Source organism: Triticum aestivum, chromosome 1A (genome assembly GCF_018294505.1).
Source record: "Triticum aestivum cultivar Chinese Spring chromosome 1A, IWGSC CS RefSeq v2.1, whole genome shotgun sequence".
In the NCBI taxonomy this organism is placed as follows: Eukaryota; Viridiplantae; Streptophyta; class Magnoliopsida; order Poales; family Poaceae; genus Triticum; species Triticum aestivum.
Genome location: NC_057794.1, coordinates 535,563,935 through 535,636,023, shown reverse-complemented (window position 1 = coordinate 535,636,023; position 72,089 = coordinate 535,563,935). Strand labels below are relative to the sequence as shown.

Genomic DNA, 72,089 nt, shown 5'->3' with positions numbered 1-72,089 from the left:
ACATATGATTTGAGCAGATATGGGTATATCTGCTTGATGAAACATAAGTCTGAAACATTTGAAAAGTTCAAAGAATTTCAGAGTGAAGTGGAAAAACATCGTAACAAGAAAATAAGGTTTCTACGATCTGATCGCGGAGACAAATATTTGAGTTACGAGTTTGGTCTTCAATTAAAACAATATGGAATAGTTTCACAAATTCATGCCACCTAGAACACCACAGCATAATGGTGTCTCCGAACGTCATAACCGTACTTTATTGGACATAGTACAATCTATGATGTTTCTTACCGATTTACCACTATAGTTTTGGGGTTATGCATTAGAGACAGCTGCATTCACGAAAAAAGGGCACCATCTAAATCCGTTGAGACGAGACCGTATGAACTGTGGTTTGGCAAGAAACCTAAGTTGTCACTTTTTAAAAGTTTGAGGTTGCAATGCTTATGTGAAAAAGTTTCAACCTGATAAGCTCAAACCCAAATCGGAGAAGTGCGTCTTCATAGGATACCCAAAAAGAAAAATGTTGGGTACACCTTCTATCACAGATCCGAAGGCAAGTTATTCATTGCTAAGAATGGATCCTTTCTAGAGAAGGAGTTTCTCTCGAAAGAAGTGAGTGGGAGGAAAGTAGAACTTGATGAGGTAACTATACCTGCTCCCTTATTGGAAAGTAGTTCATCACAGAATTTTGTTCCTGTGACTACTATACCAATTAGTGAGGAAGCTAATGATGATGATCATGTAACTTCAGATCAAGTTACTACCAAACCTCGTAGGTAAACTAGAGTGTGATCCACACCAGAGTGGTACGGTAATCCTGTTCTGGAGGTCATGTTACTTGACCATGACGAACCTACGAACTATGAGGAAGCGATGATGAGCCCAGATTCCGCGAAATGGCTTGAGGCCATGAAATCTGAGATGAGATCCATGTATGAGAACAAAGTATGGACTTTGATTGACTTGCCCAAAGATCAGCGAGCCATTGAGATTAAATGGATCTTCAAGAGGAAGACGGACGTTGATAGTAGTGTTACTATCTACAAAGCTAGAATTGTCACAAAAGGTTTTCAACAAGTTCAAGGTGTTGACTGCGATGAGAGTTTCTCACTCGTGTCTATCCTTAAGTCTGTCTGATCATATTAGCAATTGCCGCATTTTATGAAATCCGGCAAATGGATAAACAAAACTGCATTCCTTAATGGATTTATTAAAGAAGAGTTGTATATGATACAACCAGAAGGTTTTGTCAATCCTAAAGGTGCTAACAAAATGTGCAAGCTCCAGCGATCCATCTATGGACTGGTGCAAGCATCTCGGAGTTGGAATATGCGCTTTGATGAGATGATCAAAGCATATAGTTTTATACAGACTTGCGGTGAAGCCTGTATTTACAAGAAAGTGAGTGGGAGCACTATAGCATTTCTGATAAGTATATCTGAATGACATATTGTTGATCGGAAATAATGTAGAATTATTCTTCAAAGCATAAAGGAGTGTTTTGAAAGAAGTTTTTCAAAGAAAGACCTCGGTGAAGCTACTTACATATTGAGCATCAAGATCTATAGAGATAGATCAAGACGCTTGATAAGTTTTTCAATGAGTAAATACCTTGACAAGATTTTGAAGTAAGTTCAAAATGGAATAGTCAAAGAAAGAGTTATTGCCTGTGTTACAAGGTGTGAAGTTGAGTAAGACTCAAAACCCGACCACGGCAGAAGATAGAAAGAGAATGAAAGTCATTCCCTATGCCTCAGCCATAGGTTCTATAAAGTATGCCATGCTATGTACCAGATCTATTGTATACCCTATACTGTTTTTTGGCAAGGGAGTACAATAGTGATCTAGGAGTAGATCACTGGACAGCGGTCAAAATTATCCTTAATGGAATAAGGATATGTTTCTCGATTATAGACGTGACAAAAAGTTCGTCGTAAAGGGTTACGTCGATGCAAATTTTGACACTGATCCAGATGACTCTAAGTCTTAATCTGGATACATATTGAAAGTGGGAGCAATTAGCTAGAGTAGCTCCATGCAGAGCATTGTTGACATAGAAATTTGCAAAATACTTACGGATCTGAATATGACAGACCCGTTGACTAAAATTATCTCACAAGCAAAACATGATCACACCTTAGTACTCTTTGGGTGTTAATCACATGGCGATGTGAACTAGATTATTGACTCTAGTAAACCCTTTGGGTGTTGGTCACATGGCGATGTGAACTATGGGTGTTAATCACATGGTGATGTGAATTATTGATGTTAAATCACATGTCGATGTGATCTAGATTATTGACTCTAGTGCAAGTGGGAGACTGAAGGAAATATGCCCTAGAGGCAATAATAAAGTTATTATTTATTTCCTTATTTAATGATAAATGTTTATTATTAATGCTAGAATTTTATTAACCGGAAACATAATACATGTGTGAATACATAGACAAACAAAGTGTCACTAGTATGCCTCTACTTGACTAGCTCGTTAATCGAAGATGGTTATGTTTCCTAACCATAGACATCTGTTGTCATTTGATTAACGGGATCACATCATTAGGAGAATGATGTGATTGACATGACCCATTCCATTAGCTTAGCACCCGATCATTTAGTATGTTGCTATTGCTTTCTTCATGACTTATACATGTTCCTATGACAATGAGATTATGCAACTCCCGTTTGCCAGAGGAACACTTTGTGTGCTACCAAACGTCACAAGTAACTGGGCGATTATAAAGGAGCTCTACAGGTGTCTCCAAAGGTACATGTTGGGTTGGCATATTTCGAGATTAGGATTTGTCACTCCGATTGTCGGAGAGGTATCTCTGGGCCCTCTCGGTAATGCACATCACATAAGCCTTGCAAGCATTGCAACTAATGAGTTAGTTGCGAGATGATGTATTACGAATCAGTAAAGAGACTTGCCGATAACGAGATTGAACTAGGTATTGAGATACCGACGATCGAATCTCGGGCAAGTAACATAGCGATGACAAAGGGAACAACGTATGTTGTTATGCGGTCTGACCGATAAAGATCTTCGTAGAATATGTGGGAGCCAATATGAGCATCCAGGTTCCGCTATTGGTTATTGACCGGAGATGTGTCTCGGTCATGTCTACATTGTTCTCGAACCCGTAGGGTCCGCACGCTTAAGGTTTCGATGACAGTTATATTATGAGTTTATGAGTTTTTATGTACCGAAGGAGTTCGAAGTCCCGGATGAGATCGAGGACATGAGGAGGAGTCTTGAAATGGTCGAGACGTAAAGATCGATATATTGGACGACTATATTCGGACATCAGAAAGGTTCCGAGTGATTCGGGTATTTTCGGAGGTACCGGGGAGTTACGGGAATACGAGGAAGAAGCAATGGGCCTTAATGGGCCTTAGTGGGAAGGACCAGGAGGTGGCGCGCGCCCCTACCAAGCCCAGTCCAAATTGGACAAGGGGTTTGGGGCGCGGCCCCTCTCTCCCTTCCTTCCCCTCTTCCCCCCTTTCCCCCCTTCTCCTAGTTAGACTAGGAAAGGAGGAAACCTACTCCAGCTAGAAGTAGGAATCCTACTCCCTGGCGCGCCCCTCCTAGGGCCGGCCTCCTCCCCCTTGCTCCTTTATATACGGGGGCAGGGGGCACCCCTAGACACACAAGTTGATCCACGTGATCGTTTTCTTAGCCGTGTGCGGTGCCCCCTTCCACCATAATCCTCGATAATATTGTAGCGGTGCTTAGGCGAAGCCCTGCGATGGTAGAACATCAAGATCGTCACCACACCGTCATGCTGACGGAACTCTTCCCCGACACTTTGCTGGATTGGAGTCCGGGGATCGTCATCGAGCTGAACGTGTGCTAAAACTCGGAGGTGTCGTAGTTTCGGTGCTTGATCGGTCGGGCCGTGAAGACGTACGACTACATCAACCGCGTTGTGTTAACGCTTCCGCTGTCGGTCTACAAGGGTACGTAGATCACACTCTCCCCTCGTTCTATGCATCACCATGATCTTGCGTGTGTGTAGGAATTTTTTTGAAATTACTACGTTTCCAACAGTCCCACCTGTCAGTTCGCATAGGTAAAAGGTCAGGTAAACACAAATTTATGCAGGCGCGACAAGGATCCAACCTGTGTGCGGGAATCACCTGGTTGTGTATGTGTCTGTCAGGGCCTGATGTGTGCGCATGCACGTGTAGGTTGAGCACTTGAGCGTGAGAGTGTGTGTTGGTCGTGTGGTGTACTGGTGTGTGCATGCATGCGTGCGTGTGTGCGTGTGAGTGTTGCATGCGTGCGTGGCTGCGTGTGTACGTGTGAGTGTTGCGTGCGTGCGTGGGTGCATGTGTTTGTGTGAGTGTTGCGTGGATGCAGTTCGTGTGCATGCGTGCGTGTGTGTATAATCACCACACCAGCTCCTGTGTGTTAAAACAGACGGCTCAGCATACCAATACAAGGCTACCTTGTCCACTGTGCCCACGGTCATGACTTCGAACCACCGTCCAAATATATTTTTTGTCGTTTGTTTTCATTCTTGCTAGCAAGATGCCCTTGCGTTGCACGTAACATCAAGATGCATTTGTATGACTTGTTTATCTTGTGAGAGAAAAGGATGAACGAGGGAAGGCCTTATTTGCAAATGTGGAGAGGTGTGTGGGTACCTTTTTGCAAAATTGCCATAGTTTCTTTCCTATCCGTCAGATATAAATCGGACGGCCTATATTGCAGGATGGCAGGCACACCATCATCACCAACTCTGTTTTTTATAAGAGTGTATTTTATGTATTTTATAAGAGTGTAGATGTAGAGTAGATACAAGTCGACGGGTGGGCATGATGGTAGTGAGATAATGTGATGCAACACTAGAGGTGCCACATGGAGCGTTTAACTGGTCAACTAGTCATGTCATGAGAAAATACAGAGTTGTACGGTGAGCCCGTGACTGTATAATAACCACTAAACGTAAATGGTGACCGTAATGAGTGGATTCTGAAGTCCAATGTACGTATCGTGCTTTCGCTTCAAATACAATGATCGTCATTGCATATATCGCGAGAGAAAGATGAAACATGCGTGAATTTTCTGGGGGCTTATTTTTAGAGGACCTAGAGATAGTTTTGTGTGCATACGTGAAAGGGGCGTACAGGGGGGTATGCGATGGAGAGAGAGATGCTCTTCGTTTCTCTTTATTATGACTAACTTTGTATATAGTATAAAAATATACAAATTCACAGTGCGGAATAAATATCATTGTGGGCACCATGCAATGCAAATTAGCGTTCGTACTCCTCCATATAACTTTGTAATGTTGTATATATGTAGAAACTCTAAAATAATTTTTTGGCCACACTTTATTCAAAAGGAATGTTGTATGCGAAATAAACGTGAAGAGAGGGCTTTTTAGATCAATGGGGTACGTGATGTAACATGTGTGAATGTGTAGTTGATGCATTTGGCGGGGCCTAGAGAGGTATGTGTGTGTATTACGTATTCGAGAGAGGCATGGATAGAGGGGCCGACGGGGGGGGCGTGGGAGAGATAGCACGAGAAATGAGAGTGGTCTAGAGAGAGAGAGACGAATATGACGTCACGACAAGAGATTCCATTCCCTTGAGTGTGTATATGCAAGGGGGGAGGGAATAGAGGCACCAGGAGAAATTTTCTGTGTGTGTGGTGTTTGTGTTGGTATGTGTGGGTGTGAGAAGATAATGAGACGTGGGGGCAGAGGGTGTGTCACCGCGTGAGGTCCGGTGGGTCGAGGTGAGGCCCTTCGTTCGGTTCCGTCCTGCGCCACATTGGTCGGCCCGTGACGCATTTAGGAAGACCCATGGATGACTAGTCGTACAAGACAAAGATAGCAGAATTGTGAAGGACTCTGTGTCCACTGACAAAGCCGGCTAGGATTTGTAACCCTAGGTTCTCGGACTAAGGTAACCCCTTTATCTCTGATATTACTATTCATCCAACCTAACTTTAAGGGGCATCCTACAGAATGCTCTGCTAGAATCATACTCGTCGATTAGGAAGAGAGGTGTGAGACAATGCGTGAGAGACAGGCGTAAAGATAATGTGCGTACATGAGACACGTAGGCAGGTCCATGTATATAGAAAGGGTCGATGAGGATTGTGCGTGTGTATGTTTGCGAGAGGAAGAGTGCTTGTGATAAAGGTTAGTGAAAACAGTTGTAAATGGTTACGAGAGGGAGGGAGGGTTATATCTAGAGCATGTGTGCGAGAAAGACACCTCGGGAGAGAGTGTGTGAGCATGTGTGAGAGACCACCGATGGAGAGTGAAACTACACGTAAAAGACTGCTCTACACATTGATTAAAGATATAAATTGTATCCAAATATTAGGATGGGATCATGATATTTGCAATTCGCGTAAGGAGCGGTCATTGATCCATCAGACATCTAGATTCTATCGAATTTGAGCATGTCTATGTTATTATTCGACACAATTGATCCACATAGTTAGTATTTTGAACTCCAGACAATGCATCGCTTTAGCAATCGAATATAAACGTGAGTATAGTTCATGTTGTGTGTGTAAAGCACATTATACATACGAAAGTTACACAATGGACATTATAAATAGCTACCTATGAACTAGCATACATTTGAATTCAACTTAAGGTGGTTTAAAAAATCGAATTCAACATGAAGTCCATTCAATTATTTGAATTTGATATCATGGCATTTGTAAACCATATCTAAATTATGGGGGCACCAATCTTTGCTCTGATTTTGTACATAATAGCATATGTAGTCGTGTACAAAATAGATTCAAATTTAGCTCCTCCATTCCAAAATAATCGTAGTTATAGGATTTTCAAGTGTCAAAATTTCAAAAAGAAGCGGATAATTTAATGAGGTTTTCAAACATACAAGGTCAAATATAACGTTGTCTATTTAGGTCAATCCTCATAGCTCAAGAGTACTCTAAACGTGAATGCTTGTGTTTCAAAATTTCGAACGAAGCGCCAAAAGAGTCTCTACTCGCCCGAAACCGCGTGAGACCAATGTTTGGTAGTACAAGGAAATTACTTTTCTAATAACTCCGACCCGTGAAACCTACCGGCCCGACGTCCAAAGGTCTAAACCGGGGTAGGTTTGTAGCTTCATCTAGACGCCACGCAACCGCATCCGAAAAACATTCATACACAATGGCCGCCTAAGCACACATGCACGCGGCTGAAATCGCTCCCGCCCACTATTTGGGACAACTGGGATTACCATCCTACCCCCGACCTGCAGTAGGTCCGAAATTTAAGAGGGGGGCAAAGTTTGTACTTTCCCCAAATTTCAAACAAGCGTGTCCCATCTTCTATTCAAAAAAGCCAAAAACAAGCGCGTCCCATCTTCTGTTCAAAAAAGCCAAAAACAAGCGCGTCCCAGACCGAAACATGGTCCCCCCCCCCACCCGTCTGATTCCCCATTCGTACTCCGTGGGCGCCAAAACTACCTCTGCACCAGCCGCGAAACTCCGACGTCCTCCGTCCGCCACCCCATCCCACCCATCAACCGCCGCCCTCCTCCATCATGCCGGAGCCGATACCCCAATGTCGTCGTCCACCGCAACCTCAACCACAACGCCCTCCACGGCTAGTAGTTGAAGCCGAGGCCGAGCCGTCCGTATCCGAGCCAGTTCAACCACGCCGTCCTGCGCCTCACCGCTGCCGCTCCAACTTCGCCACCCTCCACCGCACCGGAGCTGTTCCTGCTACGCCGTCCTTCGCCGCCTCGGATCTGCTTCCCCCCGCCGACATACGGCCACGGCAACACAGTCAACAATTTGGCCATGGGTTCGTCCAAGCCTGCACCCTCCAGAAGATCGGTTTCCCCGGTAAAAAGAAGAAGACCGGCGCGACATGTGGAGGTGACCACACCGGCAACCGAAAAAGGTACTCCTCTTCCCTTATTCGTGCAAATCTTACGTCTCTGCTTGCACGGTATTCATCCCACAGAAGACACTAGTTGACCGCTTCTTCTTGATACTAGATGTTCCTAGTAACTCGCGATGCACAAGGTTTCTCCTCATATACTATTTCACCTTAGCTAGAGGTCCGTCGCCCCCCTGAATTTCAATTTCTGGCCAGTTGATTCCCAATTAACGGAAGCATTCCCCGGCGTAACAGGCGCTAGTACGCCTATTACGCCGGGGAAGCAGCGCCTTGGTGTTTATCTTAGGGGCGTGTGCGGCCTAGAGCTACTGGCGCCCGATCTGGAGGTCGGCCGGGATTAAAGGGATGGCCTGGGGGCGCTGCCAAGCACGGCGGTGGTGTGAGGTCGATGGGAGGGCGGGGCGGCGGAGGCAGGGGTCTGGGCCGGTGGTCGCTGGCGGTTCGAGAAAGATCGTCAACAGTGACTGGCGGGAGGTAGACGAAGGCCATCTGCCCGTTCCTTATAGATCGGACGGTTCATTAAAAAAATCGACTGACCTATTTATTTTCAGTCGACTGTTATCTTAGATATGACCACATGTGGTGGTGTGCTGGAGGAGTACCTGCATTTCCTGTGCTCATATATTACAAAATCATACGGAGTAGAATCTAATTTTGTTTGCCATGCAATGTTGTAGAGCTATCATATGTCTCCTGTCATTTATTTTTCAGCCACCTGCTATCTGCTACTTTTACAGTGCACTAGTTCTGCACACACTTCACCCTTACTCTCACTATTGTGTTTTTATGCAAGGGTATTTCAGACTCTGCTGCCATGAGAGAAGCCAAAAAGAAAAGAGAGAAGTCGCTCCAGCTTCGTATGCGGGTAGGCAAGACACGTTACAGCGCTATAAAGGGTGCAGTGTCAGCAGATGGAGACGGTAAACGTAGCTCTGGAGTTGATGACCTCGCTCGCAATGAACCACCATCCCAGGTGCTTGCTTTAACTTCGCGGTGTCATATGTGGTTGCATGTTCCATATGGTGTCTAGCTTGTATTCGAAAGGCCGAAGTCGGTAAGATAAGGAAAGATATTTTTTACATGAACCACCATCCCGTGAGCACCAGAAGACAAATAGCTAGTCAGGGCACTGGCCGAGCCAGTGACAAGCCCAGCAAAGATAGGCATCACCTGGAAGCCAACTAAAAAGCTGCGATGGTGGCGAAGCAGCCCGCCTCCCACCAGGCTCTCAGGTCCTAGATGATCATGCTCACCACTCCAGCCGGATGTCTAGCTTGTATTGCTTCCAATTTGGTTAAATTGCATCTGCTTAGCTTACACATTATACCTTTGAATATGACATGCCTTTCTGTTTTTGGTACATACTAGTACATCTGTGTATTAACCATGTTCTTACATCAAACTAATGTTCTTGTGTATCCCTCATCAATCACTTATGACGAGGCAGGCAGGCAAGGGGACTACTCCTCATTTAAAGAATGCAGCGTCAGCCTCCCGACATGATTCTCAAGAAACAGAAATGCTAGATGAAGATAGTGAACGTAGCTCTGTAGTTGATTACAGCATTTCCCCTACACTAGCATCGCAGGTGCTTGCTCTAACTTGGCAGCGTGATATGTGGTTGCATGTTGCATATGGTGTCTAGATTGTAATTCTTCCAATCTGGTTAAACTGCATGTGCTAGTCTGCTTAGCTTATACATTATACCTGTTAATGTGACATGCCTTCCTGTATTTAGTACATAGTACATCTGTCTATTAAGCATGTCCTTACATAAAACTATTGTTTTTTTGTATCCCGCATCAATCAACATGACGAGACACCTTTAGTATATGCAGTGCGATATTAGTTGCATCTTTCATATGATTTATAGCATGCGCTGCTTCTAATTTGTTGAAATTCCATTTATGATGGGACGCTTTTAACTTGGCAGAGTCATATTGGTTGCATCTTTCATGTGGTGTCTAGCTTGCATTGCTTCTTATTTGCTGGAATGGTTTCTGCTTAGTTTACACAAACAGTTGTGAACATGCCATGCCGTCCTGTTTTTCGTACATATTCCATCCTGGTATCATGTGTTTGCCTTACATCAAAGTAGTGATTGTCAGTATCATGCATGAATGAGTTCTGAAGAGAGAATTTTATTGCTTTTTCTTGTCGGTTTTACTTGACAATTCAAAATCAATAAAGCGGAAGGAAGTTAGCAAGGCAGCGGATAAAGGTGCTCCTTCCGAACGGAGGGCCTCTACAGTTTCTACTCCTCCACACCCCCAAGATGATTTCCAAGACAACACATGCATAGACACTCAACAAAGCTGTGTTTATGATGAGCACGTCTCCCCTAGTGCAGCATCACCGGTGCTCCCTCTAACTTGGCACTGTTATATGTGGTTGCATGTTATGTGTGATGTCTAGCTTGTATTGCTTCTAATTTTGTTGAATTCCATCTGCTTACTTTACACATTATACTTGAATAAGACACGTGTTCCTGTTTCTAGAACATACAATATCTGTCTATCACACCATGTTCTTACATCAAATTACTACTGTTGTGTAACCTGCAACAATCACTTATCATAAGACACGTTTGACTTCGGAGTGTGATATAGGTTACATCTCACATTCTTTTCTAGCTTGTACTACTAATTTGTTGAAATGGCACTTATGACGAGACAGTTTTAACTTGGTAGAGTGATATTCGTTGCATCTTTCATATGGTGTCTAGCTTTCATTGCTTCTAATTTGTTGAAATGCCTTCTCCTTAGTTTACACATCATAAGCTGTGAATATGCAATGCTGTGAATATGCAATGGCACTAATGACGAGAGACCTCTAACATGGTAGTGTGATGTTGTTTGCATCTTGCATATGATTTATTTCTTGTACTGCTTCACATTTGTTTAAACGCCATTTATGATGAGACACTGTTAACTTGGCAGAGCGATATTTGTAGCATCTTTCATATGGTGTCTACCTTCCATTGCATTGCTTCTAATTTGGTGAAATGTCTTCTTCTTAGTTTACACATCATAGTTCTGGTTATCTCTTCCGTCCTGTTTTTCATACATATTACATCCTCCTATCATGTGGTTGTCTAACATCAAAGTTCAGTTCGTCTGCATCACGCATCAATTTGTTCTGAAGAACTAAATTGTTATTCGTTTTTCTTGTCGGCTTGACTTAACATGGCACAGAGAAAGAGGAAGAAACACAGAATGGCAGGGAATGAGAAGCGGATGAATCCTGCAGATTCTGCTGGTACTGATGGTGCAATAGAAGGTCAAAGTCCAGCGGAAAATTCTACAAACACGGCATCCCATGCTACACGAGTTGCAAAAAAAGCCAAACAGAAACAAATAGCTGCCACCAAACAAGCAGAGACAGCCCTAGTTCTTGCAACACCTACCACAGTACTACCAGCTGCACGACTTACTCGTGCGTCAACTGAGCTAGCAGCACGTTCCCAAGCTCCCTTGCCACCTGACACTACTTCCCAAGCACTCTTGACACAAGACGAGTTGGCAATATCAGATGAACCTTGTGAGCTTCAACAGCAAGAAGGTAGTTGCTGGAGTCAAGTTACAGTTGCATGCTTCTTTATATGTAGTCTCACAGTTTGATGTACACTAACACTTCCTATGTTCGTTGTTGGACTAGCACCTAGGCGCAAGAGGAAACAAACATCAGGGATAATGCTCGATAGGTTAACTAAATCTAGAGGAGGAAGAATGGAGATCCGTTTTGAGGCAGGTTTAAAAAGGCCACGTGATGCTACAGAGTCAGCCAAGTTAGTATCAGAGGCAGCGGTTGCCGTTAGGTGTCATGTACGTATCCTCCCAACATGGATTCAGTACAGGAATGACAAAGACGAAACCCAGTTCAACACCTTCCTCGACCATTTATCTGTAAGTATGGTTATGTATGGAAACTAGTAATATCGTCTTGCTCTGTCCCATACTTTCTAGGTTGCTGATAATGAGACTCCCATAATTTTCAACAGATGAGGTTCAAGTTGGATAGCCAAGATGATGCAACCAGACAAGCTTGCACCCATGTTTTCAAGTCTGCTCTGCGACAGTATCGGTATAACTTGAGGAAAACTCACTTTGAAGGCAAGGCTAACAGTGAACTTTCCCAAACATCTCCAGTGGAAAATATATCGGATGAAGACTGGAGGGGCCTTGTTAAACACTGGTCTGATCCGAAGTATCAGGTACATTATATATATATGTGATCAGATCACATGTTGAAGTCCTATTTACGCATGTGCCACACAAATCTATCTTCTTGTAGGTGAACTGTTCAAAGAACAAGGCCAACCGTACGAAAGTGAAATTCCAACAGACGACAGGATCTCGTAGCTATATTGCACACTGCGAGGCTCTTGTAATTAGCTGCTGTTTCACTCTTTTCGCTGTACCATATTATCAGATCTATATTGACTTGTTCGAAATGCAGAGGAAAGCCCGCAAGGACCAAAAAGTACCTGAACCAAATGCTGTGGAAATCTTCAAGGACTGTCACACCAGCAAGAAGAAGGGCATGACTACACCAGTCAAAGCCGCTGTTGTAAGTCCTTAATCCTCATGCCTTTTAACTACTACTTACTCTGACTTGTGCCTTGAACTGCATGGTTTGCAGCCAATGTCTATTACTCTTTTCAATTTTATACACAATTGTCTTAGCGTATCATTGCACCTTACAAGGTTTAAAAGAGAGGAGTGATGTTCCTTTGATCTTGACCCGTAATCTAGTTCCGTGCTGGACTTGCCCACACAACGTTACAATTGCCTGTTTGTCTGTTCTCAGTTGTTTTGTGATATGAATGATGTCATACTATGCTTACCGTATTATAAACTTCGTCTCTTTATCCTTAGCCCTCAATACAATGTGAAGAAATAGACAATACATTAGCGATGGTACATGGTCATATGTTTGGAACCTGGTTTTATTATGTACTTTGCAATAAAATACAACTAATATTTTACATGGGTTCACCAGAATAAGTTCTGTATATAGACCAAAGCTATTTTGTTTGGTTTTGCTGCCTCCTTAATATCTTCTGTTCTGGTACTACTAATGTAAAACCTCAACTTTTCAGCGAGCTATGGAAAAAATGGTGGAACCGCCACCTTCTGAAGGTGGCGAGGCAACTATAACCGCAATGTCAGCTCTTGCTGCAGTGGGTCAGTACCTGTCCACTAACAGTGCCAAAAGCACGTTCCTGCGTAATACTGGGTTGGTTGTTAAGGCAATATCGTCCAAACTGCCTCATGATCAAGATATGCAAGCTCAAAGCAATGTTGTATCTGCGCTCCAGACACAAGTCCATTCCCTAACAGAGACCCTTTGTGAAACAAGGAGAAACATTGCTCAATGTCGTCAAGATATGCATGGTTTTGAAACCAGACTATCAGACATTTGCTATGTTGTTCAGGAGCCTAGGGGAAATGAAGGCGAGGGTTATGGTGCTCCATCGGACAATACAACATGAAAACGTAACAGTCAGGTCAAATGAACTGAGCTTCTGAACTTCTGGTGGTGCATTTATCTGCTAGACTGTTAAGTTTTATGCCAACCTTCCTTTTGTTATATAGTTGTAATTTGTTTTGGTGCGATACAAAATTTATTCTTAACGTGCAGCCACCGGCTGAAGAAAACAGCAAGCCATTTTTGTATAGTGTAGGGTGTTCCCTATATTTGCATTGGTGGCGATCTTTGATGCCGAGTGGATGTAATCTGTGCAATCGCCTTAATAGCCTAGCGTTAGTTTCGGCCTTATTTATTTCCTAGTCTTCTTTTTCCCTGGTTTGCTAGTGGCCGCAACTACCATGGGCCATATACGGGCCGTAGGATCCATGGGTCTCCTACGGGCCATCGATAAATGGGCATGTAAACGGTGGGCCTTGGGTCGTCGGATAAATGGGTCTACATGGGCCGTAATCGGGCGTAATTGGTATCGGCCCAGCACGATAACAGGCCGTTTACAGGCCGTAGGACAGCAACGGCTTAATTCTGTCACAGGCATAACGGGTTGTTAATGGGCCAGAATATAGGACGGGCTGGAAACGGCACAACGGGTTAACAGGCCAGAAATGGGCCGACTCTTGCCATGGGCCGAATTTGGCCCATTAGGGTAACAGGCCAGTAACAAGTTGACTCTTGTCATGGGTCGAATTTGGCCCATTAGGGGAACAGGCCAATAACGGGCTGACTCTTGCCATGGGCAGAATTTGGTCCATTAGGGGAACATGCCAATAACGGGCCGAAAGTAATCGAGGGCCGAAAAGGAGCCCAAGAACGTATGGGCTGTCAATAGGTCAAAAGCTAACACGGGCTTGAAACGGCCCATGTAAATCACGGGCCGTTAACAGGTATAAAGAAAATTACTGTTCATTATGGGCTAGAGTCACCGTGGGCCTGTAAAGGGCCGAAAGATACGAAGGCCTCATATGGGCCGAAAGACGTCGTGGGCCATACATGGGCCGAAAGTGAAATGGGCTGGTGTTATATTCGACGGCCCACATGACATTGTTGGGCCGATTTCCTTTAGGGCCTAATGGGCCGTGAGTTAACGGGTCATAAAATGGGCTATTTACGAAGAGACCGTTAACAGGCTTTTCATGGGCCAGCCCGTTAACTTTTGACCAAGTCAAACGGGCCAGCTTTGTAAGCTAAATGGGCCAGTGGTGGGCCGTGGCACATGTCGACATATCATAGGCGCCTATCTGACCCACTGATGAGCTGACACGTGTTTCGTCCGGCCAATAAGAATTTTACATGTGGAAATTTCCCATTGGTCGAGGCTGTTAACGGGTTATCGGATCCAAAACCCGGCCCGATAGCTTAACGGCGTTCCGTTACGGTGGATGCCACGTGTCGGTCACCCTTGACGAAAGCACTTCTGTGACGTGCGATTTATCGTCATGGAAGTGGACACTTCTGTGATGATAATTTTGGTAATGTCATGGAACACTTCTACGACAGCACAGGTATGACTATCTTGATGTTGTCATAAATTTTTCATGGATGTACATGCATGACAAAAACGCGACCTACTGTGACAAACACGTATCATCACGGAAGTGTATTTTTTGTAGTGGGACGAGTAGCACATGCTAGGTACATCAGTGAACCAACCACTTCAGAGTATCTCAACTGATCTACAGTTGTGCCTTAGAACTTTCGAATCCGCACGCTAGGATCATATGGTGTTGCAGAAGTTTTGCAGTCTGAATATCCAAAACGGCTCAAAATCTTCTCAACATAGTGGGATTGCAAAAGTGTAATTCCACCCTCATAATTTCTCAGTAGCTTGATGTTCAGGATAACATCAGCCACACCCAGGTCCTTCTTCTCAAAGTTGTGAGATAGAAAAGACTTGACCTCCTCAATGACCTTGAGGTGGGTCCCAAATATCAGTATGTCATCGACATACAGACACAGTATAACACCTTCTCCCCCACCATAGCGATAGTATACACATTTGTCAGCTTTGTTCACAACAAAGCCAGCAGATGTGAGAGTAGTGTTGAACTTGTCATGCCATTGCTTAGGCGCTTGTTTCAGGCCATACAGAGATTTCACTAGCTTACACACCTTTCTTTCCTGACCATTTACTACAAAGCCATCAGGCTGTTGCATGTAAATTTCCTTGTCTAGCTCTCCGTTAAGGAAAGTCGTCTTAATGTCCATCTGATGAACGAGAAGACCATGCGAGGCAGCCAAAGCGAGTAACACTCGAATGGTTGTCAGTCTAGCCACAGGTGAATAAGTGTCAAAGAAATCCTCTTCTTCTTTCTGGGTATAACCCTTGGCCACAAGCCTAGCCTTGTAATTCTCAACAATACCATCGGGCCTAAGGGCATCTCTAGCCGCACCCCCAACAGGCCCTCCCCAGGCGTTTTTGCCGCGCCGGCGCCAAAAAAACGGCCCAGTCGTGCCCCTAGAAGCCCGTTTTCCGCCGGCTCGGGCCCAAACTGGTGCCGGCGGACCCAGGCCAAACCCGGCGCCCTGGGGGTGCTTGGGGAGCCGGCATAAGCGAAAAAGGCGCGTGGGTCCGCCCTGGCGGCGACCCGAGGGCCTTTTCCCGCTATTTCTTGATGCTTTTCCCTCGCATCCCTCCTGCTCACTCGCCTTCCTCCCGCCATTCCCTCCCTTTCTCCCGCCAAGCCCCCTCCCGCTCGCCTTCCAGTCGCCACCATGCCACCGAAGAAGTACGCCATGCCGCGCGCGGCGGCAACCACGACTGGCACCGTGGCCCAGCCGAAGCAGAGGAAGCCGAGGGTGCCGCCATTGAAGCCACCGGGCATGTTGAACGCCGAGTGGAGGGTGGAAGTTCAGTGACGTGACGCAGTCACCGCCGACCGGCGGAACAGGGCCATCGCCAAGAAGGCCCGTGACAACACGGCGCGCGCGGCGGCGTCCTCCTCATTGGTCGACCACGCGGGGATGATGAATCCATCCGTCGTCAGCCACGCCCAGTACGCGCCCTGGGGACAGCAAGGCGTTGGATCTCCATGGGGATCATCGTCGCCCGGCTACACTGACGGCGACGCGCACGGTGGGTTCAACCCAAACATGACCTTCCCCAATGGCCACCCCGCGACGTGCACACCCTCGCCCGCCTTCGTCGGCATGCAGTACCCTCCATACAACTACTCGCCGCCCGCCTACGCGTCCACACCGACGCCCCATCTCCGCCGTGGACCGCTGCCCTTCTCGCACCTCGGCGACACTAACGACACAGGAGCCGACATGGACAACATCATCGCGACAGGATCGACCGTGGTCGCCTCGTCTCCCGGGTTCGCCACCCAGGACGAGATAGTGGATCTCAACGGCGACATGGAGGCCGAGCTCGGCTACGTCTACAGCGAGGACGTGCACGAAGCGCAGGAACTCGAGGACGAGGAGGAGGAGGAGGAGGAGCCAGCTCCTGATCCAACGAAGGGCCGCCAGAAGAAGAAGCGGGCGGCTAGGCCAGGCGAACCGCGCATCAAGTGGATGTCCAAGGAGGAGGAATGCCTCGCCGAAGCATGGAAAGTCATCTGCCTCGACCCGACCACCGGCACGAACCAGAGCTTCAAGGCATACTGGGACCGCATCAAGGCCGAGTTCGACGAGCGGAAGCTCGTCGACCCCTACTTCAAAGGCGTCTACATGCAGCGCGGCTCCAAGGCGATGGCGAACCATTGGGGGCGTATCCAGGGGGCGTGCAACAAATGGCATGGAATCGTCGAGGAGGTCGCGGCTCGCCCGGAGAGCGGCGCCAGCATTGAGGATCCGGTACGCACGCCGTTCGCCCGCATCTCTACGTCATCTACGCCCGCCGCCTGCCAACTGTTTGTTCCTCCGCGCAGTTGTTGTGCATGTTCACCATGTATCGGCGCGACAACCTCGACGCCGACTTCAAGTTCCTCCACGTCTACAAGCGCATTGACAAGTGCGAGAAGTGGGCGGAAGTCTGACGTACCCTCGACAAGGCCAAGGAGACATACAAGCCGGACGCAACGACTCCGGGCGCGTCAGAGGGGCGGCCGGACGGCCACAAATTGGCAAAGAACGGGAAAAACGCCGACGCGGCAACCGCGCGAGTGCAGGAGTCCATCGAGCATTGCCTCGCCGACGCCCAGGCCCGGGCTGTCCTACGTGAAGAGAAGACCGAGGCGTGGTGGTTATCGCTGATGACGAACAGCGCCATCAAGCTCGACCTGCTCCGGACCAACGTCGACCTGCTCCGAGCGAACGTCGCCGCGAAGAAGAGGAACACCGACATGGCTTTTCTGATGGGCGGGGCGGACATGCTCCAGAGCAACGACGAGCAGCTCAGGGCGTGGTACATGGCGGAGCGCGGCCTCATCCTGAACCAGATGCAGACGGCAACGCCGACGACGCCAACGACGCCAGCTCTCGCGCCCACAGCCACATGGATGCCAAGCCCGAACGACGCCTCTACATCGCCATCTAGCAGTACCGAAGCCGCGCCGACACAGCCCAGCATCAAAGCAGCTCCGACACCGCCGAACCCGCGCACGCCGACTCCGCCAACGCCTAGAGCCGACCCCGCCGAGTGATTCGTTGCGCACGCGAACTTGCGGCGTGCGGCGCTCTATTTTTTTGTAACGCCAGACTACGTCCGATCGCAGGATTTGTGGCGTCTTTTGTGAGCGGGAACGACCTAGTTCAAATTTCCCGCATCCTGGGGCCAACGCTTGGGGGCGTGACTAGGAGCTAGGTCGCCCCCAGGGGCCGAACTAGCACCGGCACGGCCCCATGCCGCTCTATTTAGGCGCCCTGGGGGGCCGAACGGCTGGAGATGCCCTAAGCTTCCTTTTGAACACCCACTTACATCCTAATGGTCGATAACCATAAGGATGATCAGTGATCTCCCATGTCCCGTTTGCCAAGATGGAATCCATCTCACTACGGACCGCATCCTTCCAGTAGTCAGCATCCGGAGATGCATAAGCTTCTGAAATGGAGCTGGCAATATCATCATCCACGAGGTACATGAGGAAATCATCACCAAAGGACTTTGACAGTCCTCTGTCTCTTGCTCCTAACATGAGTTTCCTCATCATCCTCCGTGGAACTCTTATCACTTTTATGTTCATAATATTCCATCGGAATAGCAGGTTCAGGAGTCTCATCAGATTCCCGTCTAGAATTGCTTTGCATATCTCTCATGGGGAAAATATCCTCAAAGAATGTAGCATCCCTAGACTCTATAATTGTACCGACCTTCTAGTCAGGTACCTCGGATTTCACCACTAGAAATCTATAGCCAATGCTATGCTTGGCATAGACAAGAAAAACACAGTCCACGATCTTTGGTCCCAACTTGAGCTTTTTGATTATCGGCATGTTGACTTTCGCCAAACAGCCCCAAGTGCGCAAGTAAGAGAGTGTAGTTCTTTTCTTTTCCCATTGCTCATAGGGAGTAGTCTCATTATCCTTTGTGGGAACTTTATTTAGGACATGACAAGATGTCAATACAGCCTCCCCCCACCATGCCTTGGATAAACCCGATGTATCTAACATGGCGTTAACCAAATCAGTTAGAGTACGGTTTTTCCGTTCGGCAACCCCGTTTGACTGGGGTGAGTAGGGAGGCGTCGTCTCATGAATAATACCATGTTCCGCATAGAATAAATCAAACTCATTAGAAAAGTACTCTCCACCACGATCAGACAGGACTCGTTTTTATTTTCTTCTCAAGTTGGTTCTCAACTTTAGACTTATAGACTTTAAAGTAGTGTAGAGCCTCATCCTTAGTATTTAACAAATACACATAGCAGAATCTAGTGGAATCATCAATCAGAGTCATTAAGTATTTCTTTCCACCTTTAGTCAACACACCATTCATCTCACAGAGATCTGAATGTATGAGCTCTAGAGGTGCCAGGTGTCTCTCCTTCACGGGCTTGTGAGGCTTACGAGGTTGCTTAGCTTGTACACACGCATGGCACTTAGAGCCATTGGCTAAAGTGAAACTCGAGATTAAATCCATCTTAGCTAGACGCGTCATACAACCAAAATTTATGTGACAAAGACGTGAGTGCCAAACCTCAAATTCGTTCACATTAGAATGAATTTGGTTCACGGCTTTATTACAGAAATCCTCCAGGGAAAGGCGGAACAAACCACGACAATCATATCCTTTTCCAACAAATAGTCCATATCGAGATACGACTACTTTGTTAGACTCAAATACTAACTTAAACCCTTCTTTACATAGAAGGGAGCCACTAACGAGATTCTTTTTTATGGCGGGGACATGCTGCACGTTCTTCAGTTGCACGATCTTTCCGGAAGTAAACTTCAGATCTACCGTGCCAACACCATGAATAGAAGCATGCGAGCCATTCCCCATCAGGACGGAACAATCTCGTGTGACCTGGTAGGAAGAAAACAAAGACACATCAGCATATACATGAATATTGGCCCCAGTTTCAATCCACCAATCGGTGGACTGACAGGCTGAAAGTATGGTAAACAGATTACCATACCCAGATGCCGCATCATTGTTGCTCAGAGTGACATTCACAAACTTGGAGTCCTGCGCTGGCTTCTTGTACTTGTTTGGGCACTTGTTTGCCCAATGTTCATCTGAACCACAAGTAAAGCAGCCATCTCTCTTTTTGTCTTTCTTCTTACCCTTCTTCTTAAAGGTAGTATTCTGCTAGACAGAGTTCTTTCCCTTGAACTTGTGGAAGTTCTTCTGCACCACATTGGCGCTAGAAGAACCCTCTGCCCCTTTCACGTGTGAGTCCTTTGCTCTCGAGTTTTGCTTAACACTGAGATGACCAATGACATCCTCAACAGAGAATTCACGTCTCAAGTGCTTAAGAGAAGTAGCAAAGTTCCTCCAACTAGGAGGGAGTTTTGCAATAATGCAACCCGCGACAAACTTGTCCGGTAACTCACACTTCAGGAGCTCCAGCTCCTTAGCAATGCACTGTATCTCATGAGCCTAGTCCAATACAGAACGATTATCAACCATCCTGTAATCATGGAACTACTCCATGGCATACAGCTCACTGCCAGCATCAGTTGCGTCGAATTTGACTTCGAGCGCATCCCACAAGTTTTTGGCAATGCCCATATGAATATAGACGTCAACCAACTTGTCTCCAATCACACTCAGAACTGCTCCCAGAAAGATTGTGGTTGCCTCCCTAAACGCCTTCTCCTGTTTAGGAGCATTCGTTTCTGTGAGGAACACACCACCAACCCAGAACACATTCATCGTTGTGAGCCACAAGGTGGTCCTAGTCTACCAATGCTTAAAATGTGTCCCGGTAAACTTTTCCGATTTCAGAGTAGCAGCAAAGCCTTGAATTGAAAAGTGCCTAAAATAAGGTTTTTGGATTGTTGGAAATATTAGCACTTTTCCGATTAGACTTATCCACGAGTAAACAGTAAGCATGGCATAAAAGGTATGCATCTCATAGCGATACCTAAGCATACTAGCACGTACAGAACATAGAATCGAACCTTCTATGAGTAGCACACATACGGCTAGCATAAGTACGAGTAAACGAGGGATGAACATATCATACCCTCTGGTTGGCCAGGCCAACGCGGCGACGGCGGCAGCAGCAGCCTCGGCATCGTCTGTGGCCTTCTTCTTAGCGGCGGCGGCGTCGGCCATGGTGTCGATGCAGAGGAAATAGTGGAAGCAGAGGCGAACGGAGTTGGGGATGGATCGGGAGCAGTCGCATCGAGACGCTCCCCAAAAACCTTATTGTCATTCTCCCGGGCAGGATCTCGAATGACAGGGTTCTGGAGGCACCTGCTCTCCCGACCAGCCATGCACGCCGGTCGGGATGGGATCACCGGAGGCAGCACAGAGTGAGGAACAGTGAACCGAACTGGGTTATTTCACTGGCCAGAGCCTTCTTATATAGTCCGTAAGGGAGAAAGTCGTGAGCCTTGCCAAGGCCCACGACCGAGTAGACCCACTCCCGGCAAGGGAGTCGACGAATTGGGTCCTGGCAAGTGTCGCACCCCCGGCAAGGGAGTCGACGAATCCCGGCAACGCAAGTCATCCCATAGTCCAATGTCTTGGACAGTGGCCAATGATATGTCTCCGTCGTAGTTACTTTTCCAAACACTTTTTGCCCTTGTTTTGGACTCTAACTTGCATGATTTGAATGGAACTAACCCGGAGTGACACTGTTTTCAGCAGAATTACCATGGTGTTATTTATGTGCAGAAACAAAAGTTCTCGGAATGATCCGAAACTTAACGGAACATCTATTCGGAAAATATAAAAAATCCTTGCAAAAGATGAAGACCAGGGGCCCACCACCTGTCCACGAGGGTGGGGGCGCGCCCCCTACCTCGTGGGCCCCCTAGAGCTCCTCCGACCTCAACCCCAACTCTATATATTTGGTTTCAGGGAGAAAAAATTCAGAGAGGAGAATTCATCGCGTTTTACGATACGAAGCCGCCGCCAAGCCCTAAAACCTCTCGGGAGGGCTGATCTGGAGTCCGTTCGGGGCTCCGGAGAGGGGAATCCGTCGCCATCGTCATCATCAACCATCCTCCATCACCAATTTCATGATGCTCACCGCCGTGCGTGAGTAATTCCATCGTAGGCTTGTTGGACGGTGATGGGTTGGATGGGATCTATCATGTAATCGAGTTAGTTTTGTTAGGGTTTGATCCCTAGTATCCACTATGTTCTGAGATTGATGTTGCTATGACTTTGCTATGCTTAATGTTTGTCACTAGGGCCCGAGTGCCATGATTTCAGATTTGAACCTATTATGTTTTCATCAATATATGAGAGTTCTTGATCCTATCTTGCAAGTCTATAGTCACCTATTATGTGTTATGATCCGCTAACCCTGAAGTGACAATAATCGGCATACTTACCGGTGATGACCGTAGTTTGAGGAGTTCATGTATTCACTATGTGCTAATGCTTTGTTCCGGTACTCTATTAAAAGGAGGCCTTAATATCCCTTAGTTTCCGCTAGGACCTCGCTGCCACGGGAGGGTAGGACAAAAGATGCCATGCAAGTTCTTTTCCATAAGCACGTATGACTATATTCGGAATACATGCCTACATTACATTGATGAATTGGAGCTAGTTCTGTGTCACCCTGTGTTATGATTGTTACATGATGAACTGCATCCGACATAATTCTCCATCACTGATCCATTGCCTACGAGCTTTCCATATATTGTTCTTCGCTTATTTACTTTTCCGTTGCTATTGCTATCATCACTACAAAATACCAAAAACATTACTTTTGCTATTGTTACCTTTTGCTACCGTTACCACTACTATCATATTACTTTGATACTAAACACTTTGCTGCAGATACTAAGTTTCCAAGTGTGTTTGAATTGACAACTCAACTGCTAATACTTGAGAATATTCTTTGGCTCCCCTTGTGTCGAATCAATAAATTTGGGTTGAATACTCTACCCTCGAAAACTGTTGCGATCCCCTATACTTGTGGGTTATCAAGACTATTTTCTGGCACCGTTGCCGGGGAGCATAGCTCTATTCTTTGAGTCACTTGGGATTTATATCTGCTTATCATTTTGAAGAACTTGAGAGATCCAAAAACCAAGATTTATCCCTCAACTACGAGGGGAGGTAAGGAACTGCCATCTAGCTCTGCACTTGATTCACCTTCTGTTTTGAGTAAGCTTGCGACACCTAAACCTGCTTCTGCTATTCGTTCTGATATGTCGCATGTTATTGATGATGCCACTTCTGCTATGCATGATACTTATGATGAAACTACTTCTATGCTTGATACTACTGTGCCACTTGGTGAATTTCTTGATGAACAACTTGCTAGGGTTAGAGAGAATGAAAATATTGAACCTGATAATACTGATGAAAGTGATGATGAAGACTTGCCCGTTATTCCTAAGGGTTATGCTTTTGATAAAGAAGCTTCTTTAGCTATTTTAGCGTGCAAAGATAGATACGAACTCAAGAGGTTATTAGCTAAATGGAAGCAGCAATCTCTTAATGCTATAATAAAACCTGACCCTGCTTTTGCTACCTCACCTATCTGTGTTACTGATAAGGATTATGAATTCTCTGTTGATCCTGATATAATTACTTTGGTTGAATATGATCCTTTTCATGGCTATGAATCTGAAACTGTTGTGGCACGTCTTACTAAATTAAATGATATAGCCACCCTATTCACCAATGATGAGAGAACTCGTTACTTTTATATCCTTAAAATATTTCTGTTCTCATTAAAGGGTGATGCTAAGATATGGTTTAATTCTCTTGATCCTGGTTGTGTGCATAGTCCCCAGGATATGATTTATTACTTCTCTGCTAAATATTTCCCTGCTCATAAGAAACAAGCTGCTTTAAGGGATATATATAATTTTGTGCAAATTGAAGAAGAGAGTCTCCCACAAGCTTGGGGGAGGCTTCTCAAGTTACTTAATGCTTTGCTTGATCATCCTCTTAAGAAAAATGAAATACTTGATATCTTTTATAATGGACTAACTGATGCCTCCAGAGATTACCTGGATAGTTGTGTTGGTTCTGTTTTCAGGGAAAGAACACCGGATGAAGCTGAAACTCTATTGAATAATATGTTGACAAATGAAAATAATTGGACACTTCCTGAACCAGTTCCTGAACCAACTCCTGAGCCTATTCCTAAACCAACTCCGAAGAAGAGAGGTATTCTATTTCTCAGTTCTGAAGATATGCAAGAGGCAAAGAAATCTATGAAAGAAAAAGGTATTAAAGCTGAAGATTTTAAGAATTTACCTCCTATTGAAGAAATACATGGTCTTAATTTACCGCCTGTTGAAGAAACATATGATCTTAATCCATTGCCTATTGAAGAAACTCATGGTTTTGATAACCTGACACAGGTAGTGAAGGTAAATTCTCTCTATAGATATGATAAAGCTGAAATCTCATTTACTAAGTTTGCTAGCCCATGCTTAGATGAGTTTGATAAATTTATGGCTAAGCAAGAAGATTTTAATGCTTATTTTGGTAGACAATTCAAATACAATTCAAATATGCTTGAACACTTGGGTGATTATATGGCTAATGTTAAAAGTGAACTAAAACTTATTAGTAAACATGCTTCTATGGTTACCACTCAAGTAGAACAAGTACTTAAAGCTCAAAATGATTTTCTCAATGAATTGAATAGTAAGAATAATGATAATGCTATTATAGTTATGACTAGAGGTGGTAAAATGACTCAGGAACCTCTGTATCCTGAAGGTCACCCTAAGAGAATTGAGCAAGATTCTCAGAGAAATAATATATATGCACCTAGTCCTTCTAAAAGGAGGAAAAAGAAAAATGATAGGACTTTATATACTTCTAGTAAACCTATTACTGAAATACCTAAGAATCCAAATGATATTTCTATCTCTGATGCTCAAACACAATCTGGTAATGAACCTGAAACTAGTGATAATGTTAATGATAATGTTCATGATGATGCTCAACCTAGCAATGATAATGATGTAGAAATTGAACCTGCTGTTGATCTTGATAACCCACAATCAAAGAATCAATGTTATGATAAGAAAGACTTTGTTGCTAGGAAACACGGTAAGGGAAGAGAGCCTTGGATTCAGAAACCCATGCCTTTTCCTCCAATACCATTCAAGAAAAAGGATGATGAGGATTTTGAGCGCTTTGCTGAAATGATTAGACCTAGCTTTTTGCGTATGCAATAACTGATATGCTTAAAATGAATCCTTATGCTAAGTACATGAAAGATATTGTTACTAATAAAAGAAAGATACCGGAAGCTGAAATTTCCACCATGCTTGCTAATTATACTTTTAAGGGTGGAATACCAAAGAAACTTGGAGATCCAGGAGTACCCACTATACCATGCTCCATTAAAAGAAACTATGTTAAAACTGCTTTATGTGATCTTGGAGCCGGTGTTAGTGTTATGCCTCTCTCTTTATATCGTAGACTTGATTTGAATAAGTTGACACCTACTAAAATATCTTTGCAAATGGCTGATAAATCAACTGCTATACCTGTCGGTATTTGTGAGGATATGCTTGTTGTAGTTGCAAACGTTATTATTTTAACGGACTTTGTTATTCTTGATATTCCCGAGGATGATAGTATGTCTATTATTCTTGGAAGTCCCTTTTTGAATACTGCAGGGGCTGTTATTGATTGCACTAAAGGCAATGTCACTTTTCATGTTAATGGTAATGAGCATACGATACACTTTTCGAGGAAACAACCTCAAGTTCATAGTATCAACTCTATTGGAAAAATTCCATCCATTATATTTGGAGGTTTTGAATTTCCTCTTCCTACTGTCAAGAAGAAATATGATATTCTTATTATTGGGGATGTGCATATCCCCGTTGAGGTAACATAGTGTTATTCGAAATTTCTCTGGTTCCATGTTATTCGAAATGAGTTCGTTAACAAGACCTGATCAACCTCGTTAGTGGATTCCTTTTGATGAGCATGAGATGGATGAAACTAGAAGGCACAACCTTCTGTACCCTCCTCATACTTTTTGTTATTTATAATAAATAAAATAAAATAGTATTTTTTGTCTGTTATCTGAATTATCCGTGCAATATAAAAATACCCCGAAAATAAAAGTTCTCCAAATGCCCTGAAATTTAAATAGGATTTTTTCTGGAATATTTGAGAATATTTGGCACTAAGAACACAGCAGGAGGAGCTGGCACCTGGCCATGAGGGTCAGGGGCGCGCCCTACCCCCTAGGCGTGCCCCCCTGCCTCGTGGGCCCACGGTGGCCCTCCTCCACTCATTCTTTCACCCACACACTCCTTCTTCCTCCCACAAACACGAATATCCAGCTCAAACCTGAGTCCAAGCTCATTTTGCTGCCATTTTCGATCTCCTTGCTCAAAGCACCTCTCACAAAACTGCTTGGGAAGATTGTTCCTTGGTATGTGACTCCTCCATTGGTTCAATTAGTGTTTGTTCTAGTGCTTTATTCATTGCAAATTTTTGCTGCCTAGGTGACCATGTTCTTGAGCTTGCATGTCGAATCTATATGGTTCCAAATAGTTTTGATGCATGATATAGGCTCTAGGCACTTGTAGGAGTAGTTGCTATCAATATTATTGAGTTTGGTTCACTTTTCTTCTAAAGTTACTAAAAATATCAGAGTTTTTTTAGAGGAAGAAATATGCTTAGGAAAATGTTCCAAGGTGGTTCTTCAAGGAAGCAAGGACCCAGGCTTGCAATGCGCGATGCTGATGAAGAGCCACCAAGAGACGCTCCAGTGCGTCCTTGCGAATGGCCTTCGGAAAACTTTATGGATCGAGCAGGAATTAAGAAAGAATTTAACACATATTTGCGTAACGCGGATCTTGTGAGCTTCGAGGAAGAGAAGTGCAGACAGTATCACTATCTCACTAGTTCCTTTGTGAGGAGGTTTGAATTTTCATCTTCACGTAATTCTCCAACTGTCCTGTTTGATCTTTATGAAAATTCTTATACTATGGACTTAGAGGATTTTACCCCTGCTTGCAAACTTCTACAATGTGGTAGTATCAGGGAACCTCGTAAATCTGAATTTAGAGATTTTCTTGCTAGTATAACTGTGGGGGAATCCAGAGATATAACCCAAGCTACCATAGGGAGCATTCATTTTCCTGCTATACATTATTTTGCTCTCTTCATAGGTAGATGCATAAATGGTAAAGATGAAGCATGTCATATGTGTGTTCCTGACCTCAGTATTCTAAGGAGTGCTGTGTTAGGAGACAAATCCTATAATTTGGGAGCCATTGTTGCACGTAGGTTGCATCTTAATAGATTTAATGGAGATTTCTTTGGTGGAATTTATGCAACCCGCTTAGCTGATTTTCTTGGTGTAACCATACGCGAGGATGATATTGAATTGCCTCCCGCTTACCTAGATTTTAATGCTATGGTTCACCACCGGTTTGTTGAGAGGAGTGAATCACCTCTCCAGTATCGACTAATCTTTGACAGACGGCGTGCTGTCCGTATTACTCTCCCTGCTCCTGCCTTCTTTGATTATCAGGCAAAAGGAAGATATGTTATTATCAGAGAGGAGGCAGATGAGTACGAGAGGTGGGCTGAGGCTGCTCGTCGCCACGCTGCAGCTCAGGAGGCGATAGCCGCTACATCTCAGTACGACCCCAACTTTTACTATGGATATCCGCCAGGCTAGCCGTGTCCATAGACCAACTTAGGCCAAAAGCCTAAGCTTGGGGGAGTACGTATTTCCCACCGACATTACATTCATGTTCACACACTCATTGCTAGATGTCGATGCTCCTACTTTTTCACTGTATCATCCATGCTAGTTTATTTTTCTTTTTATGCTTTCTTCTTGTGTATTTAATAAACCTTAAGAAAAACCAAAAAAAATAGTTGTAGCTTTTAGCTAGTTTAGTTTTCCATACTTGTAGTAGTAATTAATAAGAAAACCCAAAAAGATTTCTTGTTCTTCTTTTGCTTGTTGGGAGCTTTCCCGTGTAAATAGTTTTATTTCTTTTCTTTTCTTTGGGGGGCGATAGGAGAAGATCATAATTAAATTGTTGAAGTAGCTCTTATATGCATTATTGTTGATCTGACAAAAGAGCCCATATTGTCTTGTCTTCTCATGTTTATTGAATGCTTGCAGATTCCAGCTTAGTCCAATGCACGCACACTATTATTATTATTCACATCGTTCGGTCGTGCAAGTGAAAGGCAATTATGACGATATATGATGGACAGACTGAGATGAGAAAGGCTGGTATGAACTCGACATCTTTTGTTTTTGTAAATCTGATTAGTTCATCATTCCTGATTCAGCCTATTATGAATAAACATGATTGCAATGACAACTAGAGATCATAGTTTCTTGTGCCATGCTTGATTAGCTGGGAGCTTGTAATGGTTTACCTTGCGTGCCAACATGCTGTTAAAATGATTGTGATGTGGTATGATAGGGTGGTATCCTCCTCTGAATGATTTAAGTGACTTGACTTGGCGCATGTTCACGCATGTGGTTGAAACAAAATCAACATAGCCTTCACGATATTTATGTTCATGGTGGATTATATCCTACTCATGCTTGCATTCGGTGTTGATTAATTTTAATGCATGTTCATGACTGTTGTCGCTCTCTAGCTGGTCGCTTCCCCCTGTACTAAGCGGGAATACTGCTTGTGCATCCAACTCTATAAACCCCAAAGTTATTTCATATGAGTCCACCATACCTACCTATATATGGTATCTACCTACCGTTCCAAGTAAATTTATATGTGCCAAACTCTAAACTTTCAAATAAATATCCTGTTTTGTATGCTCGAATAGCTCATGTATCAACTAGGGTTGTCCGTATCTTCCATGTTAGGCAGGTTATTCTCAAGAGGAGTGGACTCCGCTCCTCACTCACGAGAAAGTGGATGGTCACTGGGATGCCCAGTCCCATGCTTTATGCAAATCAAATTAAAATAATTGCAAACAAAACTTCCCCTGGGACTCTTGTTAGTTGGAGGCACTCGTTGTTTCGAGCAAGCCATGGATTGATGCTTGTTGGTGGAGGGGGAGTATAAACTTTACCATTATGTTTGGGAACCGCCTATAATGTGTGTAGCATGGAAGATATCACCATCTCTTGGTTGTTATGTTGACAATGAAAGTATACCGCTCAAAATATTATTCATCTCTATTTCAAAACCGAGCTCTAGCACCTCTACAAATCCCTGCTTCCCTCTGCGAAGGGCCTATCTATTTACTTTTATATTGAGTCATCATCCTCTTATTAAAAAGCGCCAGTTGGAGAGCACCGCTGTCATTTGCATTCATTGTTGTTAGTTTACATTAAGTATGACCTGACCGGATCTCTTTTACCATGAATTACAATGTCTAGTCAGTCCTTGATCTTTAAAGGTGCTCTGCATTTATGTTTTGCGGTCTCGGAAAGGGCTAGCGAGATACCATCTTGTTATATCATATTATGATTGTTTTGAGAAAGTGTTGTCATCCGAGATTTATTATTTTTGCTCGCTAGTTGATTATACCATTGATATGAGTAAACTTGAGACCTAAGCGTTATTGTGAATGTGGTTAGTCATAATCTTTGCTGAAAACTTGAATGTTGACTTTACATATTTATAACAACAAGAGCAAATAGAGTTTGTAAAAGTTTTTCTTTATCACTTTTAGTTTATCAACTGAATTGCCTTAGGACAAGCAAATGTTTAAGCTTGGGGGAGTTGATACGTCTTCGTCGTATCTACTTTTCCAAACACTTTTGCCCTTGTTTTGGACTCTAACTTGCATGATTTGAATGGAACTAACCCAGACTGACGTTGTTTTCAGCAGAATTACTATGGTGTTATTTATGCGCAGAAACAAAAGTTCTCGGAATGACCTGAAACTTCACGGAACATCTATTCGGAAAATGTAAAAAATCCTTGCAAAAAATGAAGACCAGGGGGCTCCACCACCTGTCCACGAGGGTGGGGGGCGCGCCTGCCCCCCTAGAGCGCGCCCCCTACCTCATGGGCCCCCTGGAGCTCCTCCGACCTCAACCCCAACTCTATATATTTGGTTTTGGGGAGAAAAAAAATCAGAGAGAAGAATTCATCGTGTTTTACGATACGGAGCCGCTGCCAAGCCCTAAAACCTCTCGGGGGGCTGATCTGGAGCCCGTTCGGGGCTCTAGAGAGGGGAATCTGTCGCCATCGTCATCATCAACCATCCTCCATCACCAATTTCATGATGCTCACCATCGTGCGTGAGTAATTCCATCGTAGGCTTGCAGGACGGTGATGGGTTGGATGGGATCTATCATGTAATCGAGTTAGTTTTGTTAGGGTTTGATCCCTAGTATCCACTATGTTCTGAGATTGATGTTGCTATGACTTTGCTATGCTTAATGTTTGTCACTAGGGCCCGAGTGCCATGATTTCAGATCTGGACCTATTATGTTTTCATCAATATATGAGAGTTTTTGATCCTATCTTGTAAGTCTATAGTCACCTATTATGTGTTATGATCCGTTAACCCCGAAGTGACAATAATCGGGATACTTACCGGTGATGACCGTAGTTTGAGGAGTTCATGTATTCACTATGTGCTAATGCTTTGTTCTGGTACTCTATTAAAATGAGGCCTTAATATCCCTTAGTTTCCGCTAGGACCCCGCTGCCACGGGAGGGTAGGACAAAAGATGTCATGCAAGTTCTTTTCCATAAGCACGTATGACTATATTCGGAATGCATGCCTACATTACATTGATGAATTGAAGCTAGTTCTGTGTCACCCTGTGTTATGATTGTTACATGATGAACCGCATCCGGCATAATTCTCCATCACTGATCCATTGCCTACGAGCTTTCCATATATTGTTCTTCGCTTATTTATTTTTCCGTTGTTATTGATATCATCACTACAAAATACCAAAAACATTACTTTTGCTGTTGTTACCTTTTGCTACCGTTACCACTACTATCATATTATTTTGCTACTGAACACTTTGCTGCAGATACTAAGTTTCCAGGTGTAGTTGAATTGACAACTCAGCTGCTAATACTTGAGAATATTCTTTGACTCCCCTTGTGTCGAATCAATAAATTTGGGTTGAATATTCTACCCTCGAAAACTGTTGCGATCCCCTATACTTGTGGGTTATCAGCCCACATGTTAGCGACTCGTTAATTAATTCATTAATTAATTCGTTCCCGAGCGGCAAAAATAAGCTTCGGCTCATTCCCGCAACCCGCGGCGCGCGCGCGTCGTGAAGAGGCGAGGCGGGCGGCGGAGGAGGAGGAGCGCGCGTGCATCACTCCTCTTCCCAAGCTCCCAATGGCAAGTGGTAGAGCAACCCTTATAAAGGGGTCTCAACTCTCCTCAACTAGTAAGGTGGGACTAAACTTCTCACCACCCGCCATCTCGTACATGGGCCTCAAGATTAACTAGGGATTAGTGTCTTATATGGGCCTAAGCCCATCCGTATTCCAACAATCAGTTCGTTCCATGGCATTTACTTGTATCCTTCATGGTGAACTCAAAGGATGTCATAAGGCCCAATCTTTCTGTGCGTGAAGGCATCGGTAGTTCATACACTCTCCTCTCAAAATCTTGTTTGATGAGCTGTTTCAGAAGTATATGAAAAGATGTTGACATATTTCCAAACTATTTTGTTGCGGTCGATGTGTCTGGTGGTACGTTAATGCTCCAGATTTTGTCGACCCTTGGATCCACATCCACACTTGCAGGCAATCCACACAGACTGCGATGGAGCGAGCAGAATCTGAGACAAACTTCTTGCATACCCGTTCGTCGATACCAAGTAAAAGTTTCAACACAGATCACACCAGTTTGGCAAACAAGATCCCGACCACGATGCACTAGCAATATGTCACACCTGAGGATCAAATGATCTATAATTAAGTAGGTGACTCACACGCGTCGCTGATCCGATGGATTTCGTACTATTGTCTTGGACTTTGTCTTTGTACCACCGTCCCGGATGCTTCTTAGTTGTACTTGTATTTTCTTACTATCGTTTAATTGTTTTCTGCTGTTTTGGGGTCAAAATTAGCTTGCGGCATCATCAATGTCTACTGAGCTGCCTTGCTGTAATAGAAAACAAAGCTTGCATGAGGTGTCTTACATTGAATTCTTGGACTAATTGACCTCCTATTGGTCAGCCGATTGTAGATCATAGACCAACAATGGTGGAATCCCTGACTTTGAAAGACTCACTCGAATAATTAGCTGATAAACTTTGCACAGTTTGACGCAAGTGGCAACAACCTAGGTGTTTTCAATGGACGATTTCATGGCATTCTTATCGTTTTTGCATGCATGGTTCACCAATTCGGGTGTAACTGCCCGGTATACAAATGACTTTCTCCTGCTGCACACACAACATTCATCAATTCGTTCCCAACATGGCTTTGAGAACCATGGTTGTGTTGTACATGATCGTGACCTCTCATGTTCATCGCATAGGACGTGCTTGCCACCAGTGATCAGGTCACTCTAACCAACATCAGAGGTGTACTGGAGCCATTGATGTTAGCACTCACATATCTGGTATTCCCTCCGTCCGAAAATACTTGTCCTAAAAATGAATAAAATGGATGTATCTAGAATTAAAATAAGTCTAGATACAAGCATTTCGAGGATAAGTATTTTCAGACGGAGGGAGTATATGTGTAAAGAGGACACGGAGACGTGGTGGACTAGTAGGCGCGACTCTACTCGTTGTACCAAAAATATTTCGGGTAGCCATTGTTTCAGTTTATGCACCGAGTGCTGGTAGTTGGATTGTATTTCCCAACGCCGCTCATTCCTAAAGCATAATCACTCCCAATTAGCAATTACAACAGAGTTTTCCCACTTAAAGATATGAAGTTGGACGAGCAGATGAACCAACCTATATTTATATGTCTGACTATATGGTCATGACACCACTCACATCCTAGTATTTATAAAGAGGAATCAAATACAAATGTGACTAGTAGGTGCGACTTTACTCGTTGTCCCAAAATTATTTGCGTAGCCCTTAACTTAGTTTTTTTTCATAGAGTGGTGTATGCATGGCTTACCAAAAAAAAATGAATTCTTACAATCCTGTACAAGTTACCACACACGAAGTTGATATCAAGGACGTCTACACTAGTCTTTTTCTTTGGGGAAGGCCAACACTGGTAGCTTTATTGATATCAACTACTATTTACATTGAAACTTCAGAAAAACTAGGTGAATCCAATTGCACTTGCATTGATACACACTCGGAGGTACACGCCACAAAGGACTCGATCACCCCCTCTTAATCTCTCCCCTCGGTATCTTATTTGATATTTTGCTTTAGAAACATGTGAAAAAGATGTTGACGTATTTTCAAGTTGTTTCGCAAAGATCATTCTATATGGTGGCATGTCAATGCCCCTGACTTTATCAACCCTAGATTCACATCTATATACAATCTAATCAGACTGCACGGGAGGGAGCAGAGTCCGTGGAAAACTACTCGCATACTTGTTCATTAATATCAAATAAAACTTGTAACACATACCACACGATTGTGCCGAACAAAATCATGGACCCAATGTATTGACTGATTTATCGTGCATGAGGATCAGGATGACATGTAATTAAGTAGAAGTAGGTAATATGTACAATTGGTCTGTACTTTGTCGTACCACCCTATATTTTACCTAGTTGCCCTTGCATTAGTTTTTACGGCTGTGCAATTGTTTATACTTATGACTGTTTGGAGTATCACTTAGCCTTCAACTTCAACAAAATGTGTCACTTTTTTTGCGAGAACAAAAAGTCTTATTGGGATGCCTTACTGTCCGAGGTGTCTTTCCACATATTCTTAAGACTAATTTACCTTCTCACAATGACTTTCTTGAAAAAATTCCAGCATTATTTCGCCCTCTTGCTATTGTATCATTGTTGTTGGTGATCATGTGGACGGTTTTCTGCACACCTAGTAATCTTCGTCGCAATTCCATTGTGACACCGACCACAGATGATGTGCGAAAAGTCTAAAGGCCATATACAATTTTGGGTGTGTCTAGGGCATATCTAGATGTGCTCTAGTTATTGTATATCTAAGTGAGTGAATCAAACATAAAGAAAAAAAGAAAAAAGAAAAAGAAAATGTCCACACGAATCTCGACGTAAGATCAATGACACAGAATTTAGATGCGCGATATTTATGGCACATCTAGATGTGCTTTAGCAAAACTGTACAATTTTACCTTTCTACCTGATACTTTAACTTCCCTTTCTTTGCCTATAATATCTTCACCTCCTCGTGAATTGCGCCCAGGCAAATTTTGGAAAATATAAGTTTTTTCTTCTCTATATTTGAGAAAAAAAAAGAAACAGTCAGTTTTTTTATTGAGAAAAGAAAGAAACAGTCAGGCGGAACTAGCGGATTGGATGGATGGGTTCGTCAGGCCCGTTAGTTCTGGGGCTACGGGCCGAGCAGATCACACCGAACGCAGCCACGACCGGCCATCCAACGGCACAAGTCGGCCCGGCGCCCCAGCCAAACCCTAACGCCCCAGAACCCCTCTATATAAGCAGCGGCGAAGATGCCCTTCTTCCCCACGCCGCCACCTCCCATCCATCCCAGCAAACAGGTTCTTCCCCCGTCCTCACCCTCTGACCCATCATATCTCGATCTGCCTTCTTGTTTTGCAACCCGTTTTCGGTTTTGGTCTTCCCGTGTGGATCTTGCATCTGTCCTGAGGACGGTGACGATTGATATTTGGTCTCGTTCGTCGTAACTGGCAATCTCCTTGCCTTGCCGACCATCCTGCAATATCACCACCCATATTCCGAGTCCTCTTCTCGATTAGAATCGCCGTCCCCATGCAGCTGCTCTTCTTGTTTTATTTCTCGTTTCTTATCGCTGGCCGAGGATTAAATTAATTATGACAAGCATATGTCCGAAGTTTCTTCATGTGGAACGATCTAATCTTCTCTATGAGGCCAATGATGCTGCTCATCCCTTTGTCCTTTTTGATGTTGATTTTGTGGGTTCGTGCTGCTGCTGATGATTAGTGTGAACCTTTCTCAATGAATCACTAGTGATTACATAACCTACTGCCTTCCTTCTGAGGCATCACGATCCCTTGAATCCTTTTGTATTTTTTCTTGTCGCTTTTTTCTCTTGAAATTATTGGTTTGCGAAGGTCGAATGATGATCCCAAGTGCATAGTTCATATGATCAAATCGTGATTACTTGAACAAAAATAGTCTTTCGCTCCTATCTGATGACCTTACAACCTTATCTTCTCCCCGAGAATTGCACAATCTGTGTGTTTGTTTGTTTGTTTGTTCGTTATATCTTTGTATCCTCATGTATGAATTTGTTGTAGAGGACAGTGAAGATTGATATTTGGTCTCGTTCGTCGTAACTGGCATTTATTTGCCTTGCCGACCATCCTGCTATATCACCACCCATATTCCGAGTCTTCTTTTTACACATTATCCATTGAAATCATTTAGACTTAAATAATTTTGTATAGCAAAAGGTACATACGTTAGCAGATCTCTGTAGTTGTGAGGATGATGATTTCAAATTTGTCGCCCCAGTCTTAGGGTCTGCTTAGGTGGATCTGTGCTGATTGACATACTATTAAATCTGACTCAGCAAATGAAACTCAAATAGTTGGTTTGATTTTCTTGGGTGATGTCAGTGACGATTTGCAAATATTCAAGCTCAACAGACCAAATCACAGGTCTTCTCTCAGGAGTTGTTTTGTATGCCGATTATCCCGCTGAACCGAGCCATCTGATAGCCTTTATTTTTAATCTGCCGTTCATTGTTTGTCAGTGTCTGTTTCCTTTGGAGAGTGTAGTTGCAATGAGGATAACAAGCTCCCTCTTCTGAAAGCATTGACGACATTGCTGGCAGAATCGAACCAATTAAACATTGCCACTACTGAGCAACTATATCTTTCTTTGATCTTTTTGGCTGTTGTTTTGCTTTTCAATTTAGGTTATCTCTTTGGATTATGAGGAGGTATTGATGCATAATCCAACACTTGATCCGAGGGGTGGCATGAGCTGCCTGTGTGATGTCATCTTTGCAACTGAATCCATTAGAGATTAGTTTTAATTATTTATGTTCTGCATGATTTCGTTGGTATCATGTGATGAAACCTTATTCAATCTTAGGACACCTTCTGATACAGTGCCTATTTTCCTGTGGATGAGAAGGCTTTTATATTCTGATGATACGCCATGTTTTCTTATGTATTTGCTTTTACAATTACACCAGAGACCTGCAAAGTAGTTGAAGCCTATGATGATCAGCTTTATGTTGGAATTACCGTCTGATTCTGAATGACGATATTTTTGCGGCTTTCTGTGGCACAAAACCAATGGCGAATGCTTTTATTTATTTCATTAGTGTTAATTTTGATCAAACTTAAATTATCCCGGTGAAGATTCTTTGACCAGGAAGTGCCGTATGACACTGTAAACAACAGCTGTTTCTTACCACTGCAGGTGTCCTCCTTTGGCTATAACCTTTGTGGTTTGGGCAGGGCTGGAATGTCCATTTGCACCTGGTTTGGTTCTGCTGTGTGCATGATTTTAAATGGGTCTCTGAGGGATTCTCTGTTTGATCTTTTTTTTGTGTGTTAATTGTAACCTGTGTCTGTATTTTAGTTGGTCACTCTATAGAGCTTGTTATTGTGGTTAAATTATTTTTCCAGTGGCTTTTAAGTTGTCAATATGATTTGGTTAGTTTGGGAATATGGCGATGAAGATAAATATAAGGCTTGTTTCTCAAAACATTCGCAGATGCCGCCTAAGAGCTTTCGCCCAGCCAGGCTTGAGAGCTAATGCTGCTAATTCCTTCCTTGGATGTCTGAGCCTTATGAATAATGTCCCTGTGCTTTGTTTTCTTTTATTTGATTTTTTTCTATGTGGGTGCACAGTTTGAATGTTTTAGCTGATGTTCTTGCATCCAGAGTTTACAATGCTCCTGAGATTATTCAGGTGGCGCTTAGAGCACTAATCCGTACAGATGGATGTTGGGTTACGCTCGCCCCCATATTCTAAGCTCTTCTCTTTCTTATTTTTTGGAATTGATCCTTTTTTGGTGCAGTGATTATAGAACATTCCTCGTACTGATGGGAAAATCCCTATGAACGACATCTATACACCCATAGAATCTGAGCACCAATGTGTATTATTATGTTATTTTACTCTTTGTTTTCCTTTCTACGACTCCCATATTATGTGAGAGCTAATGCTTTTACCCAGCTGAGCCATCAGTTCTTGCGTGGTGCCCTGTTCATTATCTATATAATGTTCGGAGACCGTAGCAATAGATGATCAATCTAAACTCCACCGTCAGTGAGGGTTCTTGCTCTGTGTTTGAAGCATTGAAACAGTACCTGGTGAATTGTACTCCCTCCGTTCCCAAATACTTGTCATTTCAAATAGACTCAATATATGGATGTATGTAGACATATTTTAAAGTGTAGATTTACTCATTTTGTGTAGTATGTAGTCACTTGTTGAAATCCCTAGAAAGACAAGTATTTAAGAACGGAGGGAGTACATGTTATTGATCTGAATTTCACTCTTTGGTTTCTACAGATGTACATGTTGAAACAGAGATTTATTGATGAGATTAATTGCTGGTGATTGATCTATGGTCATGAATTTCTCATGTAAATATAGCATAATGTTGACTGCGCACTTTGAAAGATGATGGTGTATTCCGAGGGTCAGTCCGTTTTTTATTGAATTCGCTGATAGATCTGGATGATTCAAAGAATGATTCCCCGGTACCATTATTTAAATTGGAGCTTTTCAATTCCATTTTTGAGATTGAGGTGAGGGTTTAAGACAAGTTATTGAAATTTGCTGCAGCCTTAATAAACAGAAGGTTTAAACAGCAGCCTGAATGACGATCAAACTGATTAAATACAGCCCTGATCAATCACCAGCCTGACAAATTGCTACTATGATCGGACTACCTGCAATCCATTGGACTTAAATTGCTAGTATGACTAATGATCGGACTATCTGCATCAAAACCGGACGTGATTACAAGCTCGCCCAGTACACTGTAGCCTCATGGTAACACAGCCCTGATCAGTGGCAAAATTGAAAGGTGGTTCCAGCCAGGAAACATAGATATGCTTTCAGCATAAAACACATGATTCCAACAAAAAATTGAAATGATTCTAGCAAAATTGGATGTGGTTCCAGCAGAAAATATGTTCTTCCTAGCAATAATTGTTATGGTTCCAACAAAAAAAACATGGTTTCAACAAAATTAATTTGGTTCTAGAAAAAAATTGAAAAAAAGTACTCCCAAAGAATTCCAGCAAAAAGTACTCCCAATCGCTGTTGGACGCAATAGTTTTCGCCGCAGGTCGGCTGCTCCACTGCCTTGCATCAACGGGTGCATCTCGCCGCGCGCCATGAGGGCATGTCATTGCCGGTTGTGTTGCTTAGAAGGGGTGCTGGGGCAGGCCATGGCCGACCGGCACCGCCTTGCCGTGGTAGCAGATCTCGTCGGGGAGACAGGGGTGGCGGAGCAGAGGATCCACTGCCTCCCACAAACGTTTTCTAAATTACATTGCGAAAACCACCTGCAAAAAACAGAGCCTATCCAACATTATTAGTCCACCATAACGGGCGGCTGGTGGGTTTTTCTCGTTTCACCTTTTCTCCTGCAAGAGACGACTCAACTACTCATGAACTATTTTGGCATGTACAATGGTGCTATCTTACAGCATCTTCGGCCGTTAGCCCCCCAAAAGGCTTAAAAATTGTTGCCTGGGGCCAAGTCGGCTCTGGAGGCGATTGGGTTCCTAGCCGTTGGCCCTAGGCATCGATATTTGCCCCTTTTTTTATGCAAATGTGCCTGTCTTTTCGATATTTGCCCATTTTTTTATGCAAATGTGCCTGTCTTTTGGCCCACAATTGTCTCGATATCGACGCAAATCAGCCCATATTTGCCATGGTTTGGCGCAAATTCAATAAAAGTAATTTTTTTTATCACATAGTTCATCACAAATAATATAGTTCAATACAAATTATATAGTTCAACAAATAAAAACTCATATTTCATCACACGTCGAGCTAGGTGTTGCCCTTGAGCCTCCATATGTGCTCCACTAGATCCTGTTGCAGTTGTTGATGCACCTGTGAGTTTCAGATCTTCTGACGCATATTGAGGAAGGCAGTCCAGGTTGCCGGTAACTGGTGATCAACTTGCGCAAGAGGACACTGGCTCTTCTTGCTTGCTCTCAATGATCATGTACAAAATAACACAGTGGTACGCCTTCAACGTATATATAATTTATGATTGTTCTATGTTGTTATATTATCATTCTTGGATGTTTTATAATTGTTTTATAGTCATTTTATATCATTTTTGAGACTAACCTATTGACATAGTGTAAGTGCTAGTTGATGTTTTTGCATGTTTTTTACATCGCAGGAAATCAATATCAAACGGAGTCCAAACATCGTGAAACTTTTTATGGATTTTTATGGACTAGAAGACCACCAATGGGCCAGAGCAGCACCTTGGGGGTGCCCCGAGGGGGGCACAACCCACCAGGGTGCGCCTGCCCCGAGGGGGGCACAACTCATCAGGGTGCGCCTGGGGGCCCAGGTGCGCCCAGGTGGGTTGTGCCCACCTCGGTGGCTTCCCGCACCCCTCTTTACCCTATAATTTCCCAAATATCCCGAAAACCCTCGGGGTTAACCTAGATCAGAAATTCCACCGCCGCAGGCCTCTGTACCACCAAAAATCAATCTAGACCCGTGTCGGCACCCTACCGGAGGGGGGAATCATCTTCGGTGACCATCTTCATCATCCCGGCGGCCACCACGATGAGGAGGGAGTAGTCCACCCTCGGGGCTGAGGGTTTGTACCAGTAGTTATGTGTTTAATCTCTCTCTCTCTCTCTCTCTCTCTCTCTCTCTCTCTCTGTCTCGTGTTCTTGAGATGACACGATCTTGATGTATCGCGGGCTTTGTTAATATAGTCGGATCATATGGTGTTTTCCCCTCTCTATCTTGTTGTGATGAATTGAGTTTTTCCCTTTGAGATTTCGTTGTTATCGGATTGAATACTTTTATGGATTTGAGAACATTTGATATATGTCTTCAATTGAATACTCGTGGTGACAATGGGGTATTGTATTGATCCACTTGATATATGTTTTGGCACTCAACTCGCGGATTCCCGCAGTGACACTGGGGTAATCTATGCATAGGGTTGATGCACGTTCTTGTCTTTGTTTTTCTGGTAGAAATCTTGGGGCACTCTTTGTAGTTCTTTGTGTTGAATTGAATATTATGAATTTGAATTTGCTTTGGTGTTATTTTTGTATGAACTCTTGGTTAGATCGATTGGAAAGAATAGTTTCGTGTTATTTTAGTACGAACTCTAGGATAGATTCACCGGGAAGAATAACTTTGAGGTGGTTTCGTACCCTACAGACAATTCCGTGTTATGTTCTTCGCTAGATAGGAGCTTTGGAGTGATTCTTCGTTGCACTTTGAGGGACGGTTATATGATCCAATTATATTAGCATTGTTGAGAGGTTGCACTAGCAAAAGTATGGACCCTATGCCTCATTTTCAAGCATTGCAATACCGCTTTTGTGCCCGTTTACTATTTGCTACCTTGCTGTATTTATTTATTCAGATTATAAAAATATATTTCTACCATCAATATTACACTTTTATCACCATCTCTTCACCGAACTAGTGCACCGATACAATTTGCCATTGTATTAGGTGTGTTGGGGACACAAGAGATTTATTGTATTTGGTTGTAGGGTTGTTCAAGAGAGACCATCTTCATCCTACACCTCCCACAGATTGGTAAACCTTAGGTCATCCACTTGAGGGAAAATTGCTATTGTCCTACAAAACTTTGCGCTTGGAGGCCCAACGCGAGTCTACAAGAATAAAGTTGCGTAGTAGACATCAAGCTCTTTTCTGGGCCGTTATCGGGGAGGTGAGTGCTTGAAGGTATATCTTTAGATCTTGCAATTGAATCTTTTAGTTTCTTGTTTTATCACTAGTTTGGTTTATAAAAGAAAACTACAAAAAAAGGAATTGAGGTTGCATCATATTATTGACCATCTTTATAATATATTTTGTGAAAATGATGGAAAAGAAAATTGTGCTCAATTGATAGAAGATGAATTCAATAGAATGTTTGATATAAATAATGAGCATGATTGCAATGTTGTTAGTATGGATTCTTTGAATATCCATGATGCTAATGATATGCAAAGCCATAAGCTTGGGGATGCTATATTTGATGAATATGATATTTTTAGTCCCCCAAGTTTTCATGAGAAAATTTATTATGATGATTGCATGCGTCCTATTTATAATGATTATATTGATGAAATTGGATTTGGAGAGGCCATGACTTTATTTAGTGATGAATCCACTATTTTGGATGAGGCTTCAATTGACTATGAGAACAAAGTTGCTATCTATGATGACTATGGTGATGACATGTATGCTATAAAAAATAATCATAACCATGAAAATTGTCATCATGATTTTAATTTTCAATCACATGATAGTTATTTTGTTGAGTTTGCTCCCACTACTATGAATGAGAATATATTTGCTTATGTGGAGAGTAAGAAAATTTCTATGCTTATGCATCATGAAAAGAGTTCTTTATTTGATAGTTATATTGTTGAATTCATTCATGATGCTACTGAAAATTATTATGAGAGAGGAACATATGCTTGTAAATATTGCAATAATATCAAGTTTCCTCTGTATGTGTTGAAAATCTTGAAGTTATGCTTGTTTTGTCTTCCTATGCTAGTTGATTCTTGCTTCCATGAATTGTTTGATCACAAAATCCCTATGCATAGGAAGTGGGTTAGGCTTAAATGTGCAAGCAATATTCTTCATGATGCTCGTTTTCATGTTTCAATTTGTATCTTTTATGCGAGCATCATTGAATTCATCATGCCAAGCTAAAAGGCATTAAAGAAAATCGCTTATTGGGAGACAACCCAACACTTTTACCTACTGTTTTTGTGTGTCCACATGATTAGGCTACTGTAGTAATCATGTTTTATTGCTTTTCTTTCAATAAAGTGCCAAATAAGACCTTTGGGATGGCTTACGGTTATAGTTGATTTGATCTTGCTGAAAAACAGAAACTTTTGCGCTCAGGAAAACAATTCTCATTTTTAACAGAAGCATGATAAAATGCTGATTCTTTTTGCAGAAGATTAGTAGACAAATTAACAGGTTTTGCTATTTTTTCAGAATTTTTGGAGTAGTAGAAGTATGGTTGGAGTACAGATTACTACAAGCTATTCTGTTTTTGATAAATTCTGTTTTCAATGCATAGTTTGCTTGTTTTCTAATTTTCATGGCTTATATTGCTCAATATAAATTGTGGAAATAATATGCTACAGTAGGAATTGTGTGAGAACAATTATGAATCTTTTCTTTGACAGTACCAAAAGTGAAATGGTTTGCTCTTTATCATACTAACCTATCTCACAAAGTTCCGTTAAGTTTTGTGTGATTGAAGTTTTCAAGTTTTGGGTGAGATGTCGATATGAGGAGAATAAAGAGTGACAAGACCCTAAGATTGGGGTGCCCAAGGCACTCCAAGGTAATATTCAAGGAAGATCTAAGTAACTAAGCTTGGGGATGCCTCGGAAGGCATCATCTCTTTCGTCTCCAACATTATCGGTAACCTCACTTGGAGCTATGTTTTCATTCGTCACATGATATGTGTTTTGCTTGGAGTGTCAATTTATTTTGTTAGGATTTGCTTTCTGTTATTTAGAATAATTTTTTGCCTCTTTTATTTCAATAAAAGTGGCAATGATAGCCTTTTCCATGCTTATTTTGCAAGTATACATGTTGCTGTTTGAAAACAGAAAGTTTACCGTTGTTGCGAACATTCCCTAGAAAAGTCAGAATGTGATAAAATGTTGAAACTTTTTGCAAAATAAGCTATGATAAATTTTATAGTGTGGTAAAATTTCATAATCTTTGGAGTTTAAGAAGTATTGATACTCTTGCATTTTTGACAGTCTGTACTGTTTTGGCAGATTGCTGTTATGTTTGCATTGTTTGCTTGTTTAATGATTCTATTTGAGGATAGGAGTATTAAATATGCAGAGGCATTTAGTATGCAATGTTGAATAATAATTTTAGTGATTTGCTATAGTAGAGAATGATAAGGTTTCTGCATTGGTTTATACTAACTTATCTCACGAGTTATTGTTGAGTTTTGTGTGGATGAAGTTTTTAAGATTTAGGGAAATCGTGAAATAAAAGGAATTAAGGAGACAAAAAAGCATCCCAAGATAATATTTCAAGAAGTCTCAAGCATCTAAGCTTGGGGATGCCCCAGTAGGCATCCCACCTTTCTTCACCAACAATTATCGGTTAGTATCGGTTGATCCTAAGTTTTTGCTTCTTCACATGATGTGTGCTATCCTTGGAATGTAATTTTATTTTGTTTTGCTTGCCGTTTTAATAAAGTACTTAGATCTGAAAGTTTTTAAATAAAATAGAATCCTCAAATAGTTGCCAGGGAGGCTAGGTAAGCGGCACGCACATCCCGTCAACGAAGCTCTTTTCTATGGAATTGCTCTAGTGCTTCACTTATTTCTTTTTTAGCACGGTGTTGCTTCACTTAAATTAATTTGAGAGAAAGAAATGTTATGCTCATGATCTTCACTTATAGTTGTTTGAGCTTATCAAAAGCACCACATGAACATTAGTCGCAAAGTGATAGATATCTAAGAAGGATATAATAAAAACTTTCATGAAGATCATTGGACAAAATGAACTTGCTTCTTAGTAATAGTTTTGAGATATGATGATGTGATATGTGAGTCATCTTGATGAGTAATTATGCTTTAGTAAGAATATTGGTGTTAAGGTTTGTGATTCCCTATGCAAGCACGAAATTCAATAGTCATGCAATGAAATTATATCCTACTTGTTGTGCATTATTCAGTGTTAATTATGCTTAATGCTCGCTTATGAGATTATTCGTTTCTTGGTTGGTCGCTTCTCAATCTTTTGCTAGCCTTCATTTTGCACTAAGTATGATCACTACTTGTGCATCCAAAATCCTTTAAACTAGTTTTGCCACATGAGTCCACTATACCTACCTATACACGGTATTCTTTTGCCGTTCTAAGCAAATTTGTATGTGCCATCTCTAATATTCAAAATAAATTTCACTTTTTTGTGCTCGTACCGCTCGCGAGGCGGTGAGGGGTGGCTAATATTTTCCATGCTGGATGTGTTATTCTCACGATGAGTGTTTATTCACTTGTCATTGCACGAGAGTAAGGCAAAGGTATTAGGGATGCTCAGTCCCGAAATGAAAAGTGAATTTACTTTAGGTTGTCAAATAATAAATTCCTTGAAAAGTGTTGGTATGGAAGGCACCCGTGGATACAGTTAGCCATGGAAAGTGAAAGTATGGTGGAAAAAGGAATAAACTTTAATTTTTGTTTGGGAACCGCCTATTATATATCTAGCATGTATAGTGTTGGGAACTCTAAGCCGTTTTCGTTGGTGGGAAAAGTATGCCTCTCAAAATGTTTTTATCTCTCAATTTTCGGTTTGAGCTCTAGCACCTCTACAAATCCCTACTTCCCTCTACGAAGGGCCTTTCTTTTACTTTATGCAATTTTTATTTTTGAATTTGAGTCTCCATATTCTCTTATAAAAGCACCAACTAGGAGGCAGTACGATCGTACTTGAGCATTGGGTGCAGTTAATATGCGAGTGTGTTTCATGAATGGATCAATGGTTGAGCATGATGGACTAGGGATAGCTTATTTTAGTGTTGATATTTCGAAAGACGTGGTTGCTTGTTGATATGCTTGAGTATTTAAGTTATCATGTCAAAACTAGACTATTGCTTTGAACAATATAAAAGTCCAAATGTCCATGCTATAAAGAAAAGAATATGAGATGACATGTTAGGCAGCATTCCACATCAAAAATTCTGTTTTTATCATTTACCTACTCGAGGACGAGCAGGAATTAAGCTTGGGGATGCTGATACGTCTCCAATGTATCTATAATTTTTGATTGTTTCATGCTATTATATTATCATCCATGGATGTTTTATAATAATTTTATAGTCATTTTATACCATTTTTGGGACTAACCTATTGACATAGTGCCAAGTGTCAATTACTGTTTTCTTCATGTTTTTTACATCACAGGAAATCAATATCAAACGGAGTCCAAACACCGCAAAACTTTTTGTGGATTTTTTATGGATGAGTAGACCACCAATGGGCCAAAGCAGCACCTCAAGGGTGCCTCGAGGGGGGGGGGGCACAACCAACCAGGGCGCGCCTGGGGGCCCAAGCGCGCCCAAGTGGGTTGTGCCCACCTCGGTGGCCTCCTACACCCCCTCTTTACCCTATAAATTCCCAAATATTCCGAAAACCCTCGGGATTAACCTAGATTAGAAGTTCCACGGTCGCATGCCTCTGTAGCCACCGAAAACCAATCTAGAGCTATTTCGGCACCCTGCCGGAGGGGGGAATCATCTCCGGTGGCCATCTTCATCATCCCGACGGCCACCACGATGAGGAGGGAGTAGTCCACCCTCGGGGCTGAGGGTTTGTACTAGTAGCTATGTGTTTAATCTCTCTCTCTCTCTCTCGTGTTCTTGAGATGACACGATCTTGATGTATCGCGGGCTTTGTTAATATTGTCGGATCATATGGTGTTTCCCCTCTCTATCTTGTTGTGATGAATTGAGTTTTTCCCTTTGAGATTTCGTTGTTATCAGATTGAATACTTTTATGGATTTGAGAACACTTGATATATGTCTTGCAATTAAATACTCGTGGTGACAATGGGGTATCGTATTGATCCACTTGATATATGTTTTGGCACTCAACTTGCGGATTCCCGCGGTGACATTGGGGTAATCTATGCATAGGGGTTGATGCATTTTCTTGTCTTTTTTTCTCCGATAGAAATCTTGGGGCACTCTTTGAAGTTCTTTGTGTTGGATTGAATATTATGAATCTGAATTTGCTTTGGTGTTATTTTAGTACGAACTCTTGGTTAGATCAATCGGAAAGAATAGCTTTGAGGTGGTTTCGTACCCTACAAACAATTCTGTCTTATGTTCTCCGCTAGATAGGAACTTAGGAGTGATTCTTCGTTGCACTTTGAGGGACGGTTATATCATCCAATTATATTAGCATTGTTGAGAGGTTGCACTAGCAAAAGTACGGACCCTAGGCCTCATTTTCAAGCATTGCAATACCGCTTTTGTGCCCGTTTACTATTTGCTACCTTGCTGTATTTATTTATTCAGACTATAAAAATATATTTCTACCATCAATATTACACTTTTATCACCATCTCTTCGCCTAACTAATGCACCTATACAATTTGCCATTGTATTGGGTGTGTTGGGGACACAAGAGATTTCTTGTATTTGGTTGCAGGGTTGTTCGAGAGGGACCATCTTCATCCTACAGCTCCCATGGATTGATAAACCTTAGGTCATCCACTTGAGGGAAAATTGCTACTGTCCTACAAAACTCTGCGCTTGGAGGTCCAACACGAGTCTATAAGAATAAAGTTGCGTAGTAGACATCACACATCAAGTCATGATGTCCCACATTTGATCTTTCGACCAGGTTGAGCAGGGTACCGGACAATAGCAAATCGAGATTGGAGCACACCAAATGCCCGCTCGACATCCTTCCTGCAAGCCTCCTGAAACTTCGCAAAGTGAGAGTTCTTGTCTCCTATCACAGGGTTTGAGATAGTCTTCACAAATGTAGACCATCTTGGATAGATGCCATCAGCTAGGTAGTACCCCTTGCAGTAGTGCTACCCATTGACCTCGAAGTTCACCGGAGGATAATGACCTTCAAAAAGCTTGGCAAAGACATGGGAGCACTGCAACACGTTGATGTCATTGTGAGTTCCTGGCATACCAAAGGAGGAGTGCCAAATCCAGAGGTCCTATGTGGCCACTGCCTCAAGTACCACATTGCAACCGCCTTTGTACATCCCCTGCTAAGAAAATGGATAGTTCTTCCATTTCCAATGCATGCAGTCGATGCTTCTAAGCATCCTAGGAAATCCTCTTGCCGCACTCTATGCTAGGATCCGAGCAGTGTCTTCAGCATTGGGTGATTGCAAGTATTGCGGTCCAAACACTGCCACCACTGCCCTGCAAACGCCATGCGCCCATAGTCGCCGAGTGAATCACTGTTAGCTTCGTATGCAAGCATCCTCGTCGTCGTGCACTTCTGGATTGAGGTGAATCCAAGTTTGCTGGTGCAATCCTTCTTGCACTTGAAGTACCTGTCGAACTCCCGGATGGAATTCACAATCTTGAGGAAAAGCTTTCGGCTCATCTGATAACGGTCCCGAAATACTTTGTCACCATGCAATGGAGCGTCGGCGAAGTAGTTAGAGTAGAGCATGCAATAGCCTTCCAGACAATGCCGGTTCTTTGCTTTCAGCCGCCCCGACGCGAAGCCGCCTGGCCACGGCTTTTCATTGCTCGCGAGCAGGCTGGCGGGGGCGGCGAGGACCATGAGATGCTCCTCGTCGTGGACGTCGGCATCGGCTTCCTCCTCCAGCAATGCCGCGAGCGCCTCCTCATCGTCTGAGTCCATCGCCGAGCAGACAAATCGCCGAACACCTAGCGGGCGCGGTGGGAGCAAAGCCACCGGTATACCGCCCTACGCGGCCGGAGCGCCGGAAAACTTGCCCGGAAGGTAGTGGAAGGTTGCCACGGCGAAACCTTCTATCTTTTCCGATGGGGGAATGGCCCATCTAGCGGTGCTGGGCGGCGTCGGGATCGGCGGGGTGGTGGCTGATACGTCTCCAACGTATCTATAATTTTTTATTGTTCCATGCTATTATATTATTTGTGGATGTTAATGGGCTTTATTTTACACTTTTATATTATTTTTGGGACTAACCTATTAACCCAAGGCCCAGTGCAAATTGCTGTTTTTTTGCCTATTTCAGTGTTTGGCAGAAAAGGAATATCAAACGGAGTCCAAACGGAATGAAACCTTCGGGAGCGTGATTTTTGGAACAAACGTGATCCAGAGGACTTGGAGTGGACGTCAAGAAACGAACGAGGTGTCCACAAGGCAGGGGGCGCACCTACCCGCCTGGGCGCGCCCTCCCCCCTCTGGGCCCCTTGTGGCTCAACCGACCTACTTCTTCCTCCTATATATGTTTACGTACCCCGGAAACATCCAGGAGCACCACGAAACCCTATTTCCACCGCCGCAACCTTCTGTACCCAAGAGATCCCATCTTGGGGCCTTTTCCGGGGCTCCGCCGGAGGGGGCATCGATCAGGGAGGGCCTCTACATCAACTCCATGGCCCCTCCGATGATGTGTGAGTAGTTTACTTCAAACCTTCGGGTCCATAGTTATTAGCTAGATGGCTTCTTCTCTCTCTTTGGATCTCAATACAAAGTTCTCCTCGATCTTCTTAGAGATCTATTCAATGTAACTCTTTTTGCGGTGTGTTTGTGGAGATCCAATGAATTGTGGGTTTATGATCAAGTCTATCTATGAACAATATTTGATTCTTCTCTAAAATCTTTTATGCATGATTGGTTATCTTTGCAAGTCTCTTCGAATTATCAGTTTGTTTTGGCCTACTAGATTGATCTTTCTTGCAATGGGAGAAGTGCTTAGCTTTGGGTTCAATCTTGCGGTGCTCGATCCCAGTGACAGAAAGGGAAACGACACGTATTGTATTGTTGCCATCGAGGATAAAAAGATGGGGTTTATATCATATTGCTTGAGTTTATCCCTCTACATCATGTCATCTTACCTAATGCGTTACTCTGTTCTTATGAACTTAATACTCTAGATGCATGCTGGATAGCGGTTGATGTGTGGAGTAATAGTAGTAGATGCAGGCAGGAGTCGGTCTACTTGTCACGGACGTGATGCCTATATACATGATCATGCCTAGATATTCTCATAATTATTCACTTTTCTATCAATTGCTCAACAGTAATTCGTTTACCCATCGTAATACTTATGCTATCTTGAGAGAAGCCACTAGTGAAACCTATGCCCCCCGGGTCTATCTTCCATCATATAAGTTTCCAATCTATTTTACTTTGCAACCTTTACTTTCAATCTATATCATAAAAATACCAAAAATATTTATCTTATCATTATTATCTCTATCAGATCTCACTCACGTAAGTGACCGTGAAGGGATTGACAACCCCTTTATCACGTTAGTTGCAAGGTTCTTATTTGTTTGTGTAGGTACGTGGGACTTGCGTGTGGCCTCCTACTGGATTGATACCTTGGTTCCCAAAAATTGAGGGAAATACTTACGCTACTTTGCTGCATCACCCTTTCCTCTTCAAGGGAAAACCAATGCAGTGCTCAAGAGGTAGCAAGAAGGATTTCTGGCGCCGTTGCCGGGGAGTCTACGCACAAGTCAAGACATACCAAGTACCCATCACAAACTCTTATCCCTCGCGTTACATTATTTGCCATTTGCCTCTCGTTTTCCTCTCCCCCACTTCACCCTTGCTGTTTTATTCGCCCTTTTTCCGTTCGCCTTCTTCCTGTATGTACCTTTCTTTGTGTTTCCATGTGCCTTATATTTGCTTGCATCTTTGCTTGCTAAAAATCTATTGATATGTATCCACTTAAAGTGTTCTACTTGGATCATCTTCGATCCTTATGTGCTCGTTCTGAAACCCCAACTAGCCTAGTTGATAGGAAATCTTTAAATGAGCATGCTCATTTTGTGCGTCACCGTCTGTCTGAAAAAGGGAGACTCTTATGGGATCAAATAAACAGATTGCTATGTTATGCTTGGAATCTTTGTGAAATTTGTGATCTTACTTGTTGCTCTAAGAACCCTAAAAACACCTCCCCTGCCTATGTGAGTTTAATGATAATGAAATCTTATCTTCTTATGCAAAGGGTGTTTATAGTTACTACGATATCGAACAAATTGAAGAATCTGTGCTTTTAAGGGTGCTTATGAAGTTGCTTCTTTGATTGAAAAGTATGATATTACTCTCTACGAATCTGAAAATTTTGACATACTTAAATATTGCTATGAAAACTATGCTCATAATGTCTATGTCAAAGAATTTATTGAAAGAATGACCATTGCTTCGGAAGAAAATAATGATATGCATGAATCTACAGGTAATTATGATTCTGATGATTTGATTGAAATATCCCTTGATGAACCTGATGCTTGCTATTCTTGTGGCCATGATGCCAATATTTATGAAGATGAATTTGCTATAGTTCCTTATGTTAAACATGAGAACGTTGCTATTGCACCCATACTTGATAGTTCCTTCGATGAAAAGCATGATTGTAGTGATGTTATTATAAATTCTCTTAATGTCAATTGTGCTTGTAATATGCAAAACCCTAAGCTTGGGGATGCTAGTTTTGCTATGTCTACTACTTGTTGCAATGATCATGATTGGGGTGATTCTTCTTTTGATCTTGAAAATTTATTTAAGCCCCATGATGAACATGAGATTGATTATAATGTTTGCAATAATATCGAAAGTGGGTTTGGAAGAGTGTCAACTGTAGATCCCACATATTTGGAGAATGTTCAATCTTATGAAGTTTTTGATAAAAGTGGGTTTGGAGAGGTCATAACTTTAGTTAATGTTAATCCCACTATTTTGGAAGAGTGTCAACTTTGCATACATGTGGATCTTGTTAAGAATATGTTTTGTGACAGCTATATTGTTGAATTTGCTTATGATCCTACATGTAATTATTATGAGAGAGTAAAATATGGTTGTAGAAATTTTCATGTTACTAAATTACCTCTCGTTATGTTGAGATTGCTATTGTTTCTTTCCGCTTCCTTGCATATGCTAGTTTTTGCTTGCCTTGATAATTTGTTTGCCTATAATATGCTTATGCATAGGAAGTATGTTAGATTTAGATGTGTTTGTCACGTGTTTCATGATGCTCTCTTTTGTGCTTCAATTCTTGTCTTTCGTGTGAGCATCATTGAAATTATCAATGCCTAGCTAGGGGCGTTAAACGATAACGCTTGTTGGGAGGCAACCCAATTTTATTTTTGTTTCTTGCTTTTTGATTCTGTTTAGTAATAAATAATTCATCTAGCCTCTGTTTATATGTGGTTTTATGCTTTTAATTAGTGTTTGTGCCAAGTAGAACCTTTGGGAAGACTTGAGGAAAGTCTTTGCGATCTTGCTGTAAAAAACAGAAACTTTAGCGCTCACGAGATTTGCTGCCATTTTTTACTAGAGAGTGCTATTTAGTTAATTATTTTTGCAGATGATTAATAGATAAATTCCTCACTTCCAGAAATTTATTTTATAATTTTTGGGGTTCCATAAGTATTCGAAACCTACAGATTACTACAGACTGTTCTGTTTTTGACAGATTCTGTTTTTCATGTGTTGATTGCTTATTTTGATGAATCTATGGCTAGTAATAGAGTTTATGAACCATAGAAAAGTTGGAATACAGTAGGTTTAACACCAATCTAAATAAAGAATGACTTCATTACAGTACCTTGAAGTGGTGGTTTGTTTTCTTTTACTAACGGAGCTCACAATATTTTCTTTTAAGTTTTGTGTTGTGAAGTTTTCAAGTTTTGGGTAAAGATTTGATGGATTATGGAACAAGGAGTGGCAAGAGCCTAAGATTGGGGATGCCCAAGGCACCCCAAGGTAAAATCCAAGGACAACCAAAAGCCTAAGCTTGGGGATGCCCCGGAAGGCATCCCCTCTTTCATCTTCGTCCATCGGTAACTTTACTTGGAGCTATATTTTTATTCGCCACATGATATGTGTTTTGCTTGGAGCGTCTTGTATGATTTGAGTCTTTGCTTTTTAGTTTACCACAATCATCCTTGCTGTACACACCTTTTGGGAGAGACACGCATGAATTGGAATTTAGTAGAATACTCTATGTGCTTCACTTATATCTTTTGAGTTGGATAATTTTTTCTCTAGTGCTTCGCTTATATCTTTTAGAGCACGGCGGTGGTCCTATTTTATATAAATAATTGATCTCTCATGCTTCACTTATATCATTTTGAGAGTCCTTTAGAACAACATGGCGATGACCCACAAGTGTAGGGGATCTATCGTAGTCCTTTCGATAAGTAAGAGTGTCGAACCCAACAAGGAGCAGAAGGAAATGATAAGCGGTTTTCAGCAACGTATTCTCTGCAAGCACTGAAATAATAGGTAACAGATAGTTTTGTGATAAGATAATTGGTAACAAGAAACAAGTAACAAAACTAAATAAAGTGCAGCAAGGTGGCCCAATCCTTTTTGTAGCAAAGGACAAGCCTGGACAAGCTCTTATATGATGTAAAGTGCTCCCGAGGACACATGAGAATATCATCAAGCTAGTTTTCATCACGTTCATATGATTCGCGTTTGGTACTTTGATAATTTGGTATGTGGGTGGACCAGTGCTTGGGTGTTGTCGTTACTTGGACAAGCATCCCACTTATGGTTAACCTCTATTGCAAGCATCCGCAACTACAACAAAAGTATTAAGGTAAACCTAACCACAACATGAAACATATGGATCCAAATCAACCCCTTACGAAGCAACGCATAAACTAGGGTTTAAGCTTCTGTCACTCTAGCAACCCATCATCTACTTATTACTTCCCAATGCCTTCCTCTAGGCCCAAATAATGGTGAAGTGTCATGTAGTCGACGTTCACATAACACCACTAGAGGAGAGACAACATACATCTCATCAAAATATCGAACGAATACCAAATTCACATGACTACTAATAACAAGACTTCTCCCATGTCCTCAGGAACAAACGTAACTACCCATAAAGCATATTCATGTTCATAATCAGAGGGGTATTAATATGCATAAAGGATCTGAACATATGATTGTCCACCAAATAAACCAACTAGCATCAACTACAAGGAGTGATTAACACTACTAACAACCCACAGGTACCAACCCCGGACTTAGAGACAAGAACTGGATACAAGAGATGAACTAGGGTTTTGAGAGGATATGGTGCTGGTGAAGATGTTGATGGAGATTACCCTCTCCTGATGAGAGGATCGTTGGTGATGACGATGGCGATGATTTCCCCCTCCCGGAGGGAAGTTTCCCCAGCAGAACAGCTTCGCTAGAGCCCTAGATTGGTTCTGCCAAGGTTCTGGCTCGTGGCGGCGGAGTCTCGTCCGGAAAGATGGCTTATGATTTTTTCCTCATCGAAAGACTCCATATAGCAGAAGATGGGCATCGGAGGGCCACCAGGGGGCCCACGAGGTAGGGGGGCGCGCCCCCACCCTCGTGGGCACGGTGTGCCCCCCTGGTGAACTTCTTGCGCTCAGTGTTTTTTATATATTTTGAAAATGATTTCCGTGGAGTTTCAGGACTTTTGGAGCTGTGCAGAATAGGTCTCTAATATTTGCTCCTTTTCCAGCCCAGAATCCCAGCTGCCGGCATTCTCCCTCTTTATGTAAACCTTGTAAAATAAGAGAGAATAAGCATAAGTATTGTGACATAATGTGTAATAACAGCCCATAATGCAATAAATATCGATATAAAAGCATGATGCAAAATGGACGTATCACATGGTAATTTACTTTGGTTATAAATTTTAAATGCTAAGAGAAGTTGGATGCTTGATAGTTGTTTTGAGATAAAAAGGTGGTAATATTAAATGTGTGTTGGTTGAGTAATTGTGAAATTGATGAATACTTGTGTTGAAGTTGGCAAGTCCCGTAGCATGCATGTATGGTAAACGTTGTGCGACAAATTTGAAGCATGAGGTGTTCCTTGATTGCTTTCCTTATGAGTGGTGGTCGGGGACGAGGGATGGTCTTTTTCTACCAATCTATCCCCCTAGGAGCATGCGTGTAGTGCTTGTTTTTGATGACTTGTAGATTTTTGCAATAAGTATGCGAGTTCTTTATGACTAATGTTGAGTCCATGGATTATACGCACTCTCACCCTTCCATCATTGCTAGCCTCTTCGGTATCGTGCATTGCCCTTTCTCACCTTGAGAGTTGGTGCAAACTTTGCCGGTGCATCCAAACCCCGTGATATGATACACTCTATCACACATAAGCCTCCTTATATCTTCCTCAAAACAGCCACCATACCTACCTATTATGGCATTTCCATAGCCATTCCGAGATATATTGCCATGCAACTTTCCACTGTTCCATTTATTATGACACGCATTATCATTGTCATATTGCTTTGCATGATCATGTAGTTGACATCGTATTTGTGGCAAAGCCACCATGCTTAATTTTTCATACATGTCACTCTTGATTCATCGCAATCCCGATACACCGCCGGAGGCATTCACATAGAGTCATATTTTGTTCTAAGTATCGAGTTGTAATTTTTGAGTTGTAAGTAAATAAAAGTGTGATGATCATCATTAGAGCATTGTCCCATGTGAGGAAAGGATGATGGAGACCATGATTCCCCCACAAGTCGGGATGAGATTCTGGACGAAAAATAATAAATAAAAAAATAAAAATAGAGAAAAGAAGGCCCAAACAAAAGAAAAGAAGAGAGAAAAAGAGAGAAGGGACAATGTTACTATCCTTTTTCCACACTTGTGCTTCAAAGTAGCACCATGATCTTCATGATAGAGAGTCTCTTATTTTGTCACTTTCATATACCAGTGGGAATTTTTCATTATAGAACTTGGCTTGTATATTCCAATGATGGGCTTCCTCAAATTGCCTAGGTCTTCGTGAGCAAGCAAGTTGGATGGACACCCACTTAGTTTCTTTGATGAGCTTTCATATATTTATAGCTCTAGTGCATCCGTTGCATGGCAATACCTACTCCTTGCATTGACATCAATTGGTGGGCATCTCCATAGCCCATTGATTAGCCACGTCCATGTGAAACTTTCTCCCTTTTTGTCTTCTTGCACAACCTCAATCATCATATTCTATTCCACCCATAGTGCTATGTCCATGGCTCACGCTCATATATTGCGTAAAAGTTGAAAGAGTTTGAAAAGGCTAAGTATGAAACAATTGCTTGGCTTGTCATCGGGGTTGTGCATGATGGGAGCATTTTGTGTGACGAAAATAAAGCATGGCCAAACTATATGATTTTGTAGGGATAAGTTTTCTTTGGCTATGGTATTTTGATAAGACATAATTGCTTGATTAGCATACTTGGAGTATTACTATTTTTATGTCAACAACAAACTTTTATCTTGAACCGTTCGGATCTGAACATTCATGCCACAATAGAGAAAAATACATTGAAGAACATGCTAGAAAGCATTCCACATCAAAAATTCTGTTTTTATCATTTACCTCCTCGATGACGAGCAGGAATTAAGCTTGGGGATGCTTGATACGTCTCCAACTTATCTATAATTTTTGATTGTTCCATGCTATTATATTATCTGTTTTGGATGTTAATGCGCTTTATTTTACACTTTTATATTATTTTTGGGACTAACCTATTAACCGAAGGCCCAGTGCAAATTGCTGTTTTTTTGCCTATTTCAGTGTTTCACAGAAAATGAATATCAAACAAAGTCCAAATGGAATGAAACCTTCGGGAGCGTGATTTTTGGAACAAACGTGATCCAGAGGACTTGGAGTGGACGTCAAGAAACGAACGTGTGGCTCAACCGACCTACTTCTTCCTCCTATATATGTTTACATACCCCGAAAACATCCAGGAGCACCACGAAACCCTATTTCCACCGCCGCAACCTTCTGTACCCAAGAGATCCCATCTTGTGGCCTTTTCCGGAGCTCCGCCGGAGGGGGCATCAATCATGGAGGGCCTCTACATCAACTCCATGGCCCCTCCGATGATGTGTGAGTAGTTTACTTCAGACCTTCGGGTCCATAGTTATTAGCTAGATGGCTTCTTCTCTCTCTTTGGATCTCAATACAAAGTTCTCCTTGATCTTCTTGGAGATCTATTCGATGTAACTCCTTTTGCGGTGTGTTTGTCGAGATCCGATGAATTGTGGATTTATGATCAAGTCTATCTATGAACAATATTTGATTCTTCTCTGAAATCTTTTATGCATGAATGGTTATCGTTGCAAGTCTCTTCGAATTATCAGTTTGGTTTGGTCTACTAGATTGATCTTTCTTGCAATGGGAGAAGTGCTTAGCTTTGGGTTCAATCTTTCGGTGCTCGATCCCAGTGACAGAAAGGGAAATGACACGTATTGTATTGTTGCCATCGAGGATGAAAAGATGGGGCTTATATCATATTGCTTGAGTTTATCCCTCTACATCATGTCATCTTACCTAATGCGTTACTCTGTTCTTATGAACTTAATACTCTAGATGCATGCTGGATAGAGGTCGATGTGTGGAGTAATAGTAGTAGATGCAGGCAGGAGTCGGTCTACTTGTCACAGCCGTGATGCCTATATACATGATCATGGCTAGATATTCTCATAATTATTTGCTTTTCTATCAATTGCTCGACAATAATTCGTTCACCCACCGTAATACATATGCTATCTTGAGAGAAGCCACTAGTGAAACTTATGGGCCCCGGGTCTATCTTCCATCATATAAGTTTCCAATCTATTTTACTTTGCAACCTTTACTTTCAATCTATATCATAAAAATACCAAAAATATTTATCGTATCATTATTATCTCTATCAGATCTCACTCTCGTAAGTGACCGTGAAGGGATTGACAACCCCTTTATCGCGTTGGTTGCGAGGTTCTTATTTGTTTGTGTAGGTACGAGGGACTTGCGTGTGGCCTCCTACTGGATTGATACCTTGGTTCTCAAAAACTGAGGGAAATACTTACACTACTTTGCTGCATCACCCTTTCCTCTTTAAGGGAAAACCAACGCAGTGCTCAAGAGGTAGCAGTGGCCGAGCGCGCGGGGGTGGGGGGGGCAAATCTGGATGATTGCCTTGACTTTCCGCCTGACAGTATGGCCCAGGTGTGTTTTCCCCTTCCGTCGGAGCCCCCGAGCGCCCCCAGTGCGTTGGGTTCGGCCTGGGATCACCGTGCCCAAAACGGGTCGAGCTGGCGGATTTCGGCGTCTTGGGGTGCGACTGGGGTTTTTTTCGGCGCTGACGCGAAAAAGTCGTCCTGGGGGGCCTGTTGGGGGCGCGGCTGGAGATGCTCTTAGGAGTGCCACGTAGGATAATTGATGAGGTGGAGGAGAGAGAATTCATAAGGAAAAGTTTGTCTTCTCTTTCTTCTCTTATTTAAGAGAAGACAAGAGATGATCTCTTAGCACAATATGTCTCACCACGTTTTTAAGAATAGCTAGTTATTAAAGATAACGCTAAGAAATGACCCATTGTAGACATGTTTTTTTGTCATCTCTAAATTACATGACTATATTATCAACCATTGTAAATGCTCTTACAATTCGCACGATAGCTCAGAGGTTAGATGAAGGGTTTTCCTCATAAAGATAGATTAGTATATGGACTGGCTGAAATATTCAATGGGATAAACAAAAATATGCAATCCATGAGAATAACAAAGCCTATCTCTTAAAAATAAGAAGATATATAGGTCCATGAGTTGAGACATCGAAGTTCTAAATAATCAAATAGGACGCATGAGAGTCAGAGGCATCACCAAAGGGGCAGAGAAACAATTCAGAAGCATTACGGCCTGAAGAGAAGGGCATGAATGAACAGAACCAAGGCGTTCCAATTTATCCATAGTAAGGACAACAGTCGAGAAGGGACAAAAAGTAGACTAGATCATCCAAAGAGCTCTTTGCCATAGATTACTATGGATCTGATTGGTAAGCCAACATCAAGCAACATAAGTTCATACGTGTTGTAACAGTTTCTTCCAACGAGTGAACAAGCTCCATACCCTCCTCGGTTGCTCGAGGTTTCCTATCCTTTCTTTCTTGATCCCGAGTCAAAGTATGTACATCTTATTCTAACGAACTTGTCCATGCTCTCCATATGTTACAATCGAGCATAATGGGGCCCTATATAAGGAGTTCATACGTGTTGTAACAGTTTCTTGTAAGTGCATCTAGTGCCATGATACGTCTCCAACGTATCTATAATTTTTTATTGTTCCATGCTATTATATTATCTGTTTTGGATGTTTAATGGGCTTTAATATACTCTTTTACATTATTTTTGGGACTAACCTATTAACCGGAGACCCAGTGCTAGTTTCTATTTTTTTGCCTATTTCAGTGTTTCGCAGAAAAGGAATATCAAATGGAATCCAAACGGAATGAAACCTTCACGAAGATCTTTCTTGGAACAAATGCAATCCAGGAGACTTGGAGTGGAAGTCAGAGACACAACAAGGCGGCCACGAGGTAGGACGGCGCGCCCAGGGGGTAGGCGCGCCCCCACCCTCCTGGGCCCCTCGTAGCTCCACCGACGTACTTCTTTCATCTATATATACTCTTATACCCTAAAAACATCCAGGGGAGCCACGCAACCACTTTTCCACCGCCGCAACCTTCTGTACCCGTGAGATCCCATCTGGGGACCTTTTCCGGCGATCTGTCGGAGGGGGATTCGATCACGGAGGGCTTCTACATCAACACCATAGCCTCTTCAATGATGTGTGAGTAGTTTACCACAGACCTTCGGGTCCATAGTTATTAGCTAGATGGCTTCTTCTCTCTCTTTGGTTCTCAATACAAAGTTCTCCTCGATGTTCTTGGAGATCTATTCGATGCAATATTCTTTTGCGGTGTGTTTGCCGAGATCTGATGAATTGTGGATTTATAATCAAGTTTATCTATGAACAATATTTGGTTCTTCTCTGAATTCTTATATGCATGATTTGATATCTTTGCAAGTCTCTTCGAATTATCGGTTTCGTTTGGCCTACTAGATTGATCTTTCTTGCAATGGGAGAAGTGCTTAGCTTTGGGTTCAATCTTGTGGTGTCCTTTCCCAGTGACAGTAGAGGCAACAAGGCACGTATTGTATTGTTGCCATCGAGGATAAAAAGACGGGGTTTATATCATAGTGCTTGAGTTTATCCCTCTACATCATGTCATCTTGCCTAAAGCATTACTCTGTTCTTATGAACTTAATACTCTAGATGCATGCTGGATAGCGGTCGATGTGTGGAGTAATAGTAGTAGATGCAGAATCGTTTCGGTCTACTTAACACGGACATGATGCCTATATTTCATAATCGTGCCTAGATATTCTCATAACTATGTGCTCTTCTATCAATTGCTCGGCAGTAATTTGTTCACCCACCATAATACATGCTATCATGAGAGAAGCCACTAGTGATACCTATGGCCCCCTGGTCTATTTTATATCATATAAGTTTCCGATCTATAATTCTAGTTTACTATTTATTTTATTTCGCAATCTTTACTTTTCAATCTATACAACAAAAATACCAAAAATATTTATCTTATTATCTTTATCAGATCTCACTTTCGTAAGTGATCGTGAAGGGATTGACAACCCCTTTATCGCATTGGTTGTGAGGTTCTTGATTGTTTGTGCAGGTACTAGGCGACTTGCGTGTAGTCTCCTACTGGATTGATACCTTGGTTCTCAAAAACTGAGGGAAATACTTATGCTACTTTGCTACATCACCCTTTCCTCTTCAAGGGAAAACCAATGCATCTGCAAGAGGTAACAAGAAGGATTTCTGGCGCCGTCACCGGGGAGATCTACGCTCAAGGCAAGACATACCAAGTACCCATCACAAACTCTTCTCCCTCACGTTACATTATTTGCCATTTGCCTCTCGTTTTCCTCTCCCCCACTTCACCTTTGCCATTTTATTTGCCCCTTTTTCGTTCGCCTACTTTCGTTTGCCTCTTGTGTGCCTGTTTACCCTGATGGCCTTGCCTAAAAGCGTTGATCGTCACCTTAGAAGGTTGGAAGAAATTGAGAATAACGTTAGAAGCTTTATGTCTTTGCAATTTGAGCATAATAACTTCTTCAGAAATGAGCTTAAAGACAGAAAGGCTTTATGGAGTACATGAATAAAGAGCTCGATGATATGTCTAGTTTGAAATCTCAGTTTGCTCATCTTGAAAATTTAGTGGGTCAAATTTCGGATAAGCAAGCCACCTTAGTTAATAAGATGGCCCCTAAACCGGAGGAACTACATAATAATAATAATGAAGATCTAAAAGTGATTGATGTTGTCTCCTATCAAATCTTTGTTTTCCAATATGAATCTTGGTAAAGATGGGACTGGAGATGAGTCAACTTTAGTTAAAGGGCGTCCCAATGATTCAGAGTTTTTAGATCTTGAAGTTAAAACTAATAAAAGTGGGATTAAAGAGGTCAAAACTTTACATAGCAATGAACCCACCATTTTGGATTTCAAGGAATTTAATTATGATAATTTCTCTTTGATAGATTGTATTTCCTTGTTGCAATCCGTGTTAAATTCTCCTCATGCTTATGATCAAAATAAGGCTTTTACTAAACATATCGTTGATGCTTTAATGCAATATTATGAAGAAAAACTTGAATAGAAGTTTCTATCCCTAGAAAACTTTATGATGAGTGGGAACCTACTATTAAAATTAAGATCAAAGATCATGAATGCTATACTTTATGTGATTTGGGTGCTAGTGTAACATCCCAAAATTCTAAATTTTGGAATGTTATATTAAATAAATTATTATGATTGTTTGTTTGATTTTTGTGTGATTGATTGTGTGAAAATGTTTGGAAATTGAAAACTTTTTGAAAGTTGAATGAGAGGGAATAAAAGGACTTTCCCGAAACTTTCATCTTCCATTTTGATCTCCATGAATTCAAATTCATTTCATCACAAAACCCTAGAGCGAAGATAATATGACTTCTTCCATTTAAAGAAATGAAGAGGGGTTTGAAATGATTTGAATTCCATTTGAGATATTCAAATATAGAAACTTTAAGCAACTCAATGAGTTCATGAGGGAAGATAAATTGACTTCTTCAAAATTGAAGAAAGAGTGTTGGGAGTTTCAAAGAAATAAATTGGAAGTCACTTTGAAGTTATTTGAAACTCATTTTCCAATTGAAGTTGTTTCAAATTCCAAATTCAAATCCTCTTGGAAGTTATTTAGTTTTAGTTCAAATTATTTTTCTCCTAAAAATAAATAAATGGAAATAAGGGTAAAATGATTCCCTTCAATGGAAAATTAGGAGAAAATAAATTTGAAATCATTTTGCTATTTAAAAAATGATTTTTATTGATTTTAAATGCAACAGTAGCACTGTTTGACTTTTATGAATTTTTATGGAATTTAGTTGAACTTGAAAAATAGTTCATCTTATTTGGGGTATTTTTCTAAACATTTCAGTATATAATATTCCTACGTAAATATTTTAGTTATTTTTCCTATGTTGAAGTTTTTGTTTCTGCAAAAAAAACAAAAAACACACGCACACTACCTGGACCGAGGCCACTTCGGCCCAGGAGCGCAGCCAACTGGCCCATGGCCAGTTTTGGCCAGGCTAGCCCAGCGCCCGAGCGCTACTCGCATCGCTCGGCCGCGCCCCTCTTCGCTCGCTCGCCTCCCGCCGCTGCCGCTGACTAGCGGGGCCCATCCCCAGGTCGCCCCCAACCTCCCGTCGCGCCGCTCGGAACGAGCTCGCGCGTGTGCCGCCCGCAACTGCCGGCCGCTCCGCTCGGGATAGAGCTCATCCCCTCACCACCGGAGCACCAGACTGCGCCTATAAATGCCCCCGACTCCCCTCTGTCGATCCTTCCGTCTCGCATCTACCCACGCCGCTTGTAGCCGCCTCCTCGTCGTTTTGCATCTCGCCGGAGCCGAGCTCCTCACTGGACGAATTCATCACCGGTGAACCCTTTCGATCCCTATCTCCGTGCTCATCCGGACCCCCGTGCTCCTCCGCGTCTTTGTGATGTTTTTCTTGTCGCCTAGGTCGCCCGGAGAAGCCGCCCCGACGACGCGTGCCCTCGTCGGAGCACAGAAACGTCTCCAACGTATCTATAATTTTTGATTGCTCCATGCTATATTAGCTACTGTTTTGGACTATATTGGGCTTTATTTTCCACTTTTACATTATTTTTGGGACTAACCTATTAACCGGAGGCCCAACCCAGAATTGCTGTTTTTTTGCCTATTTCAGTGTTTTGAAGAAATGGAATATCAAACGGAGTCCAAATGGAATAAACCTTTCTGGAACGTGATTTTCTTCCCGAATATGACCCAGGAGACTTGGACCCTACGCCAAGGAAGCTTCGAGGTGGTCATGAGGTAGGGGGTGCGCCCTATACCCCCAGGTGCGCCCCCACCCTCGTGGGCCCACCGAAGCTCCACCGACGTACTTCTTCCTCCTATATATACCTACGTACCCCCAAACGAACAGAGACGGAGCCAAAAACCTAATTCCACCACCGCAACTTTCTGTATCCACGAGATCCCATCTTGGGGCCTGTTCCGGAGCTCCGCCGGAGAGGGACGTCATCACGGAGGGCTTCTACATCATCATAGCCTGTCCGATGAAGTGTGAGTAGTTTACCTCAGACCTTCGGGTCCATAGTTATTAGCTAGATGACTTCTTCTCTCTTTTTGGATCTCAATACAAAGTTCTCCCCCTCTCTCGTGGAGATCTATTCGATGTAATCTTCTTCTTTTTGCGGTATGTTTGTTGAGACCGATGAATTGTGGGTTTATGATCAAGTCTATCTATGAATAATATTTGAATCTTCTCTGAATTCTTTTATGTATGATTGGTTATCTTTGCAAGTCTCTTCGAATTATCCGTTTGGTTTGGCCATCTAGATTGGTAGTTCTTGTGATGGGAGAAGTGCTTAGCTTTGGGTTCGATCTTGCGGTGTCCTTTCCCAGTGACAGAAGTGGCAGCAAGGCACGTATTGTATCGTTGCCATCGAGGATAACAAGATGGGGTTTATTTCATATTGCATGAATTTATCTCTCTACATCATGTCATCTTGCTTAAAGCGTTACTCTGTTTTTAACTTAATACTCTAGATGCATGCTGGATAGCGGTCGATGAGTGGAGTAATAGTAGTAGATGCAGAATCGTTTCGGTCTACTTGTCACGGACGTGATGCCTATATACATGATCATGCCTAGATATTCTCATAACTATGCTCAATTCTGTCAATTGCTCAACAGTAATTTGTTCACCCACCGTAGAATACTTATGCTCTTGAGAGAAGCCACTAGTGAAACCTATGGCCCCCGGGTCTATTCTCATCATATCAATCTCCATCACTTTAATCTTGCTTTGCTTTTTTACTTTGCCTTTTACTTTTCACTTTGCATCTCTATACCAAAAATACCAAAAATATTATATATATCAGATCTCACTCTCGTAAGTGATCATGAAGGGATTGACAACCCCTAATCGTGCTGGTTGCGAGTAGCTATCATTTTGTGCAGGTACGAGGGAATTGAGCGTGGCCTCCTACTGGATTGATACCTTGGTTCTCAAAAACTGAGGGAAATACTTACGCTACTCTACTGCATCATCCTTTCCTCTTCGGGGAAATCCAACGCAAGCTCAAGAGGTAGCAAGAAGAATTTCTGGCGCCGTTGCCAGGGAGTCTACGCAAAAAGTCAACATACCAAGTACCCATCACAATCCCTATCTCTCGCATTACATTATTTGCCATTTGCCTCTCATTTTCCTCTCCCCCACTTCACCCTTGCCGTTTTATTCGCCCTCTCTTTCCCAATCTCCTTCTCCTTCTCCACCTCTCTTTTCCGTTTGCCTTTTTCTCGCTTGCCTTTTTGTTTGCCCGTGTGTTGGATTGCTTGTTTGTCGCGATGGCTCAAGATACTACCAAATTGTGTGACTTCACCAATACCAATAATAATGATTTTCTTAGCACTCCGATTGCTCCTCTTGCCAATACTGAATCTTGTGAAATCAATATTGCTTTGTTGAATCTTGTTATGAAAGATCAATTCGCCGGCCTTCCTAGTGAAGATGCAGCTACTCATCTGAATAGCTTCGTTGATTTATGTGATATGCAAAAGAAAAAAGATGTCGATAAGGATGTCGTTAAATTGAAGCTATTTCCTTTTTCGCTTAGAGATCGTGCTAAAGCTTGGTTTTCGTCTTTGCTTAAAAATAGTATTGATTCTTGGAACAAGTGCAAAGATGCTTTTATCTCTAAGTATTTCCCTCCCGCTAAGATCATCTCTCTTAGAAATGATACTATGAACTTTAAGCAACTTGATCATGAACATGTTGCACAAGCTTGGGAGATAATGAAATTAACGACACATAATTGCCCTACTCATGGTTTGAATTTGTGGGCTATTATACAAAAAATATTATGCCGGATTGAATTTTGCTTCTAGAAATCTTTTAGATTCGGCCGCGGGAGGCACTTTTATGGAAATCACTTTAGGAGATTCTACTAAACTCCTAGATAATATTATGGTTAATTATTCTCAATGGCATACTGAAAGATCTTCTAATAGAAAGTGCATGTGATAGAAGAAATCAATGTTTTGAGTGGAAAGATGGATGAACTTATGAAATTATTTGCTACTAAGAGTGTTTCTTCTGATCCTAATGATATGCCTTTGTCTACTTTGATTGAGAATAACAATGAATCTATGGATGTGAATTTTGTTGGTAGGAATAATTTTGGTAACAACTCTTATAGAGGGAATTTTAATCCTAGGCCATATTCTAGTAATCCGTCTAATAATTATGGGAATTCCTACAACAAATCTTATGGAAATTATAATAAGATTCCCTCTGAATTTGAGAATAGTGTTGAAGAGTTTATGAATTCACAAAAGAATTTTAATGCTTTGCTTGAAGAGAAATTGCTTAAAGTTGATGATTTGGCTAGGAACGTTGATAGAATTTATCTTGAGGTTGATTCTTTAAAGCTTAGATCTATTCCTCCTAAGCATGATATCAATGAGTCTCTCAAAGCCATGAGAATTTCCATTGATAAGTGCAAGGAAAGAACCGCTAGGATGCGTGCTTCCAAAGATGCCTTTATTAAAGCGTGTTCTTCCAATTCCTATGAAAATCAAGATGAAGATCTAAAAGTTATTGATGTGTCTCCTATCAAATCTTTGTTTTTCAATATGAATCTTTATGAAACTGAATATGATCTTCCTTTACCTAGAAGGCCTTCTAAAAATTTGGAGTATTTAGATCTTTATGATGAAATTGATGAAAGTGGGATTGAAAGAAATAAAAATCTAGATGTTGCTAAACCCACTATATTGGATTTCAAGGAATTTAATTATGAAAGTTGTTCTTTAATTGATTGTATTTCCTTGTTGCAATCCGTGCTAAATTCTCCACATGCTTATAGTCAAAAGAAGGCCTTCACCGAACATATTGTTGATGCCTTGATGCAATCTTATGAAGAAAAACTTGAGTTGAAAGTTTCTATCCCTAGAAAACTCTATTATGAGTGGGAACCAACTATTAAAATTAAAATTAAAGACCATGAGTTTTATGCTTTGTGTGATTTGGGTGCTAGTGTCTCCACTATCCCCAAAACTTTGTGTGATTTGCTAGATTTCCACGATTTTGATGATTGCTCTCTAAACTTGCATCTTGTGGATTCTACTATTAAGAAACCTATGGGAAGGATTAATGATGTTCTTATTGTTGCAAATAGGAATTATGTGCCCATAGATTTCATTGTTCTCGATATAGACTGCAATCCTTCTTGCCCTATTATTCTTGGTAGACCTTTCCCTAAAACGGTTGGTGCGATTATTGATATGAAGGAAGGGAATATTAGATTTAAATTTCCATTAAAAAAGGGCATGAAACACTTTCCAAGAAAGAAAATAAAATTGCCATATGAAACTATCATGAGAGCCACTTATGGATTGCCTACCAAAGATGGCAATATCTAGATCTATCCTCGCTTTTATGCCTAGCTAGGGGCGTTAAACGATAGCGCTTGTTGGGAGGCAACCCAATTTTATTTTTATTCCTTGATTTTTGCTCCTGTTTAGTAATAAATAATTTATTTAGCCTCTGTTTTGGTTGTGTTTTTTGTGTTTAATTAGTGTTTGTGCCAAGTAGAACCGTTGGGAAGACTTGGGGAAAGTCTTGTTGAACTTGCTGTAAAAAACAGAAACTTTAGCGCTCACGAGAACTGCTGTCATTTTTATTTGGAGAGTGATATTTAGTTAATTCTTTTTGCAGATGATTAATAGATAAATTCCTCACGTACAACAATTTATTTTAGATTTTTGGGGTTCCAGAAGTTTGCGTTAGTTACAGATTACTACAGACTATTCTGTTTTTGACAGATTCTGTTTTTGGTGTGTTGTTTGCTTATTTTGATGAATCTATGGCTAGTAAAATAGTTTATAATTCATATAGAAGTTGGAATACAGTAGGTTTAACACCAATATAAATAAATAATTAGTTCATTACAGTACCTTGAAGTGGTCTTTTGTTTTCTTTCTCTAACGGAGCTCACGAGATTTCTATTGAGTTTTGTGTTGTGAAGTTTTCAAGTTTTGGGTGAATTCTTTTGATGGATTATGGAACAAGGAGTGGCAAGAGCCTAAGATTGGGGATGCCAATGTCACTCCCAAGATAATCCAAGGACACCAAAAAGTCAAAGCTTGGGGATGCCCCGGAAGGCATCCCCTCTTTCGTGCACTTCCTTCGGTAATTTACTTGGAGCTATATTTTTATTCACCAGCATGATATGTGCTTTGCTTGGAGCGTCTTGTATTATTTATGTCTTTGTGTTTTAGTGTGCCACAATCATCCTTGCTGTACACACCTTTTGAGAGAGTAATACATGAATTAAAATTTGATAGAATACTCTATGTGCTTCACTTATATCTTTTGAGCTATGTAGTTTTGCTCTATGTGCTTCACTTATATCTTTTGAGCGTTATAACTTTGCTCTATGTTCTTCACTTAGATCTTTTAAGAGCACGGTGGTGGATTTGTTTTAAAGAAACTATTGATCTCTCATGCTTCACTTAAATTATTTTGGGAGTCTCTTAATAGCATGGTAATTTGCTTAATAATAATATGCTTGGTATTCAAGATTTGTGAAACTTTCTTTTGAGTGCATTGAATACTAAGAAAAGATTGAAGCATGATAATTGTTTTGAGATATGGAGGTGATAATATGAGAGTCATGCTAGTTGAGTAGTTGTGAATTGAAAGAATACTTGTGTTAAAGTTTGTGATTCCCATAGCATGCACGTATGGTGAACCGTTATGTGATGAAGTCGGAGCATGATTTATTTATTGATTGTCCTCCTTATGAGTGGCGGTCGGGGACGAGCGATGGTCTTTTCCTACCAATCTATCCCCCTAGGAGCATGCGCGTAATACTTTGCTTTGATAACTTCTAGATTTTTGCAATAAGTATATGAGTTCTTTATGGCTAATGTTGAGTCAATGGATTATATGCACTTTTTCCCATCCTTCCACCATTGCTAGCCTCTCTAATACCGCGCACTTTTCGCCGGTATCATACACCTACAATATACCTTCCTCAAAACAGCCACCATACCTACCTATCATGGCATTTCCATAGCCATTCCGAGATATATTGCCATGCAACTTTCCACCGTTCCGTTTATTATGGCACGCTCCATCATTGTCATATTGCTAGCATGATCATGTAGTTGACATCGTATTTGTGGCAAAGCCACCGTTCATAATTCTTTCATACATGTCACTCTTGATTCATTGCATATCCCGGTACACCGCCGGAGGCATTCATATAGAGTCATATTTTGTTCTAACTATCGAGTTGTTGAGTTGTAAGAAAAATAAAAGTGTGATGATCATCATTTTTAGAGCATTGTCCCAAGTGAGGAAAGAATGATGGAGACTATGATTCCCCCATAAGTCGGGACGAGACTCCGGACGAAAAATAAAAAAAGAAAAAAAAGAAGAAAAGAGGCCATAAAAAAGAGAGAGAAAAGGCCCAAAATAAAAAAAACGAGAGAAAAAGAGAGAAGGGACAATGTTACTATCCTTTTACCACACTTGTGCTTCAAAGTAGCACCATGATCTTCATGATAGAGAGTCTCTCATTATGTCACTTTCATATACTAGTGGGAGTTTTACATTATAGAACTTGGCTTGTATATTCCAATGATGGGCTTCCTCAAAATGCCCTAGGTCTTCGTGAGCAGGCAAGTTGGATGCACACCCACTTAGTTTCTTTTGATGAGCTTTCATATACTTATAGCTCTAGTGCATCCGTTGCATGGCAATCCCTACTCACTCACATTGATATTTATTGATGGGCATATCCATAGCCCATTGATACGCCTAGTTGATGTGAGACTATCTTCCCCTCTTTTTGTCTTCTCCACAACCACCATTCTATTCCACATATAGTGCTATATCCATGGCTCACGCTCATGTATTGCGTGAAGATTGAAAAAGTTTTGAAAAAGTTAGAGTATGAAACAATTGCTTGGCTTGTCATCGGGGTTGTGCATGATTTAAATACTTTGTGTGGTGAAGATAGAGCATAGCCAGACTATATGATTTTGTAGGGATAACTTTCTTTGGCCATGTTATTTTGAGAAGACATAATTGCTTTGTTAGTATGCTTGAAGTATTATTATTTTTATGTCAATATAAACTTTTGTTTGAATCTTTCGAATCTGAATATTCATATCACAATTAAGAAGATTTGCATTGAAATTATGCCAAGTAGCACTCCGCATCAAAAATTCTCTTTTTATCATTTACCTACTCGAGGACGAGCAGGAATTAAGCTTGGGGATGCCTGATACATCTCCAACGTATCTATAATTTTTGATTGCTCCATGCTATATTATCTACTGTTTTGGACTATATTGGGCTTTATTTTCCACTTTTATATTATTTTTGGGACTAACCTATTAACCGGAGGCCCAACCCAGAATTGCTGTTTTTTTTGCCTATTTCAGTGTTTCGAAGAAACGGAATATCAAACGGAATAAACCTTTCTGGAACGTGATTTTCTTCCCGAATATGACCCAGGAGACTTGGACCCTACGCAAAGGAAGCTTCGAGGTGGTCACGAGGTAGGGGGGCACGCCCTACACCCCCAGGCGCGCCCCCACCCTCGTGGGCCCACCGAAGCTCCACCGACGTACTTCTTCCTCCTATATATACCTACGTACCCCCAAATGAACAGAGACAGAGCCAAAAACCTAATTCCACTGCCGCAACTTTCTGTATCCATGAGATCCCATCTTGGGGCCTGTTTCGGAGCTCGGCCGGAGAGGGCCGTCATCACGGAGGGCTTCTACATCATCATAGCCTCTCCGATGAAGTGTGAGTAGTTTACCTCAGACCTGCGGGTGCATAGTTATTAGCTAGATGGCTTCTTCTCTCTTTTTGGATCTCAATACAAAGTTCTCCCCCTCTCTCATGGAGATCTATTCGATGTAATCTTCTTCTTTTTGCGGTGTGTTTGTTGAGACCGATGAATTGTGGGTTTATGATCAAGTCTATCTATGAATAATATTTGAATCTTCTCTGAATTCTTTTATGTATGATTGGTTATCTTTGCAAGTCTCTTCGAATTATCCATTTGGTTTGGCCAACTAGATTGGTAGTTCTTGTGATGGGAGAAGTGCTTAGCTTTGGGTTCGATCTTGCGGTGTCCTTTCCCGGTGACAGAAGTGGCAGCAAGGCACGTATTGTATCGTTGCCATCGAGGATAACAAGATGGGGTTTATTTCATATTGCATGAATTTATCTCTCTACATCATGTCATCTTGCTTAAAGCGTTACTCTGTTTTTAACTTAATACTCTAGATGCATGCTGGATAGCGGTCGATGAGTGGAGTAATAGTAGTAGATGCAGAATCGTTTCGGTCTACTTGTCACGGACGTGATGCCTATATACATGATCATGCCTAGATATTCTCATAACTATGCTCAATTCTATCAATTGCTCAACAGTAATTTGTTCATTCACCATAGAATACTTATGCTCTTGAAAGAAGCCACTAGTGAAACCTATGGCCCCCGGGTCTATTCTCATCATATCAATCTCCATCACTTTAATCTTGCTTTGCTTTTTTACTTTGCCTTTTACTTTTCACTTTGCATCTCTATACCAAAAATATTATATCTATCAGATCTCACTCTCGTAAGTGACAGTGAAGGGATTGACAACCCCTAATCGCGTTGGTTGTGAGTAGCTATCATTTTGTGCAGGTCCGAGGGACTTGAGCGTGGCCTCCTACTGGATTGATACCTTGGTTCTCAAAAACTGAGGGGAAATACTTACACTACTCTGCTGCATCATCCTTTCCTCTTCGGGGAAATCCAACGCAAGCTCAAGAGGTAGCAAGCACCGAAGCCGCCGCCCTTCCTCCTCCCGCCCGGACGCTGCCGACGCCCTGCACCACCACTCCGTGGATGCCCTCGACACGCCGGACCCCGCCGCCTCCTTCCCTGCCGTCGAGGGCCGCCGCAGCCGCCGCCCCACCTATGGAGAGCCCTGCCGGAGCACGGAGCTCCGTCATCCTCGCGCCGCCCATCCGGACGCCCCGAGGATCCTCGCCACCACCACCGCGACGCCCGCGCCACGCCGCACCCCTCCGTCCACTTCGCCGCCGTCGAAGCCCGCTGGAACAGCCGCCCCGTCGACGCCGAGGTCCTGGCCAACGCTGGCGCTGCCGCAGTTGCCCTCTGTGAGCCGCCCCGCCTCCTCATTCTTTTCTAAGTCTAGGTTTTTTTTGTGAACCGTTATACGAAAAAACCACCAGTTTTATTTTTAAACCGGTCGGTTCACTTAGTTTAGCCGCGGTAGCCCGTTTTTCTTATATGTTGACCGTTCACCGGTTAAGCTCCGCAACGAATGGGTATGCACCAGTAGGAATTTGCCACGTGTCAGGGGCCTGTTTGCGATAGTTTTCTTCACTGTTTAGTCCCTGTAATTAGCAGATTAGTCCCTAAACTTAGAATAGCCACAACTTTTTAACCGTAAGTCCAAATTCGACAAAACCAGCGGCAAAATGTTCGTCTCAAATAGCTTTATCCAGAGAACTAGCTTTGAAAACTTTTGGCCAATTTCAAATTTGAATTTATTCAGGTTTGAATTCAAACTTCAACTGGCCATATCTCCTAACTGTAGCTCCGATTGATGTGATTCTTTTTGCACCGTGTCACCGTTGCCAAATCCTATCACTTGGACCTATCCCGCGATATTTTTCACACATTAGGATCTGTCCATAGTAGTTTTACTCGTATGCCTAGTATGCACTATGGTCCACGTCACAATTTTTGGCACCCATGCCCTATGTTGTTTTGCACTTAGTATTTTCTTTTGATAGTTAAGTGTGTTGTGTGTTCATTTGGATTTTCTGAGTCTTTTCATGTTGCGTGTTATTTGGTTCTCTGAAATGATTGCTTATGTGAATGCAATGTTTGACCTTATAGATTTTCATCGGAGAGTGATGAATAGCTCTATTAAGTAAATTTCTGAGAGCGATATAATCTTCATCAACTATTACCAGGCAAGTTCACATTTGACCATTCTTCCAATTACCTATGTTTATATTATGCACTTAGTCCTTTTGTGGTAGGATTGCATGGTAGGATTTATTGTTGCCAGATGGCTATGCCGTTACCTAGTAGTTCATTTGAGGTAGGTCTGATCTATACAACCTTGTCACCACTGTGGAAGTTTATTTCTGCCTCGCAAATGTAGACGTGGAATGGGAAGTGTTCATGGTGAGACATGAGTGACAAAGTAGTAATCAGGACCAAGACTTGTAAATGAACTACCTGGGCGGTATTTGGTTTGAATGGTGGCCAAGTATAGTGGGAGCATGCATGGTTAATCCATGGTGGTGCACCACTAGTGGTCGGCCGCCCAGGCTCAAAGAGATCAATCATATTCTCATGTCTAGAAGCTTACGTGTGCAGCCACAAGCCAATATGGGCTCTGGCTTAGTTGAGTAGTTAGTGTGACCCCTTCCGGGATGGGCTAACAGATGTAGAATGAGTAGGTGTACCGGCCTATCCGTGGCTTAAGGGGGAATACTTTCGAAAGACTATGTCTCGGTCATCCTGTTCTCAAATGCCAGGCAGTGCGAGAACTTCAAGGGAGGTGATCGATTGTTGTGGGGAAAAGTGCGCAAACCTCTACAGAGTGTTAAAACCTAATCGATTAGCCGTGTCCCCGGTTACGGACAACTTGAGCATCTAGTAGTGGAAATGCTGGGAGATCTCATCACTCTTAATTAAATAGTTGGGTTTTAAATGAAACCTTGGGAATGGATTGAGTTGGGTTTGCC

General features: G+C 42.2%; 13 non-coding genes across 13 annotated transcripts; all 13 read left to right on the top strand.

Annotated features, from left to right (window-relative positions):
* Window positions 1–34,614: 34,614 nt before the first annotated feature.
* Window positions 34,615–34,711, top strand: LOC123072806 (small nucleolar RNA Z43). The gene has a single exon (XR_006435426.1). It is a non-coding gene; the product is annotated as a small nucleolar RNA Z43 (small nucleolar RNA).
* A 202-nt stretch (window positions 34,712–34,913) lies between these two features.
* Window positions 34,914–34,990, top strand: LOC123073165 (small nucleolar RNA U83). The gene has a single exon (XR_006435622.1). It is a non-coding gene; the product is annotated as a small nucleolar RNA U83 (small nucleolar RNA).
* A 66-nt stretch (window positions 34,991–35,056) lies between these two features.
* On the top strand, window positions 35,057–35,150 carry LOC123072573 (small nucleolar RNA snR60/Z15/Z230/Z193/J17). Its single transcript, XR_006435254.1, has one exon. It is a non-coding gene; the product is annotated as a small nucleolar RNA snR60/Z15/Z230/Z193/J17 (small nucleolar RNA).
* A 97-nt stretch (window positions 35,151–35,247) lies between these two features.
* Window positions 35,248–35,343, top strand: LOC123072810 (small nucleolar RNA Z43). The gene has a single exon (XR_006435428.1). It is a non-coding gene; the product is annotated as a small nucleolar RNA Z43 (small nucleolar RNA).
* An 89-nt stretch (window positions 35,344–35,432) lies between these two features.
* LOC123073398 (small nucleolar RNA U31b) lies at window positions 35,433–35,519 on the top strand. The gene has a single exon (XR_006435667.1). It is a non-coding gene; the product is annotated as a small nucleolar RNA U31b (small nucleolar RNA).
* A 40-nt stretch (window positions 35,520–35,559) lies between these two features.
* On the top strand, window positions 35,560–35,663 carry LOC123072966 (small nucleolar RNA Z107/R87). Its single transcript, XR_006435508.1, has one exon. It is a non-coding gene; the product is annotated as a small nucleolar RNA Z107/R87 (small nucleolar RNA).
* Window positions 35,664–35,724: 61 nt separating this feature from the next.
* On the top strand, window positions 35,725–35,820 carry LOC123072230 (small nucleolar RNA R30/Z108). The gene has a single exon (XR_006434923.1). It is a non-coding gene; the product is annotated as a small nucleolar RNA R30/Z108 (small nucleolar RNA).
* A 59-nt stretch (window positions 35,821–35,879) lies between these two features.
* On the top strand, window positions 35,880–35,973 carry LOC123073556 (small nucleolar RNA snoR31). Its single transcript, XR_006435688.1, has one exon. It is a non-coding gene; the product is annotated as a small nucleolar RNA snoR31 (small nucleolar RNA).
* A 42-nt stretch (window positions 35,974–36,015) lies between these two features.
* LOC123072902 (small nucleolar RNA snoR31/Z110/Z27) lies at window positions 36,016–36,112 on the top strand. Its single transcript, XR_006435474.1, has one exon. It is a non-coding gene; the product is annotated as a small nucleolar RNA snoR31/Z110/Z27 (small nucleolar RNA).
* Window positions 36,113–36,169: 57 nt separating this feature from the next.
* On the top strand, window positions 36,170–36,250 carry LOC123073121 (small nucleolar RNA snoR77Y). Its single transcript, XR_006435591.1, has one exon. It is a non-coding gene; the product is annotated as a small nucleolar RNA snoR77Y (small nucleolar RNA).
* Window positions 36,251–36,308: 58 nt separating this feature from the next.
* On the top strand, window positions 36,309–36,489 carry LOC123072842 (small nucleolar RNA Z112). The gene has a single exon (XR_006435445.1). It is a non-coding gene; the product is annotated as a small nucleolar RNA Z112 (small nucleolar RNA).
* Window positions 36,490–36,632: 143 nt separating this feature from the next.
* LOC123072143 (small nucleolar RNA SNORD14) lies at window positions 36,633–36,753 on the top strand. The gene has a single exon (XR_006434854.1). It is a non-coding gene; the product is annotated as a small nucleolar RNA SNORD14 (small nucleolar RNA).
* Window positions 36,754–36,975: 222 nt separating this feature from the next.
* LOC123073365 (small nucleolar RNA snoR8a) lies at window positions 36,976–37,062 on the top strand. Its single transcript, XR_006435664.1, has one exon. It is a non-coding gene; the product is annotated as a small nucleolar RNA snoR8a (small nucleolar RNA).
* Window positions 37,063–72,089: the final 35,027 nt, after the last annotated feature.